This window comes from Durio zibethinus, chromosome 17, assembly GCF_047325235.1.
Source record: "Durio zibethinus cultivar Kanyao isolate XHJ-2024 chromosome 17, ASM4732523v1, whole genome shotgun sequence".
In the NCBI taxonomy this organism is placed as follows: domain Eukaryota; kingdom Viridiplantae; phylum Streptophyta; class Magnoliopsida; order Malvales; family Malvaceae; genus Durio; species Durio zibethinus.
In genome coordinates this window covers 24,958,196-25,022,381 of record NC_143178.1, presented here as the reverse complement: position 1 = coordinate 25,022,381, position 64,186 = coordinate 24,958,196, and the positions used below count along the sequence as shown (strand labels likewise).

Below are 64,186 nucleotides of genomic sequence, written 5' to 3'. Positions count from 1 at the left end.
GATATGGTGAAGAAAAGCAAGGATTTTGAGAGGCAAAGAGTGGTTGAAGAATCTTTGTAAGGGTGCAGCTGGCTGTAGGCAAAAGAATAGAGGCTGCTAATAGGATGAAAAAGAACTTCTAACGCAAAGCAAAATCATGACAAATTGTGTGAATAATTGATTATGTGAACAAAGAATCTAGTATTAAAAATCAACATTCGTCCTAAAAATTTTCTTGCTCACCAAGCAAGGACTACCGATCAGCAAAAAGATATGCCGATCAAAAGTGCGAAGTTTATAATCATCAATAACAACTGTCGATCGACATTGTAATCCGAATTTGGACAAATTTTTTATCTTGCAAGTTAAAATTAATTAATTAAAATTGGGATAATATTACGAATGGTTTTTAAATTTTAATAAAATATTCAATTTTAAACATTAAAAATTTTTAATATTATATTTATAAATTTATTAACTAATATAATATTTTAATAATGGTTTATGTGTCATATATTATCATTTGAAATTTATCATGTAAAAGTAACTAAGATGAATCTATGTGGGCCAGTGGCCCCCACTAAGATCTTAAAATTTTTTAAGTTAATTATAAAAAATCTCATAAATTTTAGAAAACTTAAGCTTTGCCCCCACTAAATTTTTTTTTATCATTTTTACCCCCATTAAATTGAGGCTCATAAAAGAAAATTTTTTATTGTTTATCTAGTAATTGAACATTTTATTTTAAAAAAAAGTAACTGAACATCTATATTTTGGGTGGTAAGTAGTTTCATTACAATATATACTAATTTTGTAGGAAAATAAATAAAGAACTTTTAAAGTTCATATAGATAACATATAAAGTGTGAATTAATAAAAAAAAAAAAAAAAACTTTAACAAACATGCCTTCCTTTTTTTCATTGTATATTAAAAAAAATATTGTTTTCATTATATATAAGGAAAGTATTTGTTATTCTCTACTTATAATGATTAAGAAATGAAAGTAGATAATAAAACTGGACATGTTAATTTTTATTCTTTTATATGTTACATATATCTTTAAAAATTCTATAAGTACGTAAAATTTTATTAAATTTAATATATATATATATATTTAAATGCATTTATCTATGTTTGCAATGTTTGAAAGTTTTTATATTAATTTGTATTTCAATAAAAAATTTTGATAAATTAAGTTAAAATATTTGCCCCCAAGAAATTTTAAATCCATCTAAATGTCATATTGATTAATAAATTTATAATTCAAATATCATATTATAAATTTTTAAAATTGAATTATCATATTAAATATTTTACTATAATTCAGAAATCATTTATAATATTAACTAATTAAAAATATAATTTTATGGTGCAAAATTCGACCCTTATAGTTTTCATTCGCCTCTAAAATAATAATAATAATAATAATAATAATAATAAAAAAACACTACTCAATTCTGTAACTCCTTCATTCGGAACTTCTACTTTTATTATACTATGCGTTCACAACAAATTAAATTAGTACCATCAAATTGAAAAGAAATTATTTGATCTGTTAAATTAAGAGTATTATATTTATTTCCAATGTTAAATTTTAAAAGTGACTTATCAGAGTGCTTGGCTCACATGTCAATTTGATTGTAAACGCAAGATAATATATAATTGGCAAATGAACATAATTAATTAATTAATTAGCAGATCATTTTATTTCATACATGCTTTAGTTTGAAGCAGCATTCAAGGTTTGTAATAATTAATTCAAATATCAATAAATTATAATAATAACTTTATAAGAAATTATTAATAAATTAATTATACATATTTAAAAACAAACAGACAAAAATCACATAGGTGTTAAGACTTAAGAATCCAAATTTACATATTTAAAACAATAACAAATAAAAAATGTAAACCATAAAAAGAATAAAAGACCTGCATCTCCGTGAATTCCAGAAGAAGAAAAGCCCCTTCTCTGCAACAAAGAAACATGTAAAGTAAGATTATCATCATTATTAGTTTTATAAATGCAAAATAAAAATAGATAAAGAAAGAGACGTTGAGGGAGGAGCAAAGAGGAAGAAGCTTGTCAAAGGAAACTATTTGTGCTGAGTTCCGAAGCGAGAGTGAAAACCTTGAAATTATACAAGAGAAAGAGAATGGTTAAGAGTAAAGATAGGTAGGGGTGAGAAAAAAATTGAAAAAAATAAAAAATAATTCGAAATCGTAGTATTCAGTTCAATTTAAATCAATTTTTTTTATTTGGTTCGGTTCGGATCAAATTCAAATATTAAATGTATATATTAAGTTTGAATTAAATTTTAGATCGAGAGGTGAAAAATCGAAAAAAATCGAACTGAATCAAATTATATATATTTCTTAGTTTTTATATATATTTTAAATTTTTATAAAATAAAAATAATAATTTTATATCAAAATCTACTTAAATATATTAAAATTTTATATTAAAATAATATATAAAAATTAATAAATCGAACTGAACCGATAAAATTCAGTTCAATTCGGTTCGAATTAAATGAAAGTTCGATTTGAATTTAAATCAGATTTTAAATTTTTATAATATTATACAATATTTGAAAGAATTAAACCAAATTGAATTTGATTCGAATCAAACCGTTATCACCTCTAAAGACAAGAGATGTTTCTTGTGTTTGCGTTCTAATGCTCGACTTAAAGATAGGAATAAAGGAGATCGAAAAAAGAGAAAAATAGGAAAGTAGAAAAGAATATCAGATGAATAGATAGTCCTTAGATGACTTTATTTATAAGTAGAATGTGAGGAGTCTGTGGGGTAAAATAATGATGTAACCAACTGAACGTGGCACTATACATATTAGGTTAGTCCAAAAGTTAAAAATTTTTTCTAATTGTCTGCTGATAGTCTCTAATAAATAAAAATTTCAATTTATCCTTTGAACCAAAAAATGCCCTAAATAGAAGCCATGAAAGGAAAGGAATTCGACCGAGCATTTGACAAGATTGCAAAATAGAAAATAGAGATTTATTATTTGCAAAAGCTTGGGAAAATGGAATAAGGAAATCTTTTCATAAAAAAAAAAAAAAGGAAATTGTCGGAGAAGTCCAAGCTATAGCAGCCTTTTTCTATTTTACTTTTATTATTTATAAAAAATAATAATCAACTTCTCATTTTAGGTCTATTATTATTTCTTATTAGTACCATATAAAATAAATAATACTGTAATTTTTAAATTTAATAGTAAATTATCAATAATTTAATAATAAATTATTCATTTATTAGTAGTACTTTAATGTTAATTTAATAGTAATCATTGATAATTTAGTGTTATATTATTGATAACTTAATATTAATTTATTGATAAAATAGTACTAAATTAATGATAACTTAATTATTAATTATTGATAAATTTATTATATTTGAAATTGTTAGGATTTGAATCTTGATTACTAACAAAAATGAAATTACAAATTTCATCTTGGAAAACTAAGATAAATTTACCATTAATCTATTTAATAAAAAAATTAGTGAAAAAATTTTAAATTTATTGAAATAATAATGTTATTATATAAAAAAAAATTATCTTGTAATGGAACTAAATCCTCGCTTTTTTATGAGAATCTATTGTTAAATATATAATGACATACATTTTATTAATAATTATAAAAAATATATAATACGATACTAAAAGTTACTAAAACTACATTAAGAGGTTACTAAAATTTTTTCAAAGAGTACCAAAATTGTATCAATAGTTACCATAATTATACCATAAGTTATCAAACTAATATTGAAGGTTACTAAAATTTTATCAAAAGTTATCGAAATCAAAATTATATCAAAAGATATCAAATTTGAACCTTGGTTCTAGCAAAAACGAAATTATAAATTTCATCTTGAGAGGTTAATATAAATTTACCATGAATCTATTTAATAAAAAAATTAGTGAAAAAGTTTTACATTTGAATGAAATAATAATGGTATTATATAAAAAGAAAATTAAAATAATAATATTATTATATTAAAAAAATTGTCTTACATTGGAATTGAATCATCGCATTTTTTTATGAGAATCTATTATTAAATATATGATAGTACAAATTTTATTAATAATTATAAAAATATATCATAAGATATCAAAAGTTACTAAAACTACATGAAGATGTTACCAAAATTTTATAAAAGATTATTGAAATTGTATAAAAAATTACTAAAATTATATCATAAGTTATCAAATTAATATTGAAGTTATCAAAATTTTATCAGAAATTATCAACAGCAAAATTATAACAAAAGTTATCAAATTGAACCTTGGTTACTAGAAAAAACAAATTACAAATTTCATCTTGGGAGGCTAAGATAAATCTATCATGAATTTATTTAATACAAAAATTTAATGAAAAAATTCTAAATTTGAATTAAATAATAATGTTATTATATAAAAAAAAATCTTATATTGGAACTAAATCCTCACTTTCTTATAAGAATCTATTGTTACTAATTATAAATTTTATTACTAATTACAAAAAATGTATCATAAGATATCAAAAGTTAATAAAACTACACCAAGAGGTTACTAAAATTTTCTCAAATATTGCTAATTGTATCAGTAGTTACCAAAATTATATAATAAGTTACCAAAATAATATTGAAGGCTATTAAACTAATATTGAAGGTTACCAAAATTGTATTGAAGGTTACCAAAATTTTATAAAAAATTATTAAAATTTACTTATATTATACTAAAATTAAAATTAAATTGTTAATATTTATATTTTATCATAATATCAAAAAATTATTAATTGAAATAAATTTTTAAACATAAAAAATTATAAGTGCATCACGCACCTAAAATTAATATTTCTTAATTATAATTCAACAAAAGTGAAACTTCAAATTTGTTAGATACTGTAAAATTCATATGCACTTATTAACTGCAACTTAAAATCTTTCTATATTACAAAATCCATGCACCCTTATTTAATTATAAATAAAAAGAATTATTTTTTTATTAATTAAAATGAGACTATATAAATTTCTTTGAGAATTATAACGTTACTATATATATCTTGTGGATCCTATCAAATTCTCCAACTTGATTTGTGGAACAACGTACAAAATAAATTTAAAAAAATAATAAAAAAAAATAAGTTGGGTAATTTTCATTTTTCAATGATTAGGGTATATATATTTTAGTAAGGGTGTTCCACTATAAATATAGATGGATGTGATGAAATAGAAGCGTAGTGAACCAACTATAGCTCCTCTTTTCCCTTTTTTTTTGCAAACAAATTGGCAATTAAAAGACAGGAATTTGTTTTTCGAAATGGAATTAATGGGGAAGAAGAGCTTCTGGGATATGTGGATTGAAGAAGCACTTCCAAAACTTGAGTATCGCAAAATGTTTACGCCTTTAAGGCCCATGAATTTGTCCATTGTAGGACAAGAAGAAGAGGCTCAAACCAAGTTCGACGAAGATGAATATGAGACATTCCAGGGAATTCAGCCTTGGGATCGACTCTCTGTTCAAATTTCACTCACACAAGCTTTCTTCCAGCGATTGATTGATGGTATAACTTTTAATTTCCTTTCACCTACTTAACACATATATATATATAGTTAAATATTATGGTTGTTGTACATGTATGTGCCACAGGAGGTGAAATTATCAGCAAAAATGAAAGAGATGATCATCACAAAATCAGTTCAAATCAGGAACAGCAATTCAGGAAGCTAATTCTATTTGCTGACAATGATTTCTTGGTTTGAGTAGGCATCCGACAATTGCAAAAGCTATGGCCAAGGTATATTTAATTGTTGATGAATATATATGATGGATTAATTAATGATTTTCAACATTCAACTCAAAATATATGACATGCAGGCAGCAATGGAACAAGGAACAGGTCCAAGGGGTTCTCCACTGATCTGTGGATATACCAATTACCACATGGCACTAGAATCCAGCTTGGTAAAATTAAAGAAGAAAGAGGTAACACAAACTTACTTTTCCCGAAACTTTGTAAATTGGAATTCTATAAATATTTTTTAGTAACGAATAAGAAAACAAAGCATGGGTTTCCAAATTCAATGGCCACAATTAGTATATTTCTTCTTGGAGCTTTGATCTGTTCATTTGATTATCGAAATTTGGAGTAGAAACTATATATAACTGGCCTGGGCAATTGGGGATATATGGTCCGGGCCTGTCTTCTTTGCACTTTAGGATTCGCAGCCAATATGGCCGTGATGGTTGCAATCGGAAGCCTTGCCCCGTCGCTATCTGCAGGGAGGAGGCCAACAAAAGAAGAAAAGACTGCCATATTTTCCGATGCGCTTAACCATGCATCAATAGTTGACGGGCTTAAACTCGCTAAACGACATGGGGGAGTCGAATTTTTCGTGTATAAGCACTGTGACATGTCTCACCTTGATGCTCTCTTGTAGTTTTTTTTTTTTTCCTACATTATTAAAATGCTTTCAATTCGTATACTTTACTATCATATAACAATTAATTTTTTTTTGTTTTTCTAAAATTTTGACAGAACAAACTGTAAAATGAAGAGAAAAGTAGTGGTGACAGATAGGTATGCCATGTTAACTATTTGAATTTCTTCTTTCAATTTTCATTGCTATTTTAGTTGAGAGAATCAATTTAATGTAAATCTTGAAAATGGCGAATCAAGATTTGATCAAGTCTATCTTCTTTAACTGCTTGTTCAGTATGGATGGAGATTTTGCACCCCTGGTTGAGCTGGCTCCGCTTCGCTAGAAGCATGGATTTTTGTGGGTCCCTGATGATGTAAGTCCTTCCTAAATATTCAATTCCTTATAGAAATTATAAGAATATTTCGTTATAGTAGGATGTTTGTCTCGTAGATTAATTGAATGCTTTACTTACAGATCATGAATAGGTTCATGATGTATCCAATTTTTGGGATACAGACTAAGAACTTGTTGTGTTGACTCAAGGATCAATAATACTAATCATATGGTAAAAAATTTTCACCTTTCAGGTTCATGGAACATTTGTTTGGGGCAAAAATGGTGGGGGAGTAGCTGAGGAATTCAACCGTGAAAAGGATATTGACATCAGCGTCGGCACTCTGAGTAAGGCAGCATCTTCTCTTGGAGGGTTCATAACATGCAGGTAATAACTTCAGCATATATATTTATGTTCAGAGTACACCAAGGGAATTGCAATTTCCTTCTACAAGAGAGTCTCTAAAATGTTGAACCAGCCTAATTACACCAATGGAGAATTACCAAATGTGATTTAATTTCTGACATGAGGACCAAAATCTGGAAACAATTCATCCAATCAAGGGTTCGTTCTTTTATATTTTCAACACTTGCGCCAGTTCCCTTAGCTGCAGCCTCATATGGTAAGTTAAAGCTTCCTTTTCCCAGTTAGTTATAATACTGTGTCACTCTTCTGCTGCTGACTTTATTGAGTTCAACGTATGAATCAGCCGCGGTCATGGTGGCAAAAAAAGAATCATGGCTTAGAATGGAAATTCGAAAACGGATGTAAGAGTTCCAAGCTTTAACAGGAATCCCTTATCACAAGTCAAATAGTAAGCGTTATAATCCGAGATGCCGAGTAGACATGCAAAGCCAGCCAGTTTGTTCTCTTTCACTTTTTAATTAATTTCTCTTTCTCTTTGTCACTGATTATGTTCGTCGCTATATAGCTTCTAACACAGTAAATCGCCATTGATGAAGCAGGGAATTGTTAGAATCCGGTTTCTATGTCGTGCCAGTCGGACCCCCAGCAGTTCCTCCCAACACCGCAAGGTTAGACAAATGCTACATACACATAATCTTGTTGCATATATATATATATATATTTTGGTATGTGTGTGAATTTTATGTATTTATTACGTCAATATAATCTCTCTCTCTCTCTCTCTCTCTCTCTCTCTTTTTTTTTCTCAGATTACGATTGACTTTGACTGCAGTGCATACAACAGAAGATATAAAAAGGCTTGTAGCTATACTATCTGACTACGTCAAGTTTCAAGTTCCCAGCATCAACAGCTCCAATTTAAGTGCCAGGCTTTAGAAAATGTGCGATTACTTTGGATCATAAACATGGATTCCTTACACATCTACTTCTATTCATAATGTGCTGAATTATTCATTTATGCACTTGAACAAATTTAATTTAAAAATTGTTATATAGTTCTCTTTGTTGAACAAACTGAATTCAAATTGATTATAAAACCAAATAAAAAGAAAGCATAATCTATTATTTATAATTACAATTTTTCTTTAGAAATACTTCTAAAATTAAAATAATTAATTAATTTAACCACAAAAACAATAAAAGAAGACATTAAAGATGAAGGATAAAAAAGCTTGAATAAAATAATTTTAAATTGTTACGAAAGATAAATATAAAATATTGGATTCTAATTAGTTACTATTTTAATTCAAATTTTGGTTATATTCAATCGTTTGAGTTATAAATAATTACTAAGTTGTTGGCTTTTAAATTAAAGTAATTGAAATCAAATTAAGTTAGTTCATTTTTATAAGTATATGTATTATATTAGTTTTAATTATACTGAATTGAATTTTGAATTGTTTCAATTTTGAGTTGATTAATATATATCATTTTAACTATACTTTTATAATACTAGTAATAAACTTCAAAATAAAATGAGAGCACAGCACAATAAAAATTCAAGTGCAAAAGTGATGAAAATATTAATAATAATTCCAAAAGAAAATAATTATGCCCAAGTCTTACAAAAATTGAAAGATATATCATTTTTTAAGAATTTTAAAATTTGTATTGCAAAAATGTTAATCTAGATCAACGAGTTTATAATCATACATTTGTTGATCAAGTTGCAATTATATGGGTTGAGGAAAACAATTAATTCAAACACTTTATTTAAAAGAGATATCATATTTCATACTAATTTAGGTAGACAATATAGCATTAAACATTATTTAGATTTTTATGACCCCTCACAATATTCTTTACTCTTTTCAAATAGAGAAGTTGATTAATATCAAAATATAAAAAAAGTCCCTTTGATTGATACTAATAAAAATAAAAGTAATAATTAAAAATATATAATTTTTTCATTTACTAGTAGAAAATTTTATAGAGTATGCACATGTAATTATTGTGAATTTACTATTGTTCAAAATTGTTGTTTGTTTAATTTTTATAAAGTTTATTTAGTAAATTTCTTCTCATTATTTTTATCATATATATAACAAAATTTTTACCAAAATTATGTACTTGAAGATGGAAAAATAAGACAAAAGTTTATTACTTTTGTTGGTGATAGAATACTTCAAAATTTTTTAATTTTTTATATGTAATTGTATTTCAATAACATGTATGAAAATATATACACTAATAATTTAATCAAGTTATTAATAAAACTTATCTTAATACATATTATTTTTCTATAAACTAAAAAATTTGAAGAGTATCTTAGAAATATTGACTTAATAAACATTGTATATATTTATTTAATTAAGTTTTAATACTTGCATTAGTATACTACATGTTATGATTTTAACTTATTATTACATATTAAACTATAAAATAGTAAATCAATATCATGTTCTCATGCTTTTCAAGTTATTTACACTTAAATTTTTGTTACTTTTTTGTCCACTAAACAAATTACATCCTTTCGCATATATTATGTTTACTTTCTTTTTGAATATACATAAATCAATAACAAAATAGTAGATAATTAATAACATAGTAATTAATAATTGAAAACTTAAATGTAATGAGTATAAATTAGTAGCAATTATTGATAATTTAGTAGTAAAATAGTGATAACTAAATAGTAAATGAATGATAATTTAGTAGTTAATAATTGATAACTTTTTAATAACTTAGTAATAATATAATAATAAATGCATAATATACCATAATGGTAAAATAGTTATAATATAGTTGTAAATGTATAACAATGACATAATGATTTTGGGACCGTTAGACAAAAAAGAATTTTAGAAAATTGAAAAAAATAAGAGAGTAGTCATCGATTTCTTTTAGGATGTAATTGACAACCCAAAAGTTTATCTTTTTAATAAAACAATAAAATGAGTTTAAAGTTTATCAAAAAAATAATTTTGGTCTATGAAATCAGAAGTGGATTTGGAAGTCGATTATATGTGGGGAATGATTAACACCTCCACAACACCCATGAAAATTGGTACCCATTAATCATACATTATTTTCAGTGTTGGATAGAATGGTTTTGATATTAATAATAATTTCTTTCACCTTTTGAAGAAGAAAAATCAATTTTATTATAAATTTTCGATTAGGAATATTGTAGAACTCTTTAAGATAAAGAATTATCTTCAAATTCTTTAAAGATAATTCTTTTCACCTAAAATTTACCATGTCATTCCTTGAAAAAGAAAATAACATTCTTTACAGAAAATATTATTGGTGACTCTCCAACATCTAGGTAGAGTACCAAGAATTATTTCTTTTGGAGTGCTATTTTTGTTTGATTTTATCAATCCATATTTTTAATTACACATTTTTTTAAAACATTTTATGCGAAAAAGCCAATGAGGGTATAATTATTTAGCAAATGACAATGAAAGGTATAAACATACGAAATGAGTAAAAACAATAATAAATAGATGTGTATATGCCAATGGATGCTATGCAAGATGATGAAGTGTAATTTTAGAATTGAGTTCTTAAACATAATGAGGCCACCCTAACTCTTTAACATCTAGACAGAGTTTAGATACGACTATTTATATTTAAGATCCCATTTTTAATCATATTTTTTTATTTGTTTAATTTTATTATTATTATGGGTTCAGGATTCGTACGAAAAAACTTACGAAATAAGGTTTCCTAAATACCCCCATATTCTTGGTGGTATTCCGAAACAAATTACTTTATGTGAAATTTTTGTACATATACTTAGAATTTTTAGATGGTTTTGGGTATGTGTTTAAGTTAAGGTTTTAGAGTTAGAATGATTTTGAATGATGATTTTAGGATGCGAGATGAATTTCGGGTTAAGTTTAAATCTAGGATCTTGATGGATTTTTAGGATTTAAAGTCTCGTTTTAGGGTTACGAGATTTTAGGGTTTTGGTTTTAGAATTTTGAGGTTTTATGGTTTAGAGTTTTAAAAGTTTAAGGTTTAAGGTTTTGAGGGTCTTAAGGTTTTAGATTTTAGGGTTTAGGGTTTTGAGGGTCTTAAGGATTTGAGATTTTAGGGTTTTGAATTTTAGGGTTTTAGGTTTTAGGATTTTAGGGTTTCGAGTTTTCAAGGTTTTAAGGTTCCAATTTTAAGGTTTTGACTTTAGGATTTCAAATTTTAAAGGTTTTCGAGTTTTAAAGGGTTTTAAAAAATACGAATATCTCTAAAAATCACAACATCTAAGTAAACTTTTAAAGCAAATTCGATTTTTATGATTTTCGAAAATTAGCTAAAATTTTTTCATAGATTTCTTTTTTTATAAAAAATTATTATTGTTATTTATTACTTATTTGTTTTTATTCTTATTATTTAATAATTTCTCAATATCTAAGTGAAATTATTTATTATTATTTATAAAATGATTTTTATTCTTTCCATCATCTAAGTAGGGAAAAAAATCTTTTTTTATTCTATTTTCATTATCATTTTTATATGTATTTTATTATGTTATTTATTTTTTTGGTTATTATTCTTCTTTATTTTTCAAATTTAAATATATCAACAAGTTTTGAAATCTTTTTCATTTTTATTATTGTTATTATTATTTAGTATTTTATTATTTTATAAGGTTTATTTTAATTTTTTTAATGGAATTTATAATTATAAAAATTTAAATCTTAATTTTTATTATTTATTGTTATTTATTATTGTTATTATTTAAAAAAAACAATAAACATTCATTCTAGCAAATTTAAAATTTTAAACATGCATAAATAATAATAATAATAATAATAATAATAATAATAATAATAATAAATATAAACAATAAATAATATTAAAAAATTAAATTCAAAAATTCAAAAAAAAATTACATGAACCGGATTGATCAACGATCCGATCAATGTCAGTTCAATTGAACTAGCTGGAGGTTGAAAGAGCAATCCAGTACTGATTCAACTGGACCAATATGAGCTAAAGGTGTAATTAGGTTATCGAGTCGGGTGCTTGGACCTTGGGTCGGGTGCTCGACCCCCGAGTGGAGTTATTGGTCATGCGTGAATCCTCTTCACTTAAAACAATGTCGTTTTGATTTTTGGGTTTTTTTTATATAAACCAAACTTTTTAAAAAACATTTCAACTTATTTTAGGAAAAAATTTTTTTTTTTCGAAAACTAGAGTATCCCCCTACACAACTCAGTTTTTGGCGAAACACCACTATTACTACCACTTTACCATCATAGGCACTACCAACAGCTGATGACTTTTGGCCCCCCAAATTCTCATCGATGCTCCTCTTTGATCTCCTCTTCTACGTTTTGGGCTCAACTTCACCCAAATCTTACCAAAACACCTTAGATCGACCCTAAGAGTTTCAGCCAAACCTAAAAACCAAGCTTTTTTTTATATAAAATCAACTAATTTTTTTTAAGAATTTTGCTATGGAGATGGGTTCTTTCATATAGGAAATACTGATTTTTCTTATGATTTTTTTTTTTGTGGTTGTTAGTTTGAGTTGGACTTCTATGGTGATTTTTTTGTTGAAGGGGTTGTTTGGTTGTGATGGTAGGGTATGAAGGCTAGTATGGTTGGGTCTATTTGAAGAAGGGTTAGGCTTGATATTTGGCTGGGTGTTTTGGAAAAAAAGGTCCGGTGTTAGGGGTGAATGGGTGTTATGTTGAGGGGCTGTGAGGGTTTTTTAGTAAGTTGCCTGGAGTAGAGAGATTATGCTCGGGTCAATGAGGGCTAGTGAAAGATAGGTGAAAGAATAGAGGGACGGTGTTGCTTCTAGTGCCCAAGTGTAATAGGCGGTTGATGTTAGAAGTGTGTGTAGGTGATGAAAGCTATCCCCCTTGTTGGCTTCTTCCTTCTTCTTTTAACTCAAAGAATTTCCTTCAAACTAGATTAAAAAATCATGCAAAAAAGAAAATTATATCTGAAAATCAAGCTGAAAACATAAAACTTAGATTTCAAAATTATATTAAAAATTAGGAAAATCATGGGAGCAGGTGGCTATCCCCTTATTTCTTTTTTTTTTAATTTTTAATTTTTATCATAATAATAATAATAATAATATCTAATGTGTAATAAACACGATAAAAAAATTGAATGAGTTGAAATTGGACATATCAAAATTACAAATGAAATTCAAATCTCATTTTAATAAACCTAAACAAAATTAAGTGTCTATAATTGTTCCTTTTTGCATATTACTGAAAATCATGAATAAGACAAAGACGTAATAATAATTTCGTCTGAAGCCAACTTGATAATTCTCCAAAAGTTTTTTTTTTTTAATTTTTTTGTTGAACAAAGGCATGTGACATTATAGATGATTTGAATTGACATAGGCTGAACAATAGAATGATCAGAATTGAACTGTGAGTTTAAAAATAAAAATGATCAAGACTGAACTACAAATCAAAAATAAAAAACGATTGGATAACACTGCAGGTCAAAAGATAAATGATGATGGAGATAATATCATCAGTCAAAAAATAAAAAAAGACTAGGATAACACCGTAGGAGAATGACAAGGAAACATCACAGGAGAATGACTAAGATAACATCGCAAGGTAGGAAATAAAGAATGATTGGGCTTAAATTCTCAAAAATTGATGATCTTTATAAAAAATGAAAGCGGTGAAAATTTCTTTTAAATGGATTAAATGGTTTTATAGATAGAGATTTTTATTTATTCAAAAAGGTTGCAACACCTGAAGAGAATAAAGAGATATAAATTTCTATGCAAGCTCACAGATGAAACATAAGTTTTTCTAAAAACATGAATTTCTTGAAAACTAAACATATCAACATTTTCCTTAGTCTTCGAATGTAACATTTTGATATATGTCATGGTTAACTATAAGGGGTTAAGATTTTAAAAGGTTATTTGGGAATGGATAGAAGTTGAGATTTTTGAAATCAGCTCATCTCAGACTTTAGAGACTTTAATATATTAGATCTTTTAAAAAGGTTTGGCTTACCTTTGTTCAGCATCTACCACAAGGAGTGACTTTCAAAGTTTGCTCTAGATTACATTTTTAAGATTTTACCCTAGAGCCACATTTATTTTTTTTTCTTTTTTAACTTTTTTTTAAACTTTTTTGTATTATTACACAATGTACCTAAGAATTCAACCTTATTCAAAAAAAGAAAAAATTTTTTTTGAAAGGAGTTAATGATCCAAACAGGAAATTAGATAATAAAAAGGAATCCAAAAAATTCTTGGTCATTTTTTCAAGAAAAACTCTTTAATTTTAAGCTTTCATGCTTGATCCAATATAGACTTTTCACAGGATGTAAAATAGATTAAGGTTTAAGGTTGTAAAAAAAAAGGATAAAAATGCCTAAAACAAGTATTTAAGGGTATTTAAAACCAAGGATTTTTTTTTTCATTTGAAAGATACACTTTGAGGAGTATTCCTTTTTATTTTCTTATGCTTTCCACCCATTCATTTTTTTTCCTTCTTTTATTCTTCCTTTCATTTTGTTTTTCTTTTTTTTTTTCTCACATTTTTTTGTATTCTTTCATTAAGTGGATTTAAAACTTTTATGAACTTTTATATTGAGCTTTTCCCCTAACACATGGGATTCCATTTGGACATCCCCATTTTTAACCCCTAAATGTGTTCCTTTTTGCCCCCCGATGTGAAGAGTGATCTTTAGTTATGGTTTATTTTGAAAAAATCAATTAGGCTCAAAAGGGTAGTAAGAGATAAATTTTTACATTTGTGAAAAAATAATAAAAGATGACCATTTATCATTTCAAGCATAAACACTTAAATTGAAGAGCATGTCCCTTTAGGAAAATGAACTTGAAGAAATGTTTTCATTTTAAAAGTTTTTTTTTTTTTTTTGTATTGGCCTTTTCTATTTTAAGCTTTTTCCTTGTCCATTTTTCAAAACTTTGAATTTCTTAGGACTTTATTTGGATTTATTCAAATTTTCTAAGTGCACGAAGTCATAACTATTTTTCTTTTCTTTTCATTTCTTTCTCTTTTTCTTTTGTTTTGTTGTTCTTTTTTACATGCCTTCATAACTCATACCTAAATTCATTTTGCTAGTAATGTATTTCATGAAAGATGCTCCATTTTAACAAACCACCCTTAATGAAAGTTATTATACAAAAAATGTCATGTAGAATGAACGAGAAAAGGATCATGTGAAATAAATCCATTTAAACTATCAGATGATCTAAGCTACTCCACAAAAAGAGAACAAAAGGATTGAACATAACTAAAATTATCTTAAAGACAATGAGGTTTTTCTTCTCTAACCAAACTGCTCCTAAGATAATAGACCAAGCCAATTTTTTGGGTAAAGAGCTGAAATGTCAGTATGTTTGAAGTCATTTTACAAGCTTGGGATAGCTTTGATTTTGAAAATTTTTGAGACTACAGCATAACATTGACACATCAAATTATTGTATTTGAATTTTTAAAAATGTCATATATACTTAATTTACTAAGAATCACATTTTTTTTACTTTGGCTGTTTCATTATCCATTGTCTTGAAAAAGAATATCACCCTTTGATATCATAACATTACATGTGAAAGCAAAGTTTACAAATTCAAATTTAAGGTTGTTGAAGGGTCATGACTGATTAAATGGAGTCAACTGGATGATTTAAAAAAAACTAGTGTTTAGGTATTTGAGAAATTCTTAATAGTGATTGCCAACTTATCATAAACTTAAAACTTTCTTTTTTCCTCTTTTTTATTTTTTTTTTCTTTTTTACACTTTTTCCCTTTCTCTTTTCTTTTTTTCTCTTTTTCTTTATGGTATTTCTTTTTTTTATAGCCTTGATACTTAACTATGTAGGGCTTTATTCAAATCTAATATCTTTCATTTTTTTTATCATTTTTTTAAAAAAGCCTACAATATATAAAACTTAAATGAAATAAAAGACATCAAATGATAATATAACCATAAAATGCTATAATGCACAATGTTCACTCATGCAATGCAAACAATCTAACTTGACCAAAAAATTTACATTCCTAATGGTACTCTTAAAATAACATTCAAAATTACAAAAACAAAAATTCCACACTTGATGCTTCAACTTTAACATCATTAATCCGTAATTCTATTGCTATCAATCATCAAGATCACCAACTAGTTCTTCAAACTTTGTGAAATCTACATCGATTAGAGCCTGAACTATATCCTTGAAGGCAGTATAATCTTTTATGAAATATTTTTTGACTCCATCATGAAATTCACACTTAGCATTGAGATTATACCACTTCGGGTAGAGACGTTTTATAAGTCTTACAAGAACAATATAGATCATATGATTTTTAACAACTAAGGTAAAAGCTCAACGTAAGGCATTACGAGTGAATGATACATGTTGATTCTCTTTCTTTATGGCTTCGTGAATGACTTGAGTTGATCCTTTGTTATGTGATTATTTATGGTAAAGAAACTAAAGCACACAAATGATGTGATTGAGAAAAATTACTAGCTTAAAATGTCGATTGAAAATAACATAATGACCATTGAAAATGAGCGTTTATAAGTTTTTTTGTATCACGTGAAGGCTTCTTTCACTTTACCATTCAATAATTGTTTCTTAGGCTTGTTTAGCAAAAATATTTCCCTTCCTTTCATCACTAGCATCCATAATTCTTTTTTTTTTTTTTTATCTTATCCTTAATTCTACGCATAACAAATAATAAATTTACAAACTCTGATGAAGTATTATTGATTAACTTATTGTAATAAGAAGAAAAAAGGGTATCTACAAATAAAAAATTTAACTCTCTATTGGTAAGAGGTAGATGTACTTACGATGCCATCTCTTTTCATCTAACAACATATTCTTTATAGCTCTTATTAGGGTTTTTTTTCATATTTTGAAGGGTTAATCAATCTAAAGCCAACTCTAACATATGCTAGTATTGCTTCAAGAAAGCTTGTAATAAATCCCTCCAAGTACAAATTTGGCTGCTATTTAGACTATAATATTAATTGGTTGTTGCCCCAATTAAGATTTCTTGAAAGGTATGAATAAGTAGCTTTTCCTCACCAGCAAACCTAACCATTTTGTGGTAGTACTAAGCTAAATGTGATTTAGGATATTCAGTTTTATTATACTTCTCAATGTTGAAACCTTAAACTTAGGTAGAATAACCATATCTGGAACTAGTTGATATTCTTTTGCATTATAAGATTTATCCTTACCTTTAATAGCTTGAACTCTTTTTTCAAGACGTTATACCTTCTTTGTTAATTTAAATTCCTTAACTCTTACCTTATGGGTCCTAAGTTAGGTCCTTTAAGTTAATCATTTTCTTGAGTATAAACTTTCTTGATAATATTCTTCATCTCTTCTATCAAATCAATATTCTCGTTTTCTTCATAAGAAATCACAAGGATTATTTTTAAAGAAAAAAATTTTTTTCGAGCACACTTGAATTGTATTTTATTGAGTGAATACATAAATGGATGAATGAATAAATGCACAAATGACAAAACATTTTAATGAAAAGTGTAAAAATTATAAAAAGAGTAATAATTAAATATAAACCATAATTCACATATCCAAGTTCAAAAGACAACACATATCAACATAAAAGGAAAAATTTTTTCAAACAGAAGAAATTCATAAAGCATTTTATTTTTCCAAACAACCTATTACTTGAAAACACTCTTTAATAAAAAAAATTTCATCCATATTCATCATCATGCCATCCCCTTCTCATTATTCTTAAATCTTTAATCCCTTATAATAATTAGATCAAACCATTTCGCATATATGAGTGATTGCACCTTGTATTTGAAACCCTCACAATTCTCAATGAAATGCCTCGTAATCCCACAATGGTATTTGCATTTTGCATTTGGGTTAAAATATTTTGGGTATGAAAGCTTTAAAGGCTCTAAGGCACAAAGGCAATAAGGTGTCTCTAAAATAAATAGGGATAGAGTTTTCTATATGAAATAAGGATAAAATCTAACTGTTTCTTTTTCTTAGGTAATTTTGGGCAATCAGTTGACTAGAAGTCTAAATATTTGGTGGCAGTGCAAAGGTTCGAATTGAATAATTGGCTAAACAAATGGTGAGGGAATGAAAAGCTGAAGATTTTGGTTCAAATGTGAACTTATTAAAAATTGCATAAAGTTTTAGGGCTTGGTTTTTTATGCTTGGAGAGGAGATAAAAAACAAACATGAAAAGAATTTGAATGCAAGTTCAAGTTCGGAACAATTGATAAAGGTTGTATAGAACGCAATAACTCCATCTTAGAAATCAAATTTTGAAGCTTGGATGCTTAGATGGTCAAATCACTCATCCCTTTCATGATCTTGCCCAAACCTTCATTATTACTTAAACCATTGAAAGCTTCAGCATGTTTAGGAAGTGTAGTAGGCCCAACGAGAATCGATTGATCATGACTCCATGAATTGATAAAACTCACTTGGGCTGAAATTGGTAAAGACTTTTAACAAGGCACCAAAATAAAATTTTTAAGTCTATCAATGGTTTTCTCAACTTAGTAAGCTGTTTTGTTATCTTTCAAATGTCAGGAACAAACTCTTTTTGATTTCGTTCTAACGCGCTAATTTGGGCCTCCAATTGATCCTCCATATTTTTAGCTTCTTATGTCCATTAAAATAAATATTTTATTTCAAAAGTATAAACCAAAATGTTTATGCTATTTTCCCTACTGAATGAATAACACAATTCCTAATTGCATGCTATACAAAATATGTCTATGAATGCTTGCGTATGATAATAATGCAAAGATATATAAAAAAATGGAACGAGCCAAACTATACAAATCTCTTTAACGATGATGTAGAATACAATGATTAAATTTCAAAAAAATGGCAAGCTCATATCCTAAATCTCTCTTTTGGCTTTTTTTTTTTATTTGGCCTTTCCTTTTTTATCCTAACACAAGCTGTATCATAATGCCTCATATATCCTACTTTGGATAATTTATATGAAAGAGATTGGTTCTCTTTTTGCTACTTATTTTTTTGATTGGTTTCTAACTTTTAAATAGGTCCTAACAGAGGCTGACATTATTGACGACTTAATAAGAAACCTTTTTTTTTTATTTTTTGATAATCGACCTAAAACAAATACCCCCTCTTAAAATATAATGCCTATATAATGTATGCAACAAAATTAAAAATTATACAAATAAAATAAACTAATTAATCAAAATAAATACATAATAAAAGCAAGATAGAAAATAGAATAAACACAGTGTCCTGACTTTTGGTGATTTTTTAAAAAAATGGTATGGCTCTACTCTAGGCAGGCTTTCTATAGCTGATGATATGCTGGGTAGAGATTTATTCATCTAAAGGTTCCCAGACCAAACCTTATATCATCATCAATTACAAACTAATAAGGCACACAAATCCTTACCCATTATAAGCTGTAAATGGAAAGAGTTCAATCTGAGTGAAAATATTTTACTAACAAATGCAGAGGTTATCACTTCACGAGAGCGTAGCTACTTCATTTATTCCTAAAAAAAATGAAATTCAAGTTTAGAGCCAATGCATATAAGTAAATATGCAAAAATGTGCAAAGTGATATATCAATTAAATAACATAAGAGAAAAACGAATGACAAAACCAAGATAAGATGCTAACATGTGATTTTTTTTTAAAGAATTAAAATGGAAGGAATTAAAATTAAATATCAACTAAAATTGTAAAATCTAACAATTCAGATAATGCATGATTAATTTTTGGCTTAACTATAAAAAACAATCTCCAGTAGAGTCGTCAAGTTGTCATAATGATTTTGAGACCACTAAACGAAAAGAATTTAAAAAATTAAAAAAAAAATAGATGAGTGACCATCTATCTTTTTCAGATTGTGATTGGTCACCCAAAAGTTTATTTTTTTAATAAAACAATAAAATGAGTTTAAAATTTATCAAAAAGATAATTTTGGCTTACAAAAATAAAGTGGTTCAGAAGTCGATTATGTAAGGGGAATGATTAGCAACCCTACAGTGGCCATGAAAATTGGTACTAATAATCATGCGTTATTTTTGGTGTTGGATAGAATGATTTTGATTTGAAATTTAATAAAATTTCCTTTACTTTTTAAAGAAAAAAATTAATTTTATTAAAAATTTTCATTTAAGAATATTGTGAAACTCTTTAAGTTAAAGAATTACCTTCAAATTCTTCGACATCTAGACAGAACTTTAAAGATAACTCTTTTCACCTAAGATTTACTGCGACATTCCTTAAAAAGGAAAATAACATTCTTTGGAAAAAAATAAGTATTGGAAACTTTCTAACATCTAAGAAGAGTATTAAGAATTATTTTTCTCAAGATGTTATTTTTGTTTGATTTTATCAATCCATATTTTTAGTTACAATTTTTTTTAAACATTATATGCGAAAAAGCTAATAAGAGTACAATTATTTAGCAAACGACAATAAAGGGTATAAACATACGAAATGAGTACAAACAATAATGAATAGATGTGTGTATGCCAATGGATGTTATGCAAGATGATGAAGGATGTTATGCAAGATAATGAAGTGCAATTTTAGAATTGAATTCTAAAACATAATGAGACCACCTTAACTCTTAGACATCTAAGCCTAGTTTAGGTGTAACTATTTATATTTAAGATCCTATTTTTAGTAATATTATTTTTTCATTTGTTTCATTGTATTATTATTGTGGGTTCATGACTCATACGAAAAAAGCTTATGAAATGAGGTTTCTTAAATACCCTATATTCTAGGCAACATTTGAGAATAAATTACTTTATGTGAAATTTTTGAATGTATCCTTAGAATTTTTGGATGGTTTTAGGCATGGGTTTAAGTTGAGGTTTTAGAGTTAGACTGATTTTTGGGTGATGATTTGGAGACACGAGATAAATTTTGGGTTAGGTTTAAATTTAGAGTCTTGATGAATTTTTAAGATTTAAGGTCTTGTTTTAAGGTTTTAAGGTTTTAAGGTTTTAGGATTTTGGTTTTAGATTTTTGAGGTTTTAGGGTTTATGGTTTTAAAGATTTAAGGTTTTAAGTATTTACGGTTTAGGGTTTTAAGGGTCTTAGAGTTTTTGATTTTGAGATTTCAGGGTTTAGGGTTTGAAAGGTCTAAGAGTTTTTGATTTTGAGATTTCAGGGTTTAGGGTTTTAAGGGTCTTATGATTTTGGATTTTGGGATTTTAGGATTTAGGATTTTGAGGGTTTAAATTTAGATTTTAAGGTTTTGAATTTTAGGGTTTTAGATTTTAAGGTTTCGAATTTTAAAATTTTAAGAGATTTAAAATTTTAGGGTTTCGGGTTTCAAGGTTTAAAGTTTGGAGGGTTTTAAAAAAAAATGAATATCTCTAAAAATGAAACAAGTTTGGTTTTTATGATTTTTGAAAATTAGCTAAAATTTTTTTATATATATTTTTATAAAAATTTATTATTGTTATTTATTACTTATTTGTGTTTATTCTTATTATTTAATAATTCTTTAACATCTAGGTAGAATTATTTATTATTATTTTAAAAATGATTTTTATTCCCTTTATCATCTAGGTGGGAAAAAAATCTTTTTTATTATTCTATTTTCTTTATCAATATATATATTATTCTTTTATTTATTTTTTGGTTATTATTCTTCTTTATTTTTCAAATTTAAATATATCAACAAGTTTTGAAATCCTTTTGATTTTTATTATTGTTATTATTATTTAGTTATTTATTATTTTATAAGGTTTATTTTAATTTGTAATGGAATTTATAATTAGAAAAGATTTAAATCTTATTTGTCACTATTTATTGTTATTTATTATTGTTATTATTTAAAAAAAATAAACATTCATTTTAGCAAATTTAAAAATTTAAACATACATAAATAATAATAATAATAAACTAAAAATAATATTAAAAAATTAAATAAAAAAATTTTAAAAAATATAAACTAAACCAATCAACATTTTGGTCAACATTAATTCAACTGAATTGACTGGGGGTTGAAGGGGCTATTCAATACTGGTTCAACTGGACCAATTTAGGCTAAAAGGGCAACTGGGTCATCGGGTCAGATACTTGGACCCCAGGATGGGTTGCCGATCATGCATGATCCTCCTTGCCTAAAACGACATCATTTTGATTTTTGAGTTTTTTTTTTGTATAAATCAAACTTTTTTTTAAAACATTGCAACCCATTTCAGGAAAAAAAATTTCTTCTTTTTTTAAAAACCAGAGCCTCCCCTTACACAACCCAGTTTTCAGTGGAACACTGCCACTGTTGCTGCTTTATTGTCTGCAGTGCCATCATCGACCAATGACTTTTGGGCCTCAAATTTTCACCGAAGCTCCTTTTAGACCTTTTCTTTCATGTTCTAAGCTCAGTTCCACCCAAATCATTGCAAGACACTTTAGATCAACCTTTAGAGTTTTGGCCAAACCTAAAAATCAAGTTTTTTTTTTTTTTATATAAAAACTAAAACTGATTTTTTTCAGGAACTTTGCTATGGTGATGGTTCTTTCCCATGAGGAAGACTAATTTTTTTTTTTATGGTTACTAGTTTTGGTTGGACTTTTGTGGTTTTTTTTTTTTTTATTGAAGGGGCTATTTGGGTTGTGATAGTAAGGTATGAAGGCCAAAACGATTAGGGCTATTGAGGAAGGGTTGGGCTTGATGTTTTGGCTAGGTGTTTTGAAAAAGAGGGTTCAGGTGTTGAGGGTGAATGGGTGTTATATTAAAGGGCTATGAAAGGCGTAAGGTTCAAAACGTTGGAAAAAAGGGTAAGGTTAGTCATTTGGTATTTAGGTTACAAGGATTGGGGACTTGAGCTGGATTCGTGCCAAGGCAAGGATGGTGATAAAGTCTTAAGTGGTACTAGTGCTCCAGGGTTAGAATGGGTGCTGGGGGTTCTCAAGTAGGGTGCTTGGAGGGTTCTCAAGTAAGGTTAATGAGGGCTAGTGAAAGCTTGGTGAAAGAATAAAGGGACGATGTTACCTCTAGTGCCCAGGTGTGATGGGCGATTGATGTTAAGGTGTGTGTGCAGGTGCTAAAAGCCATCCCCCTTGTTGGCTTGTACCTTCCTCTTTTAACTCAAAGAATTTCCCCTAACCAAATCCAAAAATCATGTAAAAAAGAAAACCATATATGAAAATCAAGCTAAAAATAGGAAAGTTAGATTTCAAAATCATATTGAAAAATAAGAAAATTATGGGAGCAATAGCCAACCTTTTTTTTTTTAATTTTTAATTTTAATTTTTTATCATAAAATTTTTTCAATAATAATAATAATAATAATAAATCTAATATGTAATAAACACGATAAAAAAAATTGAATGAGTTGAAATTGGACATATCAAAATTACAAATGAAATTCAAAGCTCATTTTAATAAATTTGGACAAAATTAGGTGTCTACAAACAACATAATACTAAATTAAGGATAGCTTAAGAAAAAATAAGTGATAAATTATTTGTTAATTATTGATAACTTAGTAATAAATCAATGATAACTTAATAATAAATTAGTAATAATTTATTAGTAAATCAATTTTAGCTTAATAATAAATAATTTATAATAGTGAACATAAATAAATTAAGAGGCGTTTGGTTCACAGAATCTTAGATTTCGGAAAGAAAAATGATCTTCGGGAAAGTATGGATTATTGGCAAAGGGTGATTTTTTATGACATGGGATTCTTAGATTTCTATGTTTGGTTGGGAGGAAAACTCATATTACTTAATAAAATATTTTTACTATGATGTTATTTACTACATAACAAACATAACGTATTTATCAAATATAAACATAGTGTTTAACCAAAATAATATGTAGTCAAATATGGACAATATATATATATATATATATCTTTAATAAAATAATCTAAAAAATATAATCATAATTATTGCATTTCAAGCCTAGAAATGCAATATTAAAGTGAAACATTATAAAAAAAAAGAGTATTCAAATACTACGTTTAGCTTGTAAGAAATGCAATAAATAATTCACAATTACTACATTTCAAAGTCTTAAAATGCAATATTCGCATGGGAAATTTTATAAAAAAAAAGAGTACTCAAATACTGCATTTTGTTCATAAAGAACGCCATCGTTGTATGAAAAAATTTTCAAAAAAAGTAATTCACAATTAGTATGTTTAGTTCTCTAAAAACATCATATTTGACATTAAAAACAAAGTACTTAAATACTACGTTAAAGCTTCCAACAAATGCATTATTTGTGTTATTTGTTTTTAATACTACATTTGAAATAAAAAACCAAAATTAAATTTATTTTCATACATTGATTTTCAAAAAGGTAAAATAGAAGAAAAATATTTTTTTTATTCAGGCCAAATTTAAGATAAAAATAACTTTCCTTACCCGTGAACCAAACATGGATATTGCATTCCTACAAGCAATATTCTAGGGGAAAATCTCAAATTTTATCGAACCAAATGCCTCTTTAGTAATAAATTAATGATAATTTAATAATAAATAATTGATAATTTAGTAGTAGTCATTGAAATTTTGAAAGTAGATCAATATAATTTAGTAGTAAATTATTGACAACTTAATATTAAATAGTGATAACTTAATAATAAATCATGCATAATTTAATATAAATCAATAATAATTTGATAATACATAATAGATAATTTAATGATAAATCAATGATAATTTTGTAATAAAGAATAAAAAATTCAGTACTAAATCAATGATAACTTAATAGTAAATATATAACAATAAAATAGTAAATCATTGATAATATAGTAATAAAATGATAATTTAGTACTAAATCACTAATAACATAATAATAAATCACTAGTAGCTTAATTGTAAATCAATGATAATTTAGTTGTAAATTAGTTAATCATTGATAACTTTTTAGTAAATTAGTAGTAAATCAATTATAAATTTATAATAAATTATCAATAACTTAGTGATAAATCATCAACAATTTAATAGAAATCATTCTTAATGGTAAATCATTGATAATTTAATAGTAAATCATTTATAAATTAGTAATAAATTAATAAATCATTAATAGCTTAGTAATAAATCATGATAACTTAATGGTCAATCATAGATAACTTTTTTATACTTGAAGTGTTAGGTATTAAACCCTGATTATTAGCAAAAACGAAACCAAAACTTTTATTTTAGGTTTAGAATAAATTTACCATAAGCCTATTTAATAAACAAATTAGTAAAAGATTCTAAATTTGGATAAAACAATAATGTTATTATGTAAAAGAAAATTATCTTATATTATTAATGGACTTTTAAATTTAATGTCTTGTAGTTGCAAATACATAACAACATATTAGTAGATCAATGATAGATTGAAAAAATAAATGATAACTTAGTAATTAATCATTGATAACTTAAGAATAAATAAATGATAACTTAATAGTAAATTTTTAAAAATAAAAAATTACAAGCCTAAAACTAGCATATCTTAATTATAATTGAATAGAAGTAAAACTTAAAATTTATTAAATATTGCAAGATTCATATGCACGTATTTAACTGTAACTTAGAAGCTTTATATATTGCAAGATCCATGTGCCTTTATTTAATTATAAATAAAAAAATCTTTTTTTATTAATTAGAATGATACTATACAAATTCCTTTGAGAATTATAATGTTACTATATGTATCTCGTGGATTCTACCACATTCTGCAACTTGATTTATGGAACAACGTGCAAAATAGAAAAAAAATTAAGATGGATGATTTTCATTTTTTAATGATTAAGGTATATATTTTTTAGTAAGGGTGTTCCATTATAAATATAGATGAATGTGATGAAATAGAAACCAAGTAAACCAACTAAAGCTCATCTTTTCCTTTTGTTTTTGCAAACAAATTGCCAATTAAAAGACAATTTGTTTTTCGAAATGGAATTAATGAAGAAGAAGAGCTTCTGGGATTTGTGGATTGAAGAAGAACATTCAAAGCTTGAGTCTCGCAAAATGTTTATGCCCTTAAGGCCCATGAATTTGTCCATTCTAGGACAAGAAGAAGAGGCTCAAACCAAGTTCGACAAAAATGAATACGAGACATTCTAGGGTGTTTAGCCTTAGGATCGACTCTCTGTTCAAATTTCATTCCCACAAGCTTTTTTCCAACGATTGATTGATGGTATACCTTTTAATTTCCTTCACCAACGCAATATATATATATATATATATATAATATTTAAATATTATGGTTGTTGTATATGTATGTGCCACAAGAGGTGAACTTATCAGCAAAAATAAAAGAGCTGATCATGACAAAACCAGTTCAAACCAGTAGCAGCAATTCAAGAAGCTAATTTTATTTGCTAGCAATGATTTCTTGGGTTTCAGTAGGTATCCGACAATTGCAAAAGCAACTGCCAAGGTATAATTAATTATTGATGAATATGTACGATGGATTAATTAATGATTTTTCAAATTTCAACTCAAAATATATGATATGCAATTAGGAATGGAATAAAGAATAAGTCTAAAGGGTTTTCCACTGGTCTATGAATATACCAATTACCACATGGCACTAGAATCTAACTTGGCAAAATTAAAAAAGAAAGAGGTAACACAAACTTACTTTGCCTGAAACTTTGTAAATTGGAATTATATAAATATTTTTTAGTAACGAATAAGAAAACAAAGCATGGGTTCACTACAAGGGTTTTGGTTTCTAGCGGTATTTTTTTTACCGTTTAGTGGCATTTGTTAACACCAATATAAGGTTGCAGCGTTTACAAAAAAATGCCACGCAGAGTGCCCCCTATATACGTGTCGCGGTAAATAGCAACTTTTTTGAAAAAACGCCTCAATACTAGTGACGTTTATATCAGAAGCACCGCCATTTTAGCGGCGTTTATATCTTTGAGATGCCGCTACTTAGAGGCGTTTAAATATGAAAACTGCTCAATATTAATGGCGTTTGTATCTTTTAGTCGTCGCTATTTCAGTTATATTTTTAAGAGAAAAACGTCGTTGCATTAATGGTGTTTGTAACAGAAAATGCCTCTACTTTAAAGGCATTTGTAAATGAAAATGCCTCAATATTTACGAAGTTTGTATCTTTTAGGCACCGTTAATTCAATTACGTTGTTATAAGAAAAACGTCGTTACTTTAGTGACGTTTCTATAAAAAAATGCCATCTAACTAGCAGCATTGGTTGGAAATAGCACCGCTACTTTTAATGACGTTTTATGCTACAAACGTCACTAAATTATTCATTTAGCAGCATTGCCCAACGCAAACGTCACCATTATATAAAAATATATATTTTTTAAATTTCTTATAATAAATTTTATTTTCAGTAAAGAGCTTAAATTCAGAAACTGAAATTAATATTAACTTCATTCACGTTTAAATATACATCTAATTAATACAAAGTTTAATAATTAGTATAATAACATTCAAATATGATAAATACATTAACCAAATAAAAAATTAAAATGTATGAAATGGATGACTACATACATTTTGCTGGCTGCCAATTGATGAAAAAAATTTTTCACCTTGGTCACTAGCGTGCTCAACAACCTACTGAATAATACTATACAATTTTTAACACTTCCTTGTATGCTTATTTTTTATTTAAAATTTTAATATTTACTAAATATAAAACCTAAGTTGATGGAGCACCAAGATCATTTCCTAAAAATTATTGTTGCATAAAATTTATAAGATGATCGAATCGATCATGTAACTACTAAAATTTTGCATGCTCTACCTCCATTCTAGCACGTTCTTATTCAATTTTGGCACACTCCTATTCTTTTTCTTCTTTCATTTGATGAAAATGTTGTTACATAGTTTGTAACTCCCCTCTTAATATTAAAATGTGTCATGAAGACCGACTTACTAAGAGTGAAATTACAAAGAGTTATGTCCATAGTAGGCATGGACCCAATCCAAGGCCTTGGACCTGTCCATGCGTTTCTTTTTTAGTAACTTCTATGAATATCAATTTTTCATTTCTTACATGTTGAGAAAACCTTCAGATGCTACTTCAATCTCAGCAGTCATTTTTTCTTTCGCTTTTTTTTTTATGAATTTGTCATATACAACTATCAAGTTTAATGATTAATTGATTATATGTTAAAAAGAGTTAATTTTTACTTTATGTTAAAATAGATGATACAAATTATCATAATTTCTTGTGTTTTGACATCCATGTAAGATCCATCTTTTTGTGTGTGTTACATAAAAAAATTTTACACGTCTAATTGTACCGTTCATCTCATTCTTCTATACAAAAATATATGTTATTTGATATTATACATATCAACCGTAACTTATTTATGCATATCAATCCTATCAATCAAGTATTAAAATTTCTAATAACTTTAATCTCCTTGATTTATATTTTGGCCCTGTAACAACACAATAGTCTTAAATATACACAAAGAATAAAAGCATTTTGGACTTTCACACATATCGATCATGGAAACCAAATTCAATTATTTTCTCTCTGTTTAATATGAAGGATTGAGCCATTCAATACGTTAAAATACAACATAACAATAACCAGATAATAAAGGCGTAAATATGCGTAAACAGTAATTTTTCATATATATCATCTGTGTAACTAAGTTTAAAACTTTCGATAAGTTTAATATCATATATTGAAACAATCAAATCTATTAAAACATAACAATAAATATTAATTTTCATATTTACCTTTTAACGGCAGAAAAAGTTCATTCATTAGAATAAGTTAATTATCATAAACTTATGATTTCTTTTTGCTTTCTTGCAAAACTTTTTGATCCACTTGTGTGGCTATATTTATGTTGCTTTCTGCTACCAATCTCAATCTGTTCTTTTTTCTGTCATAAAAAATAATTGCATATGTGATAGAAATACAAATATTACCAACTGAAACTATCAAACGCTTTCATCATTTAATTATATTATACAAAGTTATAAACTAGTACCTCTCCTTTTCTTAAGAACCAAAATCTAACCAGTTGTTCATATTGCCACCTAATCACATTACGGGGTAGATTTTGCATCATCGCCTCTATAGTAGTATTTTGATCGAAATACTTATTCTTCAAACTATGCTTATAATCTTTCCATTTTTTTCTCAATGACTTAAGCACAAATGAAGTTAGTATTTGAAGTACAAATCTTGACTGTAATAATACAATAAAAAAGTTTCAATAAGTAAACAAAATGTAAAATAAAAATTTTAAATATATCTAATTAATTATACTAATACCTCAATATTATGCCTTGTTTCATAATGAATAGGCAATTTCATTCCATTACGGGCTAGCATGCCTAGAAATCCAACCAATAGTTGAGCCTCTTCACCAATTGGTTGCCTATCAGAGTTTGCAGATACTACAATACGCTCGTTAGGAGGTAGTGCAAATAATTCCTTCAAAGTTGTCTAGCCTCTGGTCCTCCGTTGACCATTGTTATTAACTGCAACAAATATAAAATATATTTGTAAAATCATAATACTTTTATCACTATACTCGAATTCTAAAATTGGAGTATATCATACCTGCATTCAAATTTAAAGCATAATAAATTGATGGGGTACTATCTAAACTTGGACCTCCCGTATTGTCAGATCTAATATCAGTTGAAGGGTTAAAAGTGACGGAGTTAGATCCTACAGTACGTTCATTTACCTTCAAAAGATTCAGTCTATAGCCAATATCTACAGGTACCATAGACGGTTTTGAACTAATATCTCTGATATGTTTTCCTTTCAACCTACTTCTCCGTATTGTAGCTTATCTATATCATAAAAGCGAATATAGAAAAAATGTTAGTTCAGAAGATATATAAAGACATAAACAATTTAAGAAATCAAAACCTACGATATATAAAGAACATTTTGATTTAATTAAATCAAAATATAATGTATGATTTAGAAAACAATAATTATACAATAGTGAATGTGACATTATTTACATACTATTATTTACTACATTATATCTTAAGCACTCAAATTATAGGTGCACGAAATTACGGTTCGTAAATGTCTTCAGTAACATCTTCGCGAACCCACTGAGCGTAAGTACTAGAGATATTCTCATCCAAGTTTTGTTCAACAAAAGGATAACATTCAATTCCATGTTCAACATTATCTTTGGTATCTAACCCCATATCAAATAAATCTCTAGGTGTGTTTCGCAAAACAACAAACCAACCCAATTCTTTTGAATCTTCAGAGTAAAATATTTGTTTGACTTGAGATGAAAATACATAAGGTTCATCAAAGAGTTGTTGTCTAGTGTGAATTAATCGAGAAAAATTCACAAGTGTAAATCCGTACTGATCTTTCTTAAGGTCCCTCATACTATTTACATCTGCTCAATCACATCGAAATAAAATAACTTTTCACTTGCCATAATAATCCAACTTAATGATGTCATTAATCATGCCATAATAGTCAACATTTCCCTCTAAAAGGTGTGTGTCTCTAGCACTAGCATAGCTAATAGTTGATGAAGTCACAACAACTCTTGAATTTTGTGTACTTCTAAATCTCTCATAGGATTTTATGTGAAATCTAAATCCATTGATGATGAAACCTTTGTATCATTTCACAATCTGGTTCAAACTGTGTGAAAGACATTTCATCTCTTAACTAACAAGCCTTCCACTCCAAACCTATAAAAGTGGAATAAATATATATGTTATTAATGTTATAATTACCGTAAACATTCTATGTAGATAAAAAATAATATGAAGTATGGCATTGCTTAAAGTTGCTCTTAACTATTCATGAAAGTTTTCAGCAAATAACTTATCAATCTCTCAAGGATTTGATCGTCGATAACGTGCAAGATCTCTCAAATTATTTCTATACTCACTATAAAGCATCATGATAAAGTATTAACACTAAAAAAAAATATAATAAATTATGCCTAATGTAGTGAATAATTTCTTTGATAAACAACTTACGTGCAAAACGATTCAATTGAGTCATAATGAATAAGAATATATCGATGTGCTTGTGCCCAAGATTTATCATCTAACTTCACCAATTCAGCTTTGCCTATGGGTTGTTCAAAACTTTGAAAAAGATAATTGTAGGCTGTATCTGTATGCTGTATACCAACATTTCTCGAAGGTCTATTAAATTTTGTTTCAACATCTTCCAAATAACGAGAACAAAATGTCATACACTCTTCTACTAAATATTCTTCAGCAATAGAACCTTCTGGATAGCATTTGTTGTAACAATAAGATTTTAACCTCCCCAAAAACCTATAGCATAAAACATGAGTCATATGTTATTTTAAGTAGATTGGCTTGATAATAAATAAAAACGTAATCAATCTATTAACAAATAATACATTTCAATAGGATACATCCATCGATAATGAACCGGTCCTCTGACCTTTGCTTCATATGAAAGGTGGATAACCAAATGCATCATAATAGTGAAAAAGTTTGAAGGGAAATCTTCTCTAAATGGCATAAAGTAATCGCGACTCGATTTTAAACTTTGTCAAGCTTTTCCACATTCATACATTTCTGAAATAGAGATTTAAATATGTTACTCAATTCAATTATCATAGGAGTCACTTGCTTTGACATTGATGACCATAAAGCAATTAGAAGTAAGTCTTGCACCAAAATGTGATAATCACGTGACTTCAATGAAGAAAGTTTTCGCTCCTTCATATTCACACATCTTGATATATTTGACGCATAGTCATTTGAAACTTTGACATTTTTCAAAACCTTGCAAAACACATCTTTTTCAGCTTTAAAAATTCTAAAATAAGTAGCAGGCAATCGATATTTGCCATTAGAAGCAACATCGGATGAAGGTTTGGGTGAATCTTGATATCAATTAGGTCAAGCTGACTCTTTAAGTTATCTTTGGATTTTCTATTCACATTAAAAATTGTTCCAATAAAATCAAATCAAGGTTATGGCATAATAAATTATATTTTCAATAAGGAAACTAAAAAAATATACTTTTTTTTCACAACTCATACTCATTGAGGTCATCTACTTCATTGTTCTCTTCATCACTTTAAACATTAAGATCACTAACTTCTTATGACTATCACCAATTTACTTAATACAAGGTTAGACACCTTCAAAGATGTCCCTCACTCTTTTTCTTGATGGAGTCATTTTTTTATATGTGAAATTGATATCTTTTAACTTTGACAAGATATTAAACCCACTAATGGGTAAAGACGATCTCTTCAACTCTTCAGTTTCATTAAAGAGATATTTTTTGAATCTAAATCGATGATTATCATCTAACCATTGACGATGTCCCATACAACAGAACTTTCTACCATTATGTAACCACATAGAACATATATGTGTAACACAACATGGACAAGCATAATGACTTTTTGTACTTCAACTAGATAAATTCGTATATGTAGGAAAATCGTTGATAGTCCATAATAAAGTAGCACGCATATTGAAATTCTCTGTTTTTGATACATCATAGGTCTTAACTTCTTCCTATAATTATTTTAACACTTTAATAAGAGGTTGTAAGTAGATGCTATATCATTCCCTGAACCTTTTTTCCTGAGAATTATCATAGATAATATAAATGATTGTTGCTTTATAGCAATCCATTGTGGTAAATTGTAAGGAATCAATACAACTGACCAAGTACTATAAGAAGTACTCATCATTTGGAATGGGTTGAATCCATCATATGCCAGTCCAAGCATAACATTTTGAGGATCAGATGCAAAGTCTGAAAACCTAGAATGACATTATTTCCATGCCAAAAAATCTACAGGATGTCTCGATGATCCATCATCCATCCGCTTCTTATGATGCCATCTCATTAAATTTACAATTGTGGAAGACATGTAGAGTCATTGAAGTCTTGGTATTAATGGAGAATAGTGTAAAACCTTAACATGATTCTTTTTGACACATACCTCATCATCATCATCATTCAACCTTTCATCGAGGTTTTTGTCGACCCAATAAAAAATACCATACAAATGATAAGATTCTTGATTTTTTTTATCCCCCCAATACAACATGCAATCATTGGGACAACTATGAATTTTCTCATATTCGAGACCTAAATCTTTGATCATCTTCTTTGATTCTTCACAAAATTCATGGATTTTTATAAAAAAAAAACATTTTTTTCATAAACTGTAATAATAAAGTTAGAGAATTTTCTGTCCATCCACATAAGCATTTCAAGTGAAAAAGTTAAACACAAAAAGACAACCTTGAATGCTTCGATCCCTCAAAAAGTTCTTCATTCATCTTCTCAAGCAACCTATAAAACCTAGATACTTCTCATCTAGGTTGTTGGTCACATACACATATCCCAGGTTCACTAAATTCATGTATTTCAACATTGAACTGATTAAATCCTTCATTTTGAGGAGAAAAATTATGAAAATTTTAATTATGAATGTTAAAAGTATCTCGTAACATGCCTTCAATATCATCTGCTATAAAAAGATCATGTTGGTGATAAGGAGCTTTTGATGTTGAAATAACTGTAGTGAAATACCTTGAAAGTACAGACTCTTCATAAAAATATCAATTAACATATCTCGATAGAAATCAATACAAATTAAATGCTCATAAACAACTTTATGCATTTGTCACTCGATATTAGCACATTTCACACATGGGCATAATATCATATTATCTTCACTTGTATTCTCAAATGAAAAATTAAAAAAAAATTTCACTTAATCTTTGTACTCTTGGCTTAATCTTGACTTTTACATCCAACTCTTATTCATTTATTACTTGCTACATTATCAAACCAAATGTATATAAAAAATTAATATGAAAACAAACATGTAGAATTGCATAGTTTACTATGTTTTAAATAAAAGATAATAACAAGACCAGTACTTACACAAAACGAGAACTTTTTGTTGTGAAATAATTTATCAGCTATAAGATATTATGATTGTTAAAACTCTACTACTAACATAGACCGCACCCAAGAGTATTTGTACTTATGATTGACATAAGGTAAACTAAGGTAGGTTTTGTAAAAAAAAATTTTCACCAAAAAGAAAATCACGAATTGCAAAAGCTGAAAGAATAATCGAATGAAGTAAAAGCTAAAGTCAATAAGTTATGAATAGTCAAAATAGGGTTCTAAAAGACAATGCTCGAATACTAAAAGTGGAAGGAAAGGGAAAGTAAATTGTCCTTGGTCTGGAAAGAGAAATAGTATAATAATGAAGATGAAGCTTGAAGTTGGTGATTGGATGCGCTAAGTTTGGGATGATTTTTATTGGACAGGATTATGGAAGGCATTTACTAACAAAAAATGCCAACAATAATTCTTTCATACATATTTTTTGAATATATTATAGGTGCCTTGAACATATCGTCACATAAATTCTAACATTGTTATTGAAGGCGTATATCCAACAAAGACACCTTTAATAATTTATATCATAATTTGTAGTTAATTACTGAAGACGGTTGCAAAAAATAACGCCTTCAAAATTTTTTCACTAAATATTTTAAGAATTGTTAAATGCGTCTTCTACTGTCAAATGCCTTATATATACTGTCACACAAATTTTAACACTGTTATTGAAGGCATATATTTAAGATAGACGCCTTTAATAATTTATATCATAGTTTGTAGATAATAACTGAAAGCGGTTGCAGAAAACAACGATGGTAATGGAAGGCGTTTATTAAAAAAGGTGCCTTTAATATACCACGATGGTAATGGAAGGCGTTTATTAAAAAATGTACCTTTAATATACCTTTAAACTTAGTAATCCATTAGTGAAGGCGTTTGTTAATAACAAACGCCTTCAAAAAATTTTCACTAAATATTTTAGAAATTATTAAAGGTATTTTCTACTGTCAAATACTTTTTATATACCGCTAAATAAATTCTAACACTGTTATTGAAGGCGTATATTTAAGATAGACACCTTTAATAATTCTTATCACAATTTTGTAAATAATAACTAAAGGCGATTAAAGAAAACAACGCCTTTAATAATTTCTCTCAAAAAATTTTTACGGATTTTTAAAGATGTCTTTTATTATAAACTACCTTCAATATACTACAATGGTAATAGAAAGCATGTATTAGAAAAGACGCCTTTAATATACCTTTAAATTTAGTAATCCATTAATGAAGGTGTTTGTTAATAATAGACGCCTTCAAAATTTTTCCACTAAATATTTTGAAAATTATTAAAGGCATCTTCTACTGTCAAATGCCTTCTATATACTGTCACACAAATTTTAACACTGTTGTTGAAGGCGTATATTTAAGATAGACGCCTTTAATAATTCCTATCATAGTTTATAAATAATAACTAAAGACGATTGCATAAAACAACGCCTTCAATAATTTTTTTCAAAAAATTTTCATAGATTTTTAAATGCGTCTCTTATTGTAAACGGCATTCAAGATACCATGATGGTAATGGAAGGCATTTATTAGAAAAGATGCCTTCAATATACCTTCAAACTTAGTAATCAATTAGTGAAGGTGTTTATTAATAATAGACGCCTTCAAAATTTATTCTTTTAATATTTTGAGAATTATTAAAGGCGTCTTCTACAGTAAAATGCCTTCTATATACCGCCACATAAATTCTAACATTGTTATTGAAGGCGTACATCTAAGAAAGATGCCTTTAATAATTCTTATCATAGTTTGTAGATAATAACTGAAGGCAGTTGCAAAAAACAATGCCTTCAATAATTTTTCTCAAAAAATTTTCACAGATTATTAAAGGCGTCTTTTATTATAAACCGCCTTCAATAAATTGTTATAAGCTTTGAAAATCCATAATTTTTGAAGGTGATTTTTTTACTGAAAATGCGTTTTATAATTTTTAAGAATTATAAAAGGTGTTTTTTTATAAATAAAAAAAATACCTTTAATAAGTTGGTTGGATAATTTTAAAGGCTTATAATTAAATGCGCCTTTTTTTATAAAAATAACTTCAATAATCTTCAATAAAATTTTCAGGTGATTATTGAAGGCATTCTTTTATGGAAATGCCTTTAATAATTAATTTTATATTCATTTCCCTACTTTGAACATAGGAATTTGCAGAGGCCTGGTACACAGAATGACTAAAAGCTACTTTATTCAACTAAATAAACCAAATCCTTAAACACATTTCTAGCAGACCATTGCTTTCTTTCTCCTATTCCATGCCATCAACCTTTCAAAAATCATCGCTGCGAACCTCTATTTTAATTTGTAAATTTTTTTTTTAGTTTATTGTATTATTTACGCCTTCAATAGTCAAATTTTTGTTTTTTCAGTTCTTTAATATTGACATATGAGTTTATATACTTTCATTAACATCACAATCAGCATAGTCATCCAAGATTCTATTCATATTGCAAGTATGTTGTTTCTATGTAATACGCATTAAATATTGTGGTTTGCTGAACCTTGTTGACTAATATTGTATTGTCGAATGGTATTGTATGATATTAGGGGTCTGAATAATATTTCATGCTGAATGGTTTGTTGAACCTTGTTGTCTGATATTATTTTGCTGAATGGGTTTGAATGGGGACTAAATGATGTTTTTGAGTAGTTTGCTGAAGGGTATGTATGAACACATTGCTGAATGGTGTGCTAAATATTATTTTTGTACATAGTATGGTATTGGTTGTATTAAATTAAGTACAATGATCAATTTAAAGGGTCATATTGTGTAATTCGTATAATTATGATCAATATTGTAGGTAATATAGACTTCGAACAACATCATTCTCCTTCTAATGAACATGCAAAAGAAAGAAGTGTAGGCCAAAAAAGAAAAAGAAGAGGCCCAAATAAACCAATCAAAGTGACTGACACAAAAATTCATGTTGACTTCAATCAAAGTGGGCAACCTGTGTCGGAAAGAGCTACCAAGATGGCTACTCATATTAGAGCTATCGTCCGTCGGAGGATTTCAATTACGTACATCGATTGACGATAAGTTTCTGATGATCTAAAAGATGAGATATGACAGTCCATTGTGGTATATTTATTCAACTATTTCATAAAATTTGTTATATGATCATTTAATTGAAATTCAATGTGTTGATACTATTTGTGTTAATATATTTAAGAACGGTTCAACGTCCCAATTGAGTGTAAAAAGATTGTGTTACAATCTGCTAGGAAAGCTTTCAGAGACTTTAAAAGTAGATTAACAACCTAATATATTTTATTGCTAGCTGGTGAAGGTGATGTTTTGACTGTTCCACCTATGGCATATGCAGATGTCATAAGTGTTAAAGATTGGATAAATTTTGTTCAACATCAGCTTTCAGAAGATTTCTCGGTATGCAAACCCATTACCAAATTAGTCCAAGTTTATAAGTCTGTATACAATATAGCATTTTATCTTCATATGTAATTGACGTAATTTCTTGATTTTGTAGAAAATCAAAGAACAATATCGGGACATTTGAGCCAAACAGCAATATCACCATCGGACAGTAAAAAAAAGATATGCAACTGTGAAATATAAGCTTATATGTATTCGTACAGTTATTTTATACTCATTAATGAATATTTATGAACATTCATTTCATACATTCTGATTTTTTTTTGTGATAATTTAATAGGAATCGATGAGATCAAACATAGAAGTTTTTAGATGGGATGTCTGAAAACAATGACATCGACGAAGGATGGATCCTTCGCAGATGAAACAACCGAGGAAATGGCAAAAAAAATTGTATGTATAACTACTTTTTTGATATAATGTATGGTTGGCATTATGATTGTATGCATGAATGTATACTAGCTTGTGTAGATTTATTCTAACAGTCCCGTTTATTATTGTCTTTTAGGATGATTATGTTGCAAAGTAAAATCTGGTGAACTGATAACCCAATATGGCAAAGATCTTTTGTCTTTAGCATTAGGCGCTAAAGAAAGGCCTGGTCGAGTTCGTGGGGTTGATAAATTTATCTTGTCATCAACGTATTTTGGTAAACAACCAAAAACCTCACGAATGAGAAATGCACAATATGGAGCAATAATTGAGCAACAGCAATAATAAATTAATGACCATGAGCAACGCCTCAATGACCAACAACAAAGACTCACTACTTTGAAGTCCATGTTGGCAGTAATGCAGCATGTTATACCATACCCCAGCCTGATAGCATCGTCCCCATACGAGAAGCTTCCGTTGCAAGTAACGAAGTTATCCCATCATCCGCTACCACCTAAAAAGTATGATATTGTTTATAATTTAAATATTAATTTGTTTATTATATTGATTCATTTGGTTGTTAATACTTATATTTCATTAAATATTGTAGGAGGATGTACAGACTCAAAGTCTGACCCTTGCCCAGGCTTCCATGAATGAGTTAACAAAATATTCACTTGAAAATTATACCGGTGAAAACTTCATATCCATTGAGTCTAAGGAAGACTTATTTGATAAATAATCATATTCTTTTATTGGTGTAGATGAGGTGAAAGAATTTTGTGAAATAGATGAATTATCAGTTGTTGAAATCGTTACTTATATGAAGTTAGCTTATAAATACAAATATGCACATTTAATATGTAGTAAGTTAGTATTAGGGTGTAATACTAACCAGCAGTATTGATTGTTATCGTGTAGCTTCCTATACAGAAGGCTGAAGGAGAGACAGTTGACAAACAGATTTAGATTCATTAACCCCAACTTCATTAGTAAGCAGAGTGGCACAGTCGTTTATTATGCTAATCATGTGACCTATGCATGAAAAGACTAGTTGATTATTATTTGCTCATGTATAATGCGCAATAAGCTATATTCCAACCTTACTTACTCCAACTTGCTCCATTCTATAATTCGATGTGTATTCTGAGTATATCATTATTATTATTTTGCAGTCATCATTTAGTGCTTATTGTGATTGACACCAAATCCTTAACTCCATACTTTCTTAATTCAGTTAATCCAATGGCGATGCCTAACCCTGATATTCAAACTTTTATAAAAAGGTATTACAATACTTTATTATATTATATATGTTCTGTTTCTTCATAAGAAATTTTATTTATGTTCCTACTAATTTTTTTCTTTTCAATTTAAGGTAATGTCTGCATTCAATAAGAAGATAAAAAAACTGAAATAAGTGTCATTACCGATAAATGTCAAATTTATTCTTTTAATGTTGAGTTTGTGTAGATAAATATTTTCTAAACCGACTCAATTTAATTTTTAGGTACCTCATCAATCCGGTAATACTGAATATGGATATTATGTCCTTCGTTTTATACAGGAGATAGTGTTACATGATTTTATGATCACACCATTCAATGTTAGTATAAATTTCATAAACTCGTTATATATTCAAAAAATAAAATGGTACATTATGTTCTCATTTCTTAACATTTACTTATGATATTATTTTTAGTGGAAGGGTCAAGAAAGCTTAACGAAAGAGGAGCTGGATGAAGTCCGTAAAGAATGGTGTGATTATGTATTGTCATTTATCAATGTTGATAAACTTTCAGGTTAGACATTGTTGGTTGAATGCAAATATATACAGAACAAATTGTTATAATGTTTTTAACATGCCATGTTGAATGGAAACTTTAAGTTTGTACATTGGAGGTATTGGTTTAATATTATTGTTATACTTAATATGAATACATTGTGTACTTATTAAATTACTAAGTATGATTATTTCAAAAAAGTATATTAATATGACAACGTTATCAGTTTTAATTTCAGATGTGTGGTCAATTTTTTGAAATACAACAATGTTCATTATGCAAATTCTAAAATATAATTCATAGTATCATATATATAAACCAAATGTTTTATGGGCATAAATATACAACTGACAACAAACATTTTTTTGGGCATAAACCTACAACTGACTTTATATATAAAGTATCAATTATGTTTTATTGATGCAATTAATGAAGGTATTTTTAGCAAGAAAATGCTTTCAATCACCCCTAACAGCAAACATTAAATGCATTTTTTATCAAAATCGCCTTCAATAACCCCTCAGAAAATTATTGTCTGGAATATTAAAGGCATTTTGGGCAAAAAATGCCTTCAATAATACCAACTAAAAATTAATCGAATGGATTATGAAGGATTTTTCCTACGGGTAACCCTTTCAATAATCCCAACAAAATGTTTATGAAGACGTTTTTAGATATAACCACCTTCAATAATCCGACAATTAAAATTTATCGTTGGAAATATTAAAGGCGTTTGGAGCCTAAAATGCCTTCAACCATCCCATCTAAGTTTTATCTATGAAATATTAAAGGCATTTCTTGTAAAACCACCTTTAAAAATAAAAAAAAATTACTGATTGGATTATAAAAGATGAGTTCAACCAAAAACGCCATCAAGAATCGAGTCCATATTTTTGCTATCGATTATTAAAGGCATCTCTCCACGAAAACATCTTCAATATTCTATGAAAATTTTTTTAAACCAATTGATGAAGGTGTTTTTGTCAAGAAAACGCCTAGACTAATCAATAACAAATAATTTGTGCCTAAACCAAAAAAAAGGTTAAAGGACGGATCGAACCAACAACCTTATGGTAAACATCCGTACAATCCAAACAATTTGATAACTTAATATTGAAGGAATTTTTGTAAAAAATAAAAAGAATTTAATAAGCTTGGGAAATTTTTAGTCTAAATATTAAAGGCGTTTCTTGTAGACAACGCCTTCATTAATCTTATACAATTTTTTATTACTTGATTATTAAAGGCGTTGTCTGTCAAAAATATGCCTTAACTATTCACCGAAACTTTTAATAAAAAATATTCAAGATGTTTTAGTCGAGAAACGCCTTTAATATCAAGTCTTAGGTGGCGTTTATAAGTAACAACGTCACTATTTGAATATTTAGTGACGTTTGGATAATAAACGTCCGAAATTTTATAAAAATACAGAAGCTAGCAGCGTTTGTAAGTCAAATGCTACTACAAAACTGTCGCTAAAATACTATTTTGCTGTAGTGGTTTCCAAATTCAATGGGCTCAATTAGTATATTTCTGCTTTGAGCATTGATATATTAATTTGATTATTGAAATTTCGAGTAGAAATTATAACTGGCTTGGGCATTTTGGGTTATATGGTCCAGGCCTGTCTTCTTTGCACTTCAAGATTCGTGGCCAACATGACCGTGATAGTTGCAATCAGAAGCCTTGCCCCATTGCTATCTGTAGGGAAAAGGCCAACAAAAGAAGAAAAACTTTTATTTTTAGAGTGTATGGAGCAAATGGCTGATAAATCTTGGTTCGTTAAGTAATGGTTTCAAGTAAGCAAAAGAATTGTACCAAAATTTGGAGATATGATTTATAGCTTCAAGTGGTTAATCATTTGTACTCGTTGCAAGGATTATAAAGTAAGAAAGGTTAAGTTTGCATTATGTAAGGATATTTGAAGTTCTTGGTAAAGTGAAAAAGAAAAGTTCAAAATAAAGAATATTGTGTCTTCTGATGTCTAGTGTACATAATGAATCTATGTTAAGAGAATATCTTGGTAGAAGTTATATGGTTGGATATGAGTATTTAGAAATTCAAGATGATATTAGTTTTAACATATTGAAAATATTTTTTTTTTGAATGATTAATTGGAAAGAACAAGTTTTGAGGTAAAATGATTATTTTTGTCAAAGTTTAATGAAACAAGAATATGGGAAAAAAGTGATTTCAGTAATGAAAGAATAAGATATGGATGTAAATCAAGGATGAAACTTTTATAAGAAGGGGAGAATGTGATACCTTAGCCCCAATAATAATTGGGCTAGACTAATACCAAAGCCCATCAATTTATTAAAAAACTGATTAGTAAATGAAAAAGGGTTGAGGTATTAAATGAAAAAAAACCTAACTATGGAGAAACAGAAAAAAAATAAGAGTTCTTATTCCTCATCTTTTTTAAGGTTAGAGAATATGAAAAATCAAGTTGACGATTCAAAATCTACAATCAAGTTAATCCCCTAAAGGTGAGTATTGCCCTCTTTTTATTTAAGAAAAAAATATCATGTTGATTGTTATTATTTGGAGTTGAAGTTTTGAGAGAAAAATCAAGAAAATTATTAAATCTTTCATTAATCTTCATAATCTATTTGGGTAAATTACTGAGCTTTGTTTATTTTATACTTTTAAGATTTATTGATGATTATTGAATAGAGTTTAAAGGCTGAAAGTGGGGATTTGGATTTTTAAAGATTGAAGGAGAAATTTTGTTTTTATATGAGATGCTATAATCTGTAATAGTGAATTAAAATAGAATTCTGTATTAATAGATAAATTATTGCTATGATTATTATATACCGTTGGAAAGCATGTTGAATCTATTTTCTAATGAAAGAAACAAAAGTCAAATCTGAGTTTTCTATGAAGAGTTGTCTAATTTTTAATTAAGGATATGCAGACTATAAGGTAGCAGCATCAAGGTTGAATTACGAAAATTGTCTTAATTATTATACAAGGATTTATAGATTAGGCCATACATGTTTGGAAAGCTTATTGAGTCTACTTTCTAATGAAAGAAGCGGAATTGAATTTGGAGTTTCCTATAAATAAATACGTAATTTTTATAAGAAGGTATACAGACTATCTAGCAGCAGCATCTAATGTGGATTGCAAAAATTGTTCTAATTAATCCAAAAAGAATCACAAGATGGGTTGGATATGGTTAGAAAGCTTATCAAGTCTAGTTTCTAACGCGTTAAAGAGATTTTAATTTTGATTTGTATATATTGAGATATGATTGTTTTAATGAAAAGAGATCGTGCTATCAGTATTAATTAGTTGAGTTAATCATTGTGTAACTTAGTTGATTTTTATATAAATAGTCTAAAAAAGAGTTGATTATTTTCTGTTATGTTGAAATTATCTTGAATAGGCTGTTAATTATTTAGAGAGAAAAACTAAGTGGTGAAATTAAAAAAAGGTAAGTAGAATCTCACACACTTTACTTGTCTTCAAATTTGTGTGTATATATATATATATTTCTAAATGAATGAATGTTTTATTTCATTATTTTCGATGTATGAAAATAGGATCAAGCATATGATTATTTTGTTCTTTTGTTATGTAAATGATGGATCATGCTTATAAATGAAATGAAAAAATAATTTATGTTTAAATAATGATTTTATGATAGCTATATTTTTACATCCCTGGGAAGTGGGATCATCGACATCAGAACTAGTTTTACGACCCTGACTAATGGGTTATAGTAGTTAGCAAAGACATGATCATACGACCCTGCTAAGGGTTATAGTAGTTAGCGTAAGGTTTTGGCTAGCGGATTATAATAGTTAGCAATGATCATGATGATGAAATTGTTGATACGGCCAATGTCACAGATTATAACAGTGATAGTAGCTAATGATAAACGAATGATAATAATGATTTATGATGATTTTAAACATTGATCCATGATTTGTATCAAATTTGTATTTGACCGTGTTTTGTGATTTATAATTGATGAATTGACATGTTTTGATATTAATTTATGAATTTGTGAAATGTTTGACAGAACAATGATCTTGAAATGTTTTGACAGTATGATTTGATGATTATTTTGAATACTCTATATGATACGTATGAAAACGATATTTGATCCGATAAGATGTGTGAGCTTATATTTGCTGAGCTGTGGTTTGTTCATTCTCCTTTTACTTTTTTTTTTTATAGATGAGTAAATGATAAGTTTGCTTAGTTTTGTGAAAGCTAAAAGATCAAATGGGAAAGATTACTTAGTCGTCAGAGACAATGTTGGCCAATGAAATCTTATGAAATGATTTTGTATTTTTATATGGTTTGTATTTGGATATATAGAGATGCATCATTAGTTAGATTAAATATATGAATTTTACTTGACAGACTATATCATTTTATTAAAGAATTTTATAATAGTTAAGAAAAAAAGCTTTGTATTACTTTGGGGTTTATTTCTAGGTAATATGACCGTACTATATCTCAGTTTCGGGGCGTTACAGTAACACCCCCAATCCCACATCGGAAAGATGTGTGAATAAGAAATGATACATATGTAAAGATCTAATCCCAAACTTGTGAGGCACATTTTGTGGGATAAAACAATGAGACCTTCGGGTCAAAGCGGACAATACCTCGCAGGTTGAATGCGGGTCTCCACAAATGGTATCAGAAAGGTCATCACTCGACAGTCATGGGAGTCACTAAGTGCTACACGGAGGTCATCAGTCGGTGGTCGTGGGAGTCACTAAGTGCTATACGGTGGTCTGGTGTGATCTTGGTCTTATGGATGGATTCGACTTGACAAAGATCTCAAGCATTAAAGGCGAGAAAATTGTAACGCTCCCAATCCCACATCGGAAGGATGTATAGATAAGGAATGATATATATGTAGAGACTTAATCTCAAACTTGTGAGACGCTTTTAGTGGGATAAAACCGTAAGACCTTTGGATCAAAACAGACAATACCTCACAAGTTTGGTACGGATCTCCACAGATATTTTTTGATGCGCTTAACCATGCATCCATAGTTGACGGGCTTAAACTCGCTGAACAACATGGGGGAGTCGAATTTTTCGTCTATAAGCACTGTGATATGTCTCACCTTGATGCTCTCTTGTAGGTTCTTTTTTTTACATTAACATTTTCGTACTCTTTTTGACGCTTCCATTCTTATGCATTACAACCATATAACAATAATTTTCTTTTTTTTGTTTTTCTAAAATTTTGACAGAACAAACTGTAAAATGAAGAGAAAAGTAGTGGTGACAGATAGGTATGTCAAGTTAACTATTTGAATTTCTTCTTTCAATTTTCATTGGTATTTTAGTTGAGAGAATTAAATATAAATCTTGAAAATGGCGAATCAAGATTTGATCAAGTCTATCTTCTTTGAACAGCTTGTTCAGTATGGATGGAGACTTCGCACCCATGGTTGAGCTGGCTCAGCTTCGCAAGAAGCATGGATCTTTGTGGGTCCTTGATGATGTAAGTCCTTCCTAAATATTCAATTCTTTATGGAAATTATAAAAAAATTTCGCTATAGTAGGATGTTTGTCTTCTAGACTAACTGAATCCTCTACTTACATAACATGAATAGATTTGGTATACAGACTAAGAACTTGTTTTGTTGACTCAAGGATCAATAATACTTATCATATGGTAAAAAATTTTCAACTTTCAGGCTTATGGAACATTTGTTTGGGGCAAAAACGGTGGGCGAATAGCTGGGGAATTCAACTGTGGAAACGATATTGACATAAGCGTCGGCACTCTGAGTAAGGCAGCATCTTCCCTTGGAGGGTTCATAACATGCAGGAAATAACTTCAGCATATATATATATATGTTCAGACTTCAGAGTGACCAAGGGAATTGCAATTTCCTTCTACAAGGAAGTCTCTAAAATGTTGAAACAGCCTACCAATGTGGAATTATTGAATGTGATTTAATTTGTGACATGAACAGCAAAATCTGGAAACAATTCATCCAATCAAGGGGTCGTTCTTTTATATTTTCAACAATTGCGCCGGTTCCCTTAGCCGCAGCCTCATATGGTAAAGTTAAACATTCCTTTTCCTAATTAGTTATAATTCTTCTATATATCTACCTGATTACTGTAGCATTCTTCTGCTGCAGACTATATTGAGTGCAACGTATGAATCAGCCTCGGTCACGGTGGAAAAAAAAAGAATCATGGCGTAGGATGGAAATTCGAAAACGGATGCAAGAGTTCCAAGCTCTAACTGGAATCCCAGTCACAAGTCAAATAGTGTGTGTTATAATAGGAGACGCAGAGAAGACATGCAAAGCGAGCCAGTTTGTTCTCTTTCACCTTTTAGTCAATTTCTCTTTCTCTTTTTCACTGATTATGTTCATCACCATATAGCTTCTAACACCGTAAATTGCCATTGATTAATCAGGGAATTGTTGGAATCCGGTTTCTATGTCGTGCCAGTCGGCCCCCCAGCAGTTCCTCCCAACACCGCAAGGTTAGACAAATGCTACATACACATAATCTTGTTGCATTTTTATGTATGTGTGTGAAATTTATGTATTTATTACGTGAATTTTTTTTTTCTCAGATTACGAGTGACTTTGACTGCGGTGCATACAACAGAAGATATAAAAAGGCTTCTAGCTATACTATCTGACTACGTTAAGTTTCAAGTTCCCAGCAGCAATAGCTCCAATTTAAGTGCCAGGCTTTAGAATACGTGTGATTGGTTTGGATCATAAACATGGATTCCTTATTGTTTATTATCAACAGAATAATGGTGTTACTTTCCTGTATTATCTTTAATGTGGTTGGAATGTCTCTAAATACATGTATTTGACTCCCTCAAGTACTTTGTGCTACCGTAATTCTTTCCTTGTTATCTTTCATTAACATAATAAACATCCCAACGAAGCTTCTTCTGTTAAGCAACAATGTTATGAATTTACAAACCGGATGTTTCAATTAAATTCCAGTATAAATTTTATATTAGATGATAAGATATGGTACTTTTCTTCTAGACTCTCATAGGATTATTGTCCATGGAAGAACTAGGAATGAAGAGAGCCAACCACATTCACTGACACACGATGAGATGAGGATTAGGAGTGGGTAACATGTTTTTTCCACTAAATCATTAGCATGTTTCATTAGATTTAATCTAATCATGTAATGAACAGACCATGCAGCAATGATCGCAACATGTTGTCCTACAATCCTGATTCCTGACAACCCCACCACCCAAAAAGGACAAGTTTAGTAACATTGAGAAATAAAGCAATCATTTTCTTACCTACAAGCTGCTAGAATTACATAAGCAACACTTTTTCTTCAAAACCAAGAAACCCCAACAAAGAAATTTACTCATTAAGAACATTGCAATATATATTTTTGTCACAAATGTAACAAAGAAACAGTAAGATACGTCCTAAGGAGCAAGAAGTGACGAGAAACTTACGTCTTCAAGTTGGGTCTAAGCTTGTTAACCCATCTAAGACGACAAGATTTTCCAAAAGTCCCATGGATAGAAGGGAGCCTCAGCACTTCATGGCCCTTTCTTTATGTATGTTCCGTCACTTTGTCTGTCCATATCAAGAATTTGCACTTCTATTAGTACTTAATAGCAAATTCAAAACCCAACGTTAAATTCCCTGCTTTTTGGTTTCTCTTTCATTTTGTTTCTGTGAATCATATAAGGTAATTGGCAAATGAAACCAAGGCAATCTTCCCAAGTCATCAACAGCATTCCTTTCAACCTCTCAAATAATGACAGGTCATAACACCCTTTGGAATTTACAGAGGATTCGTCCTCCCACTCTTCTTTTATGTGACAGTTATGACGGTTAGTGACATTCAAATCACGTGATTAAAATCACAAAAAAAACCCCTGGCTTTATCCTCAAAATAACACAAAACCCAAATGGGTATCACTCACAAGTCACAAGGTTGTTGATTGGCCTGTCACCCACACGTGGTACGGCAATCAGTGACGCTAGCCTTTACAACCTTCAACTGCATGTCCACTATTGTTCCTTGGAACAGGATACTCAGCTCGCTGTTTCAAATGGCTCCCAGGAATCTGTCCATTTCACTTGTACATCTCACTTTTCTTGACTTTCGTGATATGGGTTTTGACCTTTTGTCCCTCTTGTTCTTTTTTTGTAGAAATGTTGTACCTGTTGATAGCCGTGGCTCTTATCAGCCAAAGGATAACATGGTGCTTAACAAGGGGATTTGTTCTGAAGCCAATTCAACGAGTAACACGATTAAACAAAAGCGCCAAATTTCAACGGCTTCAAAGCATCAAAGAGTCAAAGTAATGTTCGGGTTGAGGTGCACCAAACCCGAATGCTTCTGACCCAGTCTCTCAATTCGGACCTTCTGAAATGTAGAAATGCCAAACTTTATATTTCATCAAAACAATAACCCCAAAAAACAGGGAAAAACCATGTCTTTGTCTTGTCTCTAAACTGGGTATCTTCTTAATTTAAAACACGGTTTAGGGCCTTCAATTCCAGCTCAATTAAAAAAAATCGTGTCTTTTATCTCAGAAATCCCATTTCTTAAACAAATCTTATGTAAAAAAAATACTTTTTAATCTAATAAAATGGAAATAAACGGAGGTGCTTGTAATTCTGAGGATAAACGACGAAATGCACAGGTTGAAGGTGAAGCATCCGTTTTGAGTTCGAATGTACTGTTGGATCACGTTGGAGAGGTTACTCTCACTCTTCATTCGGATGGGTTATCTTGGAAATCACTTGATTCCTTCGATAATGTAAGCTTCCTTTATCTAGTATATTTACATGTACACGAATTAATGTAACCACTCACATTCAAATTTTGATTTTTTTCATATTGTCATGTCTTTTTAATGTTTATTTCTGATGATCGTGTAATGTAGTTTTGTTTTCACTGATCCTAATTTCCTTTTTCTTTTTTTTTTTATTTGTCTTTTTGAAGTTTATTAATTTTGTATTTATTTTGGATGATATGAGAATGGGCTTTTGTCTCTTTGCCATTTCCCTTCTTGAACTGTATGAGCTGAGATACCCTTTGATTGTTGAGAAAATACATTGACTTATGGTTTAAGGTAGGTTGGTTTTGATTAAATATTTGATGCTTTTCCTGGTTGTTTCCATGCATTTTGATTGTTTTCCGCATCTTTGAGTTGGGTTTTACACAAAATATGGTGTCATATTTGGCTTCTGATGGCTTCTTTGTGTTTACTGGAACAGGGTGCGTCAACTTGTTTGGGAATTAAATTTGTTCCTGAAATCGCAACAGAGTTTAAACTCTCTGATATCTATGCTGTAGAGTTAACTGACAGTGATATGATTCAAGAATCAAATCTTACATGTGCTGGGGAATGTTTCTTGGGGAATGACTCTGATTATTCTGAGGTTTGCTTTTACTTCTGTTCTTATTTGTTTCCTTTTCATACAATGATAATATTTCTCAGTGATTCATCTTCCTTATGATGCAGATGAACCACTTTGCAGTGCATTCCTTTCAAAAGTCTAAGTCACAGCCTTGCCTTTGGATCTTGGCCATGTACACTTTTGGTCACAAGGACTTGCAGACATGTCAGATGTGGGTGAATAAAATTAATGATTCTCTAAATAAGGAAGTTGGGAGACCAAAGAATCTTCTGGTATATGTCTTCTACCATTTGTGAAAAGTTTTGTGTTTTACGATATATTTCTAGTCACAAACTGAAGAGAATTTAGTAGCAAGATCTTTTGTTTTATTTCCCCTTAACTAGGTATTTGTTCATCCAATGAGTGGGAAAGCAAATGGCTGGAGGACCTGGGAAACTGTGGCTCCTATATTTTCACGTGCTAAAATAAACGCAAAGGTAAGCTTTCATAATGAATGCAGATAGATGTTTCTTGCATTATAAGCATTGCAGTGTTTAGTTGGATGATTAAATATTGTATTTTCTTAATTTTCATTTTGCTTATTACGGAAATTTAAACACATTAATCCGAATTATAGAGGTCCAAGTAATACCTGAGTCAAGCATGTGAAGCTATCCCACAATAACTATTGTTTCCATTTCAGGTGATTGTAACACAGAAAGCAGGGCATGCATTTGATGTGATGACATCTATTTCAAACGACGAGCTGAATTTATATGATGGTGCTGTAGCTGTTGTAAGTGTTTGCATACCTGCATGTCATGATGTCATATGCATCTTTCCTCTACTAGAGTAGTTATACTAAATTTACCTCATAAAAGGTAAGTTGTTAAGTTGATGGAAAAGATAAAAGCATTTCAACTTCAGGTTTATGTTTTCAGAGTCTAAGTGGTACTACATGTAGTCCAAAGCTTTTTGTAGGTTGTAACTGCTCTGAATGTCATAGTTCTATAATTTTATACCCCATTTTGGGGTGGTCTTGGTTCTGCTCGCTGTTTTTTAGTAATCTTTAATCTGTGATAAGTTTATAGTATTTTCCATCTATAAATATATATATGAATTTTGCATTTTTTTCTTTTTGATTTGCAGGGTGGTGATGGTTTCTTCAATGAGATCCTTAATGGCTATCTTTCTTCAAGGCATAAAGCTCCTTTCCCTCCTGCCCCTTCAGATTTCCTTGACGCTCTGGGGAATGATGTCAACTCCTTAGTTCACTGTCAAAAGAAAGCAGGCTTTGAGACTCATCACAACAAAGAGAGTGATCCTTTCCTCCCGAGCTTGGAACATAATGAATCTCAATTTTCTCATTTGGGTGTGTATCATAATAACTATATTTCCATAAAAGTTAAATTTGTGGTTGTTCTGTTTATCTTGTATAATCATGTTGGCATCTATTTACAGGAACTAATGATGGTTCTCACTCCGTAGGTTAGTTTTTACCATATCTTTACAAACTACAGTAATGATGGAACTCTGTTGTTTGTCCCTCACTAGTTGTGGTATTTGTAGATTATCTACATATATCAATGCTTGAAACCTGAATAAATTTTTTATATATATGCAGATAAAGAAATTGAGTATTCGCTCCCTAATCGGAAGTTTAGATTTGGAATAATTCCTGCAGGTTCAACGGATGCCATTGTGATATGGTATATTCTTTCATCCTTATGAGTTTTCCTGCTTTATGTTTCTTTTATTTTTAGACTCCGCATAGCAGAGTTAGTTCTGTAGCTGAGCATGCATGTAGCAGGCTTTTTGGGTCACTATTTTTAATGTTTGTACTCAGAATGGAGTCCAAGTATTAGTGCCTAATTTTAAAATCTCCTTTTGATATGGATACTGCCTTAAGCTTTGACATTTTTGCACTAAGTGGCTGCTCACAGTGGCTAATGGTGATAAAGAGCATTAAAGAAATAAGTGACCACTGACTGGATGACTGGATGACATTTTTAAGTATTAAGAGCTGCCACTTATGCTAAGGACGTAAGTCTTAGGAGCTGTTATGCTAAGTACTAAATGTTGGGATTTATATCCATATCACCTGTCCCAGGACCTTGCTTTGGTGTAATTATAGATACATAATAACATTTCCTTTACATGTCACATCTCTTTAAGGAAATAGTATGTGATTTCCACAGCTACTGCTGATTGCAAAACCATGGAGCTAATCATGGGTGTCGTACTTTTTTTACTTTAACAGTTTTTTTTTTTTTTGTTTCTTTCTCGCAGCACCACCGGCATTCGAGATCCTATAACATCTGCACTACACATTGTCCTGGGTAAAAGGGTGTGCCTTGATGTTGCTCAAGTTGTAAGATGGAAAACTACTTCTACCTCAAAGGTTGAACCTTATGTACGCTATGCGGCTTCTTTTGCTGGGTAGTTTCTTGTTATAACTAATGTCATGGATCTATGAAAGTGTTAGCATTTAAATGTTCTGGGTCCAGAACTTGGTACTATTTTACAATTTTCTGTTCGATATACAGGCATAGATATATCTGTACATGTGTAGACATGTTGCTGAATGCATGTTTGTTAGCTAGTTAATAACCTTTCAAGTATGGTCAATGGTGATGACATTTGAGCAGGGTCAGCAAAATTGAAACGCATTCTAGTGTGCTCATGTTCTTTTGTTGCTCCATATATAATTACCCTGATGGTCTCTTAGCAACTTATTGCTGAAATTTTGTCAGGTATGGATTTTATGGAGATGTCATTACAGAGAGTGAAAAATACCGGTGGATGGGCCCCAAACGGTATGATTACGCTGGAACAAAAGTGTTTTTGAGACACAGGTAATGAGTTTGCAGACCAATGAAGCTAGGTTTTGGTGTCATTCAATAAGGAATTCATTGTTGGCTTCAATTTGTTACAATTTATAGTTATAGAAGAACTGCAGTTAACTCTGAAATTTGGAACAATAAGAAAGATTTTCCTTCTAAAGATAGCATTTTTCTTTCAGATCTTTAACCTTTTGTCATTAGTTTTAAGCTTGAGATTTCCCTTCCCAAGGGCCTGTCTTAGGATCATTGATTTCTTGCAAATGCTGCTCATTTATATGTGGTAGTTAGACCATCATGCTAAGTTATGGTAAACTTTTGTCTTCATTAAGGTCCTATGAAGCGGAAGTAGCTTACCTGGAAGTTGGTTCAGAAACAATTAGTTCAATTCCAGATGGAAGTAGGCTGTTTGGTAAGGTGTGGAGCTTGAAACGAAAAAAATCTGAAAGAATAATTTGCCGAGCAAATTGCAATGTGTGTAATAAAAAGCCAGTTTGTTCTTCCACAAGAAGTCCCCCTGCAACACCTTACATGATTTCACAAGAAACAAGATGGCTTAAATCTAAAGGGCGTTTTCTTAGCGTTGGTGCTGCCATAATGTCTAACCGAAATGAAAGGGCACCTGATGGTTTGGTGGCCGACGCACATCTTTCAGATGGTTTCCTGCATCTTTTATTAATTAGAGACTGCCCTCATGCATTATATCTCTGGTAATACAAAGCACTCACATTCATACTTCAGAAAACTGTTTTCAGTGATGACTCATGTTCAAAACCTACAGGCACCTTACGCAGCTAGCAATGAAAGGTGGAAACCCCCTGAATTTCGACTTCGTGGAACATTACAAGGTATATTTTCTTGCCATGTCTTGTCTTTCTTGTGTTCCCAAATATCTCTTTTGTAGCCATTGTTAACGTTATCTCCAGACCCCAGCTTTTACATTCACTTCCTTCGGCAATGAGAGTGTCTGGAATCTGGATGGTGAGCTTTTTCAAGCACACAAATTTTCAGCGCAAGTGTTTCGAGGCCTGGTTTGCTTATTCGCATCCGGTCCTGAAGTTTAGTAGGAGAAATAGGAAAGATGGTCTCATCAAAGCAGTAAAGGATTCAATTTACACCATTACAGGCCACAAAGAGTTCATCAGAGTTAGCTGATACCATTGCACTAGAAATTGGTATGGTCGTGATGGAGGTTTGATCCAGCATTGTACATCATGTATGAGTTTTATTTGGTAATAAATTCTCCATTTTGCATCACTTTCTACCGATTTAATCATTTTTAATTTGCTATCAGCCCCGACACTCTGTTTTAATTATAGATTGACCCTCAGGAAAACATTTCAATACAATTTGGTAGAAAGGGATGCAAATTTAATTTCAAGAATTAATGCTGGCATTTAACAATTTTTGGTGAAACATTACAAAATTGGGGATGACACAGAAATTGAAAACAAAACTAGTACTGAAGTCATAGGGGTTTTTATTAGACCTGCTATTGCTTAAGGAGCAAGGAAAGCTTTATTAGTTTATTGTTTGAGTATTTATTATTAATAAAATAAAATAAAAGATTTTTATCAAGAAATTATAATAATTATATAAAAATTAATATATATTTTTAATTAAATAAGTAAATTTAAATACGAAATATTTTTAAAACAAAAAATTTTTAAATATTATATTTTTTTAATAATCACATTTTTTAAATTTAAAAATAAAAAAAATTCGAATACCATATTTTTTAAAAATTATATTTTTTTCAAAAATTAAAATTTCACGAAGTAAACGAACTCTAAAATAAAAAATAAAATTAAAAATTTAATATTTTGCTAACAAATAATCATGAGCACCGACTGTCGACAAAATATAATAATTCTCCCTTATTATTCTAAAAACGAGAAAAATGCCAATATGATTCATGTCATTTCATGCCACATCACGTAGATGCAATCAAACACGGCCGCGTCGTCAACTTATTCCCACCGACCAAATGGGTCCCACTTAACTTCGTCCTTGCCCTCTGTGGTCTTACAAAAAGCAACGTTATTCGTTACCAACAACGTAGCCTTTTCTGCCTTGGAACAACACGTCACTGTCTTCCTCTTCTTCTGACCTGGAAACGGTACTGTTACAAAAAGCTTTTCTTTTCTCTCTCCCATCTCCAAAGAAACGCACTTTTTCTTCACCGTGAAAAGGGAGTGGCTTTATCATTTCTTTGAATTCACCATCTCTCTTGATTCGCTTCTTTACGATCTTTCATTCAATACCGAGACCCGGATTTTCTTTTCCTCAATTCCCAATCAAAATTCAGTATTACCCAGAAACAAATTTTCATTTTTCTTTTTTATCATGCTTTTCTTGAAACTTTTCCTTCTCTTTTCCTTCTTCTCCTTCACTTTCTCTCTCGAGACCTTCAACTCCCACCTTCTCCCAAGACCACTAATCATACGATACCCAGAAGACATCGAGACCCAGTTCGAGAAATTCGATGAAGAGCTCAAGTTACAGTGTACGAGCTGGAGATTTGCTGTGGAAACCAACAATTTGAGTCCCTGGAAGACAATACCGGAGGAATGTGTGGGCTATATTAAAGAGTATATGACGGGTCGAGGTTATAAAGTGGATCTCGAAAGGGTTTTGAATGAGGCTGGGGTTTACGCCAAGAGCGTGGAGCTGAGTGGAGATGGAAAAGATGTTTGGGTGTTTGATATTGATGAGACTTTGTTATCCAATCTTCCTTATTATGTTGAGCATGGTTATGGGTAAGATACAAATTTGGTTGGTTCCATTTTCTTTTTCATTTTCCATGATGCTGTTTGGTTGCTAAATGGAAAACAGAAGAAATATGGATATTCTTTTATGAGATGCTAGGAATTAGAATATTACATGTGTACGCTACCTTTGTTGTTAGGCAGTTTGGTTGCTGATGTGGGAAGGAATATGAGAATGGGGATGGCATTATTTAAATTATGATGAATCAAGCACCATTCACGTTTCACACTACACGAATGGTTGTGCTTTCAGCAAAGAAAATTGCTTGGAATTTTATGTATGTGTGTGTGTGTAAATGTTGAGCTGTTTTGTTTATTAGAAGCTGTAGATTATAGAGGCAAGGAAAAAGAATATCTTTGGGGATGTGAGAAACATGGAACGAATTTTGATGCTTGTTTTCTTATAATTCTATCAGTTTCTCAACAGTCTTACAGAAGAAAAACATTCAAATTAATAGGACTTGGGGATTTTACCGAGTTTTTCCCTTTAATTGTTGCTTTTGTGTGAGACTGAAATTGCTTAATATCTAATGTGGGTTTCATTGTGAATTTGCAGCTTGGAGATTTTTGATCCTGTTGAGTTCGATAAGTGGGTTCAGAGGGGGATGGCACCAGCAATAGAGCCCAGCCTGAAGCTTTATGAGAAGGTTTTAAATTTGGGCTTCAAAGTTTTCTTACTGACTGGGCGAAGTGAAAAGCAAAGGTCTGTTACGATTGAAAATTTAACCAAAGCAGGGTTTCAGAGCTGGGACAAGCTTATTTTAAGGTGAGCTCCTTAACTCCTTTGATTGACATATGTGAATTTGGTAACTTATATATCCTATTATCAGGCATGTGTTGGACTCAATGGTAGTTTTTATTGGGGTTTTCATAGAGTTCTAATTGTTGGAATTGTCGATATGAGTAGTGAATTTTACTAGTTTCTATGCCATGATGTGCTTTAAAAGTTTCTTGCTAGACAGCTTCCTTGATCTAGATGTTGGTCTCGACTTTCCTAATTTTCTGTTCAATCTAGACTCATGTTCCAAAAGGGCAGTATTTATACCCAGGTTGTAGTCGTTACTTTTGCTGTGCTGATTGTGTGCTGTTCTGCATATCTGTTTTGCCCGGGAGGTCTCGAACTTTATTTCCACTTCTTTTTATTTTTGAAAATTCCTGCATGGAGTGAAATCATGAGAGACATTTGGTTTTTTGGTAGTGCACCAACTTCGACTTTGCTGAATGAGATAATAGGAAGAATAATTTAAGGAAAATAATGAAGATATTCTTTTAGATGGGAGAATATTTCGGCTTATCCGTTACGGGATTCTCTGCTAAAGTATGAATGCATGTTTTTTCTAGTTTCACCTAGGGAATGTAAGGGAAGCTTGTGCAGAATAACTTTGGTTGGGCTTTACTGGAAAATGTTGCAGACTTGGAATAGGTGGTAGTTTCATTCTTACCTTAGTTTGCACTTCTTCATTCTTTTTCTTTTGTTTTCTGTTGTCTACCATAGACAAAGACATGGAAACTTTTATCATGAAGCTGTATCTTCTATATTTTATTCTACAAATGTTTTATTTGGCCTTTAGGCCTAGTAATTACTGATGTAGTAATCGCCATATGATCCCTGTATTTTCATTCCATGCAGAGACTCCGAAGACCATGGCAAGCTAGCAACAGTATTTAAGTCAGAGAAGAGGAGTAAGATGGTAGAAGAGGGATATAGGATTCTGGGTAACTCTGGGGATCAATGGAGCGATTTACTGGGCTGCGCTCCTTCCATTCGATCATTCAAGTTACCGAATCCTATGTATTACATTCCCTAACGAACCGCCTTTGTTTTCAGATATCAAGTATGAATAATTGTCTATCCAGCAGGAATCTTATTCTTGTAGCTTGTAAATACATTCAAATCCACAACTGTTATCATGCCTGCTCATTAACTGTACTGCAATACACTCAAGTAATTAACAAAAAGAAAATGTGATTCATCATATGTTATCTTCCCACTATAGTTTTCCAGTATAGTATTTTGGTTAGGGGGATATCATATATTTACTAATTGTAGACAAACAGGAAAATGAAGAAACCAAACTTTGGATTTCCAAGTTCCAGAGTCTGCAAAAAATTTACAACCAGCAGAAAGAAATGGTCTTTAAACAATTCAATTTCTTTTTTTTTTGGTTTGGGACTCATCAGTCGTGATGTTATTCTATGAGATTGTGCTGTTGATCAAAGAAAAAGTGCCAAACAAAACATGAGTTGGATTGGATGGTGTTCTTAATTGTTGAAAGAGAGACTTACAATGTCTCGATAGTTACTTCGTGTAGACACCAAATTTATCCGAAATACAGTGAATCAGGCTTTTGATTTAAATTTACAAGCTCAAGTTTTTTTGTCGAAGTTCGATTTCGATTGTTTAAGCCCAAAACTCAAGTTCATTATTTTTGGGCCTAGACCCACTATTTTATTTTTACTTTTATTATTATTATTATTATTTTATAATTAAGTATTAAATAAAATATTAAATATTAGTTAATTAATTTATAAAAAAAAAGTGACACACTGAACTATGTATCCCACACATCCTCTCCTGAGACTTGTAACCTGCCTAAACCACCTACTTCCCCTTGACGCTCCTAAAAGCTTCAGCCTTTTAACCAAAGATGGATTCCCAACCCTGGCGAAGCCCCATTCGATCCTCACCAAATCCTTGGCCACCCTCCAGCCCACAAGTCCCCAGAGCCTCAGCCCTTCACCATTACCCCAACACACCAAAGGGCACCAGACCCCATCTCGTGCAAGACCAAGCACTAAAGCACCACCATCTCAAACTCCTCAGCATTTAACAGCCTTCCAACCTACCTGATGTCCTGCCACCCTAATCACCCCACCAGAAATCAGCTTAGCCCTGGCACTGTCCCAAAATCACAGTAGGCACCATAACTTCATCGCCTCCGCGTCTAGTACCAGCCAACCCCTGCCCGAATAGCCACTAAACATCCAAACCCATACAGCCACCAACGTTCGAATCCAACCCAAACCGTCTGTCATTACCGGTGCCACCACACCAAAAGCCCTCAGCCAAAACCTAGCCTACCCACTACCAATTCCCCAAACAACCCTTCCAAACCCAAAACGAAAATAACCCACCAAAAAACCACAGCCCAAACAAAACCACCTCAAAAAAAAAAGAGAAAAATAGAAACTACTCGTGTCCTTTCAAAATCAAACCAAGCACAAAAACAAGAAAAGAGCCAAAAACAACAATAGTCCCTTGATGGAGAACCTAGCGCTAACTTAAAAAAAAAAAAAGAGAAAAAAATCAAATCAATAAAAAAAAGTGTTTTTGGTCGAAAGGTCGAGGCTCGATCTGGGGAAATAAGGTTAGTTTTTGGTAAAGGGAAGGTCGAATCTAGAAATTAGGCGTTATCGGGAATTTTTGGGAATTTTTTTGGACTTTTCAGCCACTGGCACGGAGGCTGGTGACCACCGACGCCAGATTTTGGCAAGGCTGTAGAGGATTTTTGGGGCCAAAAGGTTTTTTTTTTTTTTTCTAAAGAAAGGATAAAATGAACTAAAATAAAATTGATTTATATATAAATCACAAAGAAACAAAACGACACTGTTTCAGCCTTTAGATTCACGCATTGACCCGCGAGTGACTCGCAACCCGCGCACCTGACTCGGTTTCCCTCCTTAGCCAGAGTCCGACCGATCAAGTTGGGTCAATATTAACTAGATCGATCCAATTTAGATAATTTTTTTTTTGAAATTTTTGATTTGTTTTTATTTATTTATTTATTTATATATTATTTATATCACTTTAAGTTTTGTTATTTATGTTTGTTTAAATTTTTAAATTTGTTAAAATAAATATTTGTTGTTTATAATAATAATTAATAAAAATAAAAGCAAAACAAACAAACAAATAATGTGTAATAAAGTTTAATGTTTGATAGTTTAAAAAAAAAATCAATTATAAACCTTATAAAATTATAAAATAATAAAAATAACTAGATAATAGTAATAAAAATAATAAAAAATACAAATGATTTCAAAAATTTAGATTTTTTTTAAATTTAAAAAAAATAATAACCAAAAAAATAATAAATAAAAGAATAAAAAATTTACAAAAAGTGATAATAATAATAATAATAATAATAATAATAAGATTTTTTTTCTTACCTAGATGATGAAGGGAATTAAAATCGTTTTTAAAAGATAAATAATAAATAAATATATTTAGATGTTAAAAAATTATTAAATAATTAATAATAATAATAATAATAAATTTTTATAAAAAAGAAATATATGAAAGAAATTTTTTCGAAAATTATAAAAATCAAAGTTGCTTCAAAAATCCATTAAGATGTTATAAATTTTTAAAGATGTTTTTTTTTTTCGAAACCCTAAAACTCATAACTCCAAAACTCAAAATCTTTTCAAACCCTCCAAACCTTAAACCTTTCCAAACCCTAAACCCTCCAAACCCTAAGGCGTTCAAACTTTAAATTTCGAAACTCTAAAATTTTAAAACTTTCTAAAACTTAAAACCCTAAAACTTTAAACCTTAAACTTTAAAACCCTAAAACTCTCCAAACCCTAAACCTTTCAAACCCTTAAACCTCCAAATCTTAAAATTTCAAACTCTAAAATTTGAAATCTGAAACTCAAAATCCAAAACTCCAAAACCCTAAATTCAAAACCCTAAACACCAAAATCATAGACCCCCAAAACCTTAAAATCTAGAACCCCAAACCTTAAAATTCAAAACTCAAAAATCATTCAAACCCTAAAATCTCAAAACCCCAAAAACTTAAATCTTAAACCTCGACCTAAACCCATACTCAAAGTCATTCCAAAACTTTAAATACACGTGTGAAAATCTCATGTGAAGTAATTTATTCCCAAATGTCACCTAAAAAATAAAGTATTTAGAAAACTTTATTTCATTAACTTTTTTGTATGAGTCCTTAACCAGCATTAATAATGAGATTCAAATAAAAAAATAAAATGAGATCTTAAATATAAATAGTTACACTTAAACTCTATCTAGATGTTATAAAGTCAGGATAGTTTCATTATATTTAAGAATCCGATTTCAAATTTGCATTTCATTATCATACACAACACCTATTGGCAAACATACATTTATTTGTTATTATTTGCACTCGTTTTGCACATTCATGTCTTTAATTATTGTTTGTTACCTGATAATAGCATCATTTATTTTCTCACATAAAACATTTTAAGAAAATAATAAAAAACACGTATTTTGAAAATGTGAAACTATAAAATAAAACAAAAATAACATTCCTGAGAAAATAATTCTCGATACTCTACTTAGATGTTAGAGAGTCACCAACAATTATCTTTTACAAAAAGTGTTATTTTTTTAAAAAAATGTTATGATAAATCTTAGATAAAAAGAGTTATTTTAAATTCTACTTAGATGTTGGAGAATCTTAAAGTAATTCTTTAACTTAAAGATTTTTTTGATATCTCTAAAAAAAGAATTTTAATAAAATTATTTTTTTTCAAAAAAAAAAGAATTATTATTAAATTTCAAATCAAAACCATTTTATTCAACACAAAAAATAATGCATGATTAATTAATACCAATTTATGGGCGTTGTGGGGGTGTTAATCTTTTTTCACACGTAACTAACTCCCGAATCTAACCTGATTTTTTATAGACCAAATTTATCTTTTTAATAAACTTTAAACCTATTTTTTTTATAGTTTTGTTAAAAAGATAAACTTTTAAGTAGTCAATCATACTCTAAAAAAGATTGGTGGTGACTATTTTTTTTTTATTTTAAAATTTTTACGTCTAGCTGTTTTAAAACCATTATGACTGCTTTGGGACTCCACTGAGGATTTTTTTATAGTTAAGCCAAAAATTTTAATTATGCATTATTAACAGTTGTTGAATTTAATTAGTTTTATTTGATATTTAATTTAATTTCTTAAATTTTAATTTTTCAAAAAATATATATAAGTTAATAAATAAAATAAATTGCTTGTTAGTTATTACTTTGTTTTGATTTTGTGCTTATGATTTATTTATGTTATTTTGATTAATATGTCACTTTGCACACTTTTGAATATGCATTTACATGCATGATTTCTATACCCGGGTTTTATCCTTTTAGGAGAAAGTGAAATAGCTACGCTCTCGTGAGGTGATAACCTTTCATTTACTAGTGAAACACCTCTACTAAGATTAGACCATTTTCATTTGTAGCCTGTAATTGGTGAGAATTTGTATGCCTTATTAGACTGAATGGACAATGATGTAAGGTTGATTTAGGAACCTTTAGATAAATAAATCCCAACTTGGCGTATTGAGAGCCACAAAAAGCCTGCCTAAGATAAAGCCATAGCACTTTTTTAGAAAATTACTAAAAGTTAGGACATTATATATATTCCATTATTATATGGTTGCTATATTATTTCTATTACTTGTTTGTTTTGAATTATTGAGTCATTTTATTTTTTTTTATATATTCTTTGATTTTGTTGCTTGCATTATATAGGCATTATATTTTAAGAAAGTGTATTTGTTTTAGGCCAATCATTGATAAGGAAAAAAAGAAAAAAAAATTTATCGTGGAGCCATTAGTGGTGTTGACCTTTTATAAAAATTATTTAGAAGTTCGAAGCCATGTCATTTTTTTTCATAAAAATGAACTAAATTAGGATATATGGGGCATTTTAATACAGTTTGTGTTTAGGGGTAACAATAGTGCAAATAAAGTCAGGATAAAAAAAAAGAATGACAAAAAAAGGTAAAAAGGGTAAAAAAATAAAAGATTTAGGATGGGTAAGAAGTTTGTTTCTTTTTGGAATTTAGTCATTCCATTCATCATTAAATTGGTTTGTATATTTTTGGATTATTCCATTTTTATATATATCTTTACATCATTATCATATTTAAACATTCATAAACATGTCGCATGCAAATTAGGAATTGTGTCATTCATTCAACAAATTTAATAACATAAGCATTATTTGTATTAAACCTTTGAAATAATATCAGTGTTAGTGGGTATAAGAAGTCAAAAATATGAAAGATCAATTAAAGGCCCAAATTAATGCATTAGAACAAAATCAAGAGGAGTTTGGTTATGACATTCGAGATGTGACAAAATAGCTCACTGAATTAATGAAGATCATGGATAAACTTAAGAAATTTATTTTAATGCCTTCTCAAGAGTCCTTACCAATTTCAACCTAAGTGAGTCCTATGAATTCATGGAGTCATGATCAACCGATTCTCGTTAAGCCTAGTACACTTTCAGAACATGCTGAATCATTCAATGGTTTGAGCAATAATAAAGGTTTAGACAAGATCATGAAATGGATGAGTGATTTGACCATTCAAGTGTCTGAGCTTTAGAATTTGATTTTCAAGATGGGGTTACTAGGTTTGGTACAACCTTAATCAATCGTTTCGAACTTGAACTTACATACAAATCCTTCTAATGTCTGTTTTCAATCTTTTCTCTAAGCATTAAAGAACAAGCGCTAAAACTTTATGCAATCTCTTAGAGGTCCACATCTGAACCAAAATCTTTGACCTTCTATTCCCCAACAACCTATTCAGCCAATTGCTCAATTCTGAACCATTGCACCATAGCTAAATCCTCAGATGCCTAACTTGTTACCCAAAAATTATCCAAGAAAAAAAAACAGTTAGATCTTCTCCCCATTTTATATGAAAAACTCTTTTTTTTTATCTATTTGAGAGATGCCTTATTGTTCCTATGGCTTTAAAGCCTTTAAAGTTTTCATACCTAAAATATTTTGACCCAAATGCAATATGTGAATACCATGGTAGGAATATGGAGCACTTCATTAAAAATTTTGAGGGTTTCGAATACAATGTGCAATCACTCATATATGTGAAATGGTTCGATCTAACTATAATACAGGATTAAAGATTTAGATATAATAAGAAAGGGATGGCAAGATGATGAACATGAATGAAACTTTTGTTTAAAGAGGATCTTTAAGTGATAAGTTGTTTGGAAAATAAAATGCTTTATGAATTTTTTTTATTTGAAAAGTGTTTTTATGTTGATACGATGTTGTCTGTTGAACTTAGATATATGAATTATGGTTTGTCTCCCATTCTTATTCCTTTGCCAACTTTCATACTTTTCACTAAAAAGCTTCGTCATTTGTGCATTCATTCCTTCATTCATCCATTTATGTATCCATTCAATATAATACAATTCATGTGTGCTCTAAAAGAAAGAATTTTTTCAAAAATAATCTTTATAATTTCTTTTAAGGATCAAAATATTATTTGATTTGAAAGGAGAGATAAAGAATATCGTCGAAGGACTTTATGTTCAAAGAAATTATCAACTTGAATGACCTAGCTTAAGACCCATTAGGGATGAGTTAGGGATCTAAATGAACAGAAAAGGTTTAATCTCTTAGAAAAAAGAGTTTGAGCTATTAAAATTAAGGATGAATCTTATGATGCAAAGGAATCCTAGTGTGCTTCAATCGATATTTTGAATTGATAATTTTTCTTAACCACATCATTTTTGGGCTTTACTTTTTTTACCACAAATAATCACAGAGTAAATGATCAACCCAAGCCATTCATAAAGCCGTAAGAGAAAGAAAATTGAGGTATATCATTCATTCCCAATGCCTTGCGCTGAGTTTTTTACTTTACTTATCAAAAATCATATGATCTCTATTGTTCCTGCAAGACCTAGAAAATCTCTAAACCTAAAGTGGTATAATCCTAATACTAAATGTGAATTCCATGATGGGGTTAAAGAGTATTCCATAAAAGATTGTACTGCCTTTAAGGATTTAGTTCAAGCTTTGATTGATGCGAATTTTGTAAAGTTTAAAGAGTTGGTTGGTGATCTTGATGATTAATAGCAATAGATTTGTGAGTCAATAATGCTAAAGTTAAAGCATTAAATGGGAAATTTTTGTTTATCTAACTTTGAATGTCATTTCAAGAGTACCATTAGGAATGTAAATTTTTTAGTCAAGTTTGAATGTCTGCATTACATGAGTGAACATTATACATCATAATGTTTTATTGTTATATTATCATTTGAGGTCTTTTATTTCATTTAAGTTTTAGATATTATAGGTTTTCTTTAAAAAAATGATAAATAGGAGAAAGATATTAGAATTGAATAAAGCCACACGTAGTTAAGTACCGAGGCTATAAAAATACCTAAAAAAAGGAAAAAAAAGACAAAAAAGAGAAAAAAAAAAAGAAAGTTTTGAATCTATGATGAGTTGACGATCACTATTAGAAAATTTTCAAATACCTAAACACCAATTTTCTTAAATCATCCAGTTGACCCCATTCATCAGCCATGACCTCTCAACAACCTTGAATTTGAATTTACAAACCTTAACCTAACCTGTTAATGTTATGATATCAAATAATGATATTCCTTTTCAAGGTAATAAACAATGAAACATCTAATTAAAAAAACAAGAAAGAAGTTTGGATTCCTAAAAGATTAAGTAAACATGATATTTTTCTTAAGAATTCAAATGTAATAATTTGATGTGTCAATGTTACACTGTAGTTTCAAAAATTTTCAAAATCACAGTCAACCCAAGTCTTGTAAAAAGACCTCAAATTTACCAATCTTTCAGCTCTTTATCTCAAAATTGGCTTGGCTCATATGTCACAGGGGCATATTAACTAGAAAAGA

The 64,186-nt window shown here is 29.5% G+C and overlaps 2 protein-coding genes and 2 pseudogenes across 2 annotated transcripts; all 4 read left to right on the top strand.

Annotated features, from left to right (window-relative positions):
* The first annotated feature begins 5,247 nt into the window (after positions 1 to 5,247).
* LOC111275315 (8-amino-7-oxononanoate synthase-like) lies at positions 5,248 to 8,040 on the top strand (annotated as a pseudogene).
* A 17,887-nt stretch (positions 8,041 to 25,927) lies between these two features.
* Positions 25,928 to 46,237, top strand: LOC111275312 (8-amino-7-oxononanoate synthase-like; annotated as a pseudogene).
* A 1,458-nt stretch (positions 46,238 to 47,695) lies between these two features.
* LOC111290010 (ceramide kinase-like) lies at positions 47,696 to 52,979 on the top strand. The gene is made up of 13 exons (XM_022881415.2): positions 47,696 to 48,300; positions 48,761 to 48,925; positions 49,009 to 49,176; positions 49,288 to 49,380; positions 49,587 to 49,679; positions 50,033 to 50,255; positions 50,345 to 50,371; positions 50,508 to 50,592; positions 51,173 to 51,322; positions 51,637 to 51,738; positions 52,056 to 52,433; positions 52,505 to 52,571; positions 52,650 to 52,979. The coding sequence occupies exons 1-13, from the start codon at positions 48,130 to 48,132 to the stop codon at positions 52,785 to 52,787; spliced, it is 1,860 nt and encodes a 619-aa protein (XP_022737150.1). The 5' UTR covers positions 47,696 to 48,129; the 3' UTR covers positions 52,788 to 52,979.
* An 802-nt stretch (positions 52,980 to 53,781) lies between these two features.
* Positions 53,782 to 56,469, top strand: LOC111285636 (acid phosphatase 1-like). Its single transcript, XM_022875183.2, has 3 exons — positions 53,782 to 54,482; positions 55,048 to 55,257; positions 56,122 to 56,469. The coding sequence occupies exons 1-3, from the start codon at positions 54,070 to 54,072 to the stop codon at positions 56,297 to 56,299; spliced, it is 801 nt and encodes a 266-aa protein (XP_022730918.2). The 5' UTR covers positions 53,782 to 54,069; the 3' UTR covers positions 56,300 to 56,469.
* Positions 56,470 to 64,186: the final 7,717 nt, after the last annotated feature.

Excerpts from the sequence above, each read along its gene's own strand:
- LOC111290010 (XM_022881415.2), top strand. The coding sequence starts at position 48,130 with ATGGAAATAAACGGAGGTGCTTGTAATTCTGAGGATAAACGACGAAAT. Across the intron at positions 49,177-49,287 it reads GGAGACCAAAGAATCTTCTG|GTATTTGTTCATCCAATGAG; the intron begins GTATATGTCTTC and ends CCCCTTAACTAG. Across the intron at positions 50,256-50,344 it reads ATCTCAATTTTCTCATTTGG|GAACTAATGATGGTTCTCAC; the intron begins GTGTGTATCATA and ends ATCTATTTACAG.
- LOC111285636 (XM_022875183.2), top strand. The coding sequence starts at position 54,070 with ATGCTTTTCTTGAAACTTTTCCTTCTCTTTTCCTTCTTCTCCTTCACT. Across the intron at positions 54,483-55,047 it reads TATGTTGAGCATGGTTATGG|CTTGGAGATTTTTGATCCTG; the intron begins GTAAGATACAAA and ends GTGAATTTGCAG. Across the intron at positions 55,258-56,121 it reads TGGGACAAGCTTATTTTAAG|AGACTCCGAAGACCATGGCA; the intron begins GTGAGCTCCTTA and ends CATTCCATGCAG.